Consider the following 70,416-nt stretch of genomic DNA (forward strand, 5'->3'; position numbering starts at 1 on the left):
TTAATAATTATTAGTAAAATATAAATTATGTTATAAAAAATAATTAAAAAGAATAAGATTTATTTTCTCAAGAAGAAATTTCTTAGTAATTATAAAATTGCTTAATGAATATTATTTAAAATAGTGAAAAAAATAAAATAAACATATAATAAAGATAATAGATTAATGAATTATAAAATCATTAAATATATAATTAAAATTTTTAAGAACAAGACAATGCAATAAATAAAAACTATTAAAAAATCAGTAGTAATTATTATAATAATAATGATAATTATAATATAAATAATATTATTAATAATAATAATAATAAAAATAAAGAAAATAATAATAATATAAATAATAATAATTTTAATTTATAATTATAAAATACATAAAATTTAGATAATCATATAAATTTTCTAGATAATGATCAAAAAATTATGTAATTTGAAACAAATTAATTATTAAATAATTAAATAAGCTTAGAAATTTAAAAGTAAATTTCAAATTAAAGTGAATAAATGCAATTTAATTTAGTTAATTAAGAAATTTAAAATAAAATTTTAAATTAAAATAATATATTTTCGAACAATTTATTAAATAAAGATATTTAGAAATAGATATTAAAATAAAATAATAAATTAATATTAAATTAAATTAATTCTGAAGCTTATAATCAAACATAAAATTAATTTACTTAACTTCTTACTGATTAGTTAAATAATGATATAGAAAACAATATTTAAATAATTAATACAAATTCCTAAAATAATTAAAGCAATAATAGTATAAATAATTTAAACAATAAAATTAACTAAGAAGTTTTATTATAATTATAAGATTAAACTAATTAAATTCATGCTAATAATTTGGTCAATTAAGATATTTAAAAATAATTATAATTTAATTATTATAATGGTACTCAAAATATTCCACTTAATGCGACAAAATAAAGTTAATAAATTATTTAAACTGTTTAATTATAAAATTAATAAAATAATTAAGATTAAATTATATAAGAATAAAACTAAAATACTAAAATATAATAGTTAAATATAAGTAATGAGGAATATTAAAAATATATATAAACCTTAATTAATTAAGATGCAATTAGAATAATGTAGAATTATAATATTTAATTAAGCAATAAGGACTTATTAAATAAAGATAAATTATAAAATAATAATGATTTAATTAATAATATATATTTAAACAAAACTGAAAATAATACTAATATATAAAATAATACAATTTTAAATTTAAATAAAATTATATATAATTTTCCTCAATAAAATAACATCTTAAACAAAACAATTTTATAAAATTAGCCTAAAGAAAACTATAATAGTAGTCGAAATTCTTTTAATTAGCTCGAAATGAATTCTAATAATATTATATAAAATGAAAACCATATAATTTAAGATATTATTAAACATAACTCAGATTAAAAAAAAATGAAAATTAATAAAAAGATTAATATTTACCTATTTACAATCCTTAGAATATTGAAGAATAGGAAATTTTAAAATAATAGTAATAAAATAACACAGATTATATAAATATAAATAATTATAATTTTAATAATAATAATTAGTATGATATTCATAGTATTTTATAAAATAATATTAATGATAAAGTAAAATTAACTGATTAAAATATAATAATAGATAATAAATAAATTTATAATTTTAAAATAAATAATAATTCTTATTAAGAAATTCTAAATTAAAAAGAAAATTAAATTTAGATAGAAGATAATACTATTGATGATAATTATTAAAATTAATAGTAAAAACATTTGTTAGTTAATGATAATAATGAATATTATTATTTAAATAATGATGTAAGCAAATTAAATGATTATATAATAAAATAATAATGTAATATTTTAAACAATTGTAATTTAAAAAATAAAGAAGTTTAATAGAACTAATAATAAGTAATTTAAAATAAAAATATCTTCGAATATTAAGACTTTTAATAATAATAAAATAAAATGACACCAAATATAAATTAAATGTAAATTAAATATATATTTATATATTAAATTAAATTTTTAAAAGGAAAAATAATTTTTTAGAATACTCAGGAATAGGAGTATCTTAAATAGTAATGAATTATGATAATCATAAAGCTTTTGAATAAAATATAAATAATAATATAAAATATAATCCTTTTGAATGAGAAATATTTGAATAAATAAATAATTATATTGTATAAATAATTTATTTTTATATGTTTATTTCTCTTTAATTAATTAAATTAATTTTAAAAAAACAAAAAAAATTGTAATGATAAATAAATATAAAAATAAAAATATGAATTATATATATATAAATAATGATATGTATAAATATATTATAATTCTATTTAAAAAAAAATTAAATTTTTTTTCATCTATATAAATATTATATATATTTATATCATAATATATATATATTTTTTTATATAAATATATAGTTACATATAAAAATTTATTTTGTAAATATAAATTATTTAAAATTAATAAAATAAAATAATTATAGATAATATTATAAAATAACATATATAAATTATATATTTATTAAACATAATATAAAAATATGGCAAACATTTGAAATTATAATTTTTATTTAACCAAAATTTTTATATAATATAAACATATTTTTTTTGATTTTATCATATTTCAATTACTTTTAAATTTTTTTATTCGTTATCAATATTCTCTCTCCAAGAAAGACTAAATTCATCAAATTTACTCATAAACTCATCATTATAATCCATAAACCTTATTTATGATTTTTAAGTATTGTTTTCATTTACTTAATCATAACTGCTTAAATTTTAAATTTCATTACAGTTATTTTATTTTTTTCAATACTTTTTATAGAATTAGTTAAAATATTATTTTTATTACGTGGGGAATTTTCGTAACTTTTACTTTTTAAAGTATTTAAATTTAATTTTAGTTATTCTTTTAATTATATTTTAGATAGGTTTGGACATTATATTTTTTATTTATTTAAAATGTTTACCATATTTTACACTTTTTATTTTAATTTACTCATATTATTTTTTGTGTATAATTCGTCAATTTTTTTTTAAAAAAAGATTGGGTAATTTGATGTCCGTTTTTTTAATTTTCTTTATTTAATTTTTATTTCAAAATCAAGTTTTCTTTAATTAATCCACTTATTTGCATATTTTTTTGGTATAGTTATTGTATTATTTTTAGATTTTCTTATTTTAATGTTTATATCTAGTCCATTAATTATTTGAATATATTTTTAGGACTGATATTAAGTTATTATTTTTAATTTGTTTGTTTTAATACATTAATATTTTAGAATATATTTTATACTTGTTTTTTTATTATGTTTTTATGTAAACTTATATTTTATATAATTTAATTTTTTAAGATTTTATTATTTTCTTTAATTAAAATTTTCTTATTTTTGTTTAAAATTTTATTATAATTTTGCATATTTTCAAATAACGACTAAGCTTTTGTCACTTTAATATTATTTTTAAAGTTATCTTTTAAAAAAATACATGTTTTACTTTATTTATGACTTTAATTAACTTCTTTTATATTTTATTAACTATTAGCATTATTTTATAATTTAATATTTTTCATATAATAATCCATTTATTTAGGATAAATTAATGATTTAAACTTTTAATTATCAATTATTTTATATTTAAATTATTTTTTTATAATTGTTAAATTAGGATTACTTTTATTTTACTTTTATTATTATTTTATATTATTACATTAACTATTAGTTTCTTATGTTTATGATTATTAAAAATTATGAAAGGAATTTAGAAAATATTCGCAAAGATAATTTTTATTAAAATCTTCATTTTAAGATACAATTTATTATTGAGTTTTTTATTGATTGTTTTAAATGTTTTTTTTGTATAATTTTATATTTTAGGTCTTCGTTATTTAAGCTAATTTTTAAGCTATAATTTACAAATCATTTATATTCATTTTTTATTTTATTTTATTTAGTTTTTTCTTTTTATTTTTTTTACAAAATTATATATTAAATAAAATGTTGTTTAGAATTTATTTTTTTATTATTTTTGTATAATAAAGTAAAAGCTTTAATTTTTATATTAAGTAATATTATATAATTTGTTATATTAATATAAGTATTTTTACTAAATAATATATGTATTAGAAATAAATATTGAAAAATTATATTTTATTTTTATTTATAAATAAAAAAATTTATATTATATAATGTTTTAAATAACTAAAAAAATAAATATAAACAACTTTTTTTTATTAAATTAAAAATATTTATAAACAAAATAATAAATTTTTTAATAATTATATAGTTAAAATAATAATATTTTTTTTTTTAACTTTATTATTAATTTAAATTATAAATATTATTATTCAAATAATAATACAAATTTACTAACATCTTATTTATTTAAATTAATTTATTTTATATTTTAATCATAATTTTATTCTTATTAATTATTATATTATGTTTATAATTTTAATTTACTTTTTTTTTTAAATATTATATTTAAAATTATTACTTTTTTATTTAATATATTTATAAATATACTTTTATAAGCTATTTTTTCATTATTATTTTAGTATTTTTTATACTTAACCTGTTTATTTATATTTTATGGAAATACTTATTTTTAAAATTTACATTAAACACCATTTTTAATAATATTATATAATTATATACAAATATGTTAAAAATTAACTTATTAACTTATTTGACATTTTTTTTCTAACAATTTTAATTAATATTTTAATTATATGATTATTTAATTAAATTTTAATACTTAAAAATAAAAATGATAATCAAAGAAAATATTATTTACAATAATTAAAATGCTAAATTTTATATTTAAATTAATATTCTATAATTATCTAAATATTATTAATATTTCTTTTTTTCTAAAAAGAAAAAACTAAAAAAAACTAAAGTTTTTAAACATTAAAACTCTTATTTTCCATTCTAATTAATTATTATTTATTCTCCTTTTTCACATTATATAATTAACTGATTCATATTTTTTATCTAAAATATATGCCTTTATTTTTAATATTTTACATTTTATACAATTTTAGTCCTGCACTTATTAATTTTTCTAATATTTATATGATTTCTTAATATTCTTTATTTGAAAAAAATATAAATTTTTCCGTATTAGTATTTTTACATTTTTTCCTATTTTTTAATCATTATATTCTAATCTAATTTTCAAAGATAAATCAAAATTATTTAAAAAGAAATTCCATTGTGAGATTATAAAATAAATTTAAGAATTTTTTTTTATTTATATAGAAAAATTAATAACTCTCTAAATTATTTTTATTAATCTTTATGAATAATATATAAGTCTCCTTATAATTGATATAAAATGCTATAATATTTTTTTTTTTATGAAGTTTCTTAAACTATTTTTAATCCATTTTCATATTTAATTTTATTAAAAATACATTTACCCTAAAAAAAATAACACTACAAATCATTTTAAATATTTTTATTTTGTTTAGTATAATAGTAAAATTCTATAATTTACTTTATATAAAAAAAAATGAGTTAAGTTTTTTAAAATTAAATATTTTTATCTAAATTTTAATATTTTTTTGGAAATATAAAAAAATTATTTTTGAATAGTTTATATATTTTTTTAATTTCTTAGATAAAATATTAATTTATTAATAAATTAATTTAAGTCCATTACTAAAAATATATTATTTTTTATATTTTTGCTTAAACAAAAAAATTAAATTTAAATAACTTTTTAAGAAAATTAATTTTTTATTTTAATAAAAATGAAATTATTTAAATATGTTTTTGATTATTTAATCTTTTAAAGCTTTTTATTATATATTTATATTAAATAATAAGTTTATTTTAATTATAAAATATTTATAAATACTATAAACTTATAAAATAAGCATGTATTCTATAATTTAATCAAATAATATTTATTTTCTAAAAATAAAAATAAGATATCTTATCTTATATATTAAACATAAAATAAAAAAAAATTAAAATTAAAATAAATTTAAAATAAAAGAAAAGACAGACCAAAAAAAAAAAAAAACACATGATATTAAGCAAAATAAAATAAATATATCCTTAAGCTTCTAATATAACATAAAAAATAACTTTCAACATGCGAACATACTAAGAGACAGTTATATACCCAAAAAACCATTTAACAAAAAAAGTATTTACTCGTGAAGATTTCGAAATAAAAAAATAATATGGTGAAAATTATGAATAATTAAAACTACAAAAAGAATTAGAAAAATAACAATTTTAAAAAGAAGTTCAAATAAAATAAATCTCATCAAATGATAGAAATCCATTAAATCACATAAAAGTTAAAATAAACTCCAATATCCATACAAATGCAGACTTAAAATAATAAATTGTAACCCAGTACCCTCTTATAATATAATAATAGACCGAAGATCCTATTTTTTTGAAAGTATTACCAAAAGAATAGCCTGTATTAGTTAGTTCTTATACACGAGATGTTCAAAGTTCTATAAAAAGATTATGGCTACCAGCCAGATTATGTAGAAGAAAACACGTATATGATGCTTTGACAGAATTGCAATCCATAAGAACCAAAGCTTCAGGTTTAATTTAAGAGGCTTTGGAAAAAACTTTAAGAAAAGCACGAGTGAAATAAATGGATTAAAATAGATTATACATCCATTCTGTACAAATTGGAAGACATAAAAAAACATAAGGAATTTGGTACAGAGGAAAAGGGAGAGCAGGAACAAAACATAGATAAACTTCAATTATAAAAGTTTATTTAAAGGAAAAAAGTGTAAAAGATATGTATAAAGATATGTTATAGGGAAAAAGTGCGCCGGTTATGGCATATTTTATGAGATAAAAATTAATCTAAAATAATGCAGGATATAAAGAAATTAAAGAAGCTTAGAGAGTTATTACAGCAAAAGGAAGATAATAATAAAGATTAATGTTAAAAAGAACTGTATAATGTCTTTATATGAAGTTTAAGGTATATTAAAAATAAATATAATAAAATATAATATTAGTTTATATATATATAAAATTAAATATTTATTTAAAATATATAATAAATAATTTTTTATGCATATAAATATATATATATTCATATTTTTCAGTTAAAAGGAAGAACTATAAATAAAAATTTAATTGAAGAAAGAATTTTAGAAAAAGAATCTTCTGAATTCGCTGAAAAATATGATGAATAATAACTTAAAGTTTAAGACGAACCTATTAGAAAAAGAATGGAAGTTTTTAAAAAAAATTAGGAATTAACAGGATGAATAATATTTAAACAGAAGAATATATTTAATATTATTTTTAATTCTTTTTATTATATATTTTTTTCTAAAAAAAACAAATAAAAATTATTTAAATATTTTTTTTTTTTTTTCTAATAATAAAATATGAGATTTATAAATTATTTTTTATGGTATCAAATTTAATATTTTATATATATATTTTTTTTTTTTTAAATAAAATTAAGAATACATATTTAAATAAAAAGCTTTAAATATATAAATATATAAATATAATAAAAAAAACAAATTTAGCTAAATCAATATTTATTATTATTTAAAAAAAAAAAAATTATTATTTAAAAATATGAATTATAATTTATTTTAATATTAAATATAGTAATAATATATTTATTATTAAAAAATATTTATTTATAAAATAAAATAATTCATATTAAAAAAGAAAAATTAAAGTTATAAGATATGACTTCAAACAATCAACCAGAAGATTTTGATCTTTTCGATGATTTCTAAGATGCCAATATTGTAAATAATTAATAATAACAATAAAAACCGATAAACTTGAATGTATTAGAAAAATATCAGCAAGATAAATAAGATAATACTAATAATGGTAATTAAAATATCGAAAAAAATCAAAATGATGGTGATTTTGATTTATTCAGTGATTTCTAAACCCCTTAATAAAATAATAACGAATTTAAATAAAATTAAAATGAAATTAATATAAAATAAGAAATAAATTAATAAAAAAATAATAACGATAATTTTTAAAATAATGATATTACATAATAATTTAATTAAAATGAATCAGGATTAGATTAATAAAATATTAAAAATTAATATTAAAAACAAAATAATGATTTATAATAAGAAATTAAAGAAGATATTTAGTATATATAATAGGCAAATTAAAATAATAATTAAGATTAATAATAATTAAGTGATTATAGAGAAAATTTAAAATAGAATAATTAAAATTATTTATAAGATATATAAAATGAAAATGAAAATTTTAATAATATAGAAGAAAATAAATATGAAAAATAAATATAATATTAAGAAGAAATAAATAATTAAAGTTAAAAAGATTTATAATTTAAATAATAATAATAAATATATTAAGTATAAGAATAAGAATAAGAATAAGAATAAGAATAAGAATAAGAATAAGAATAAGAATAAGAATAAGAATAAGAATAAGAATAAGAATAAGAATAAGAATAAGAATAAGAATAAGAATAAGAATAAGAATAAGAATAAGAATAAGAATAAGAATAAGAATAAGAATAAGAATAAGAATAAGAATAAGAATAAGAATAAGAATAAGAATAAGAATAAGAATAAGAATAAGAATAAGAATAAGAATAAGAATAAGAATAAGAATAAGAATAAGAATAAGAATAAGAATAAGAATAAGAATAAGAATAAGAATAAGAATAAGAATAAGAATAAGAATAAGAATAAGAATAAGAATAAGAATAAGAATAAGAATAAGAATAAGAATAAGAATAAGAATAAATGAATGAATAAGAATAAATGAATGAATAAGAATAAGAATAAGAATAAGAATAAGAATAAGAATAAGAATAAGAATAAGAATAAGAATAAGAATAAGAATAAATGAATGAATAAGAATAAATGAATGAATAAGAATAAGAATAAGAATAAGAATAAGAATAAGAATAAGAATAAGAATAAGAATAAGAATAAGAATAAGAATAATAATAATAATAATAATAATAATAATAATAATAAGAATAATAATAATAATAATATTAATAATATAATGATTTTTATTAAAATTAAGAATTTGGAAATAATGTTTAAAATTAAGTTTTTTAAAGTATTAACAAAGATTAAATAAATTAAAACTAAAATAACGAATAAAATTTAATAAATTAATTAGAAAATAATTAAAATGAATTTGATTTGTTTGAAAATTAAAATAATTAATAATTTTTACAAAATGTTTAATAAGATTAAATATAAATAAATGAAAATAATTAATAATATGTTTAAAAATAATAAAATCTAAATTAAGATAAAGCTGAATTTTAAGTTTAATAAATTCATTAAGAACCTTTATAATAAGAACATATTAATTAATAAAAAAACGAAAATATATATCATAATCAAAATTCTTAAAATGAAGATGAACTTTTTGGAGAATTTGATAATAATGATAATTAAAATAAAGAAAAAAATAATAATATTAGCAATTCTGAATATAATTAATAACCTAATATTGAATAAACTAATTAAATTTAAAATGAATTTGAAGAAAATAATAATAAAAATGAAGATATAGAATGTTAAGATGATTTTCTTTTTAAATAAATAAATATAAAAAATATAGAAAATTCAATTATTTAAAATAATAATTAATTTGATAATTTTTAACAAATTTAAAATATTTAAAAACATGAAAAAGTTAATGATAATAATATTTAAAATAAAGAAAATATAAATAAATAATAGACTGATAATAATGACGATTTTGATTTCGGAGATTTCGGAGAATCTTAATGTACAAAATAATAATAATCAATTATCTTAATATAGAGTTAAGAAAAAAAATTCAAGAATAATAATAAGATTTATATAAAAATTAAAATAATGAGTTTAATAATATTTAATAAGAAAATTAATAATAAGAAAAAATAATTATTAATTAAATAATAATAATAATCAAGATGATTTTGATGAGTTTGGCAATTTCGAATAAGTACATACAAAAATTAATCAAAATTATTAAGATGTTCCAGAAACAACTTAAAATTAAGAAGATTATGTATAATAAAATGTATAGTAAGTAAACGAATAAGATTAAGAAGATGAATTTGGTGATTTTAATGAAATATAGCCTTAAAATCAAAATTAATTACCATAATAATAATAAAATATTTAGCAAGAAGAAGTTACAAATTAATGTAAAAATCAAGAAGAAGAAGAAGAATTTGGAGATTTCGAAGAAGCATAAGAAGAAAAAGAAAAAAATATATAAAAATAAGAAATTAAACATAATTATGAAAATGATGATAATTTTGGTGATTTCGAAGAAGTTTAACCTAATTAATAAATATAAAATAATTTAAAATAATATTCGAATTAGTAACCATAAAATGAATAAGATTTTGTAAATTCTTAATTATTTAAAAATTATTTAAAAAATAATAAATATATATATATATATAAATATATATATATATATATATATATATTTACATATATAAAAAAAAAAAATTGTATATATATATATTTACTTTTTTTAATAGACTATTATTGGTAGAGATTAAAATTATTTATAATATTTAAACTTTTCTATAATTTAAAATTTAAATATAATTTCAACATAAAGTTTAATGCGAATTAACTTAAAAGAAAATAATGAAATTATTATAAATAAATAATAAAATATTCTTAAGTAATTATTTAGTTAATTTATAAAATAAAAAAAATAAGATTTGAAGATATTTATAATGAATTAAATAAAAAATCTTAAGGAAATGAAAACTAAAGAATAATTACTGAATTATATAATGATAAAAAATAGACTATAGGAAAACCAAGATATAAACATGAAAAAAGTAACTAAAACAAATATTAGAAAACATTTTATTTTTATTAAAAAAAGAATACATAGAAGATCCAATAAAAAGTACATAAATATAATATCTAAAAACAAATAAACTTATTTGGTAAAATTCGTATTGCAGAAAATAGTAAATATTATATATTTATTGCAATATTATATTGTATTTAATATTTAATATAATAAAAGATTATTTGATAATTTAAGATTAAAAATAGAAGATAATTTTAATAAACAAGAGATGATTCAAAAGTACAACATAATATTGAAGAAGCATAAGAAATATCATATAATGATGATTATAAATAAAATGTTTATTTATAACAAAAAAATTCAGATAATGAAATATCAAATATAAAAATTGAAAAAAAAATGCTTTAAATATAATAATAATAAAATCAAAAAATAATATAAGATTAAAAAATAATAATAATAATAATAATAAAATTAAAAATAAATATAAGATAATTTAATTTAAAATTAATAATAATAAGCTACTTATGCGTAATAAAATAACTTATATGAAAATAATATTAATTAGAATAAAAATGAATTATAATAAAATAATAACTATATATAATAAGATTTTGATTATTATGCTGATTTTAACGAATAAAAGTAATAAGCTATATAAATAGATTCTTAAGCACTAGAATATATAAAATAATTACCAAATTTAAAATTTGTATATTCGAAATCAATAAGTTATCCACCAGCTTTATTTTCATGATATTTTTATTCTTTTATATTAAAAAATTTTTATTTATTTATATCTTTTATGTTTTTTTTTTTTTTTTTCAATATGAAATTAAATATTAAGTATCATCTTTAACAAATATATTATATATTTTTTTAGAAAGTACTTTTCCTAATTTCTTTTCTACTTTGCCTTTTTATCCTTTATAAATTATATTAACTAGTAATTTTTCTCTTAATTTTTCTTCTAAAAAATAAAAAAAACATGAAAAAAATTATTATTATTTATATAAATAATTCTCAAAAAAAAAAAAATACCTTATAATTCTAAATAAGCATTCATTAATTTTTTATAACTATTATATATTTTAGCTATCCCTACAGCTTTTTTTTCACTTATTTAATTAATTGACATTAGCATTTTTATCCAAATTTATTCATAAAATCCATTTAAACCTTTAAAAATAAATAAAAAAAAAGAAATAAATATATATATATATATATATATATATATATATATATATATATATATATTTTTATTTACCTTCTGCTGTAGCTAATTCTAGATTTTCTTTTGTTTTAGTATCGTACATTCCTAATTATTTTTTATATTTTGATTTAATAATGGACTAAACACATTAATTTAAATACTCTTAACTTTCTTTATAACCATAAGTAATTTTCTAGTCTATATCATATAAAATTCCTAATTAACATAACCAATCTTATAAATCACTATCTGTTGCAATATTTTCTTATTCTGAATCGATAAAAATTTTTTTTAAAAAACCATTTTTTTATTCTTCATTTGTCATTTATAAAATTTAATTTTGCAATTATAATGAAATAAACATGTCTTTAATGTCTTCTAAAAGTAGTACATTTTTACAATTTTATTCTTTTTTTTTAACTATTTAGTTAGTTAATTCTTCCAAGGTATTATATTGACTAAATTATTATCTGTTATAGTATAATATATTTAATTTTAATGTTTATTCTATAATTTCTTCATATTCTTTTTAATTTTTCTCAATTTATTATTCTTCATTAAGGCCATATTTTTAAAATATATCACTTAATGCTTTTGATTGTTAGCTTTTATCACTACATTTTTTTGTTTTTTGATCTTTTTTTCTTTTTATGGTGTAAAATTTTAATTAGTTATACTCTAAGTAAGGCATTTTTTATACTTCTATATCGGTTTCAAGGCATTAGTTATAGAAATCTTGAAATTATTGAAGAATATTAAAGTTTTCACCAAATTGTAAAAGAATGTCTTCTGTTTTTCCTGAATTTATAGATATTTTCATTTTTTACTTTTTCTTTTTTTTATTTTTTAAACAGTATTTTTTTTATTTTATAAAATTTGGAATGTATTTTTTTTATTTTATAAAATTTGGAAGGTATTTTTTTTATTTTTTGAATTCAAAATTAAAAAAGTGTGCTTTTTTTTAATTTCAAAAAATATGTATATGATATTATTTATAAAATAAAAAATTAGTATATTAAAAATTTATATGTTATTATTTTTTAAATTTAAAAATAAAACATTTTCAAAATAAAAGCTTATTTTATTTTCTTTGTATAATTGGGGAATTTCAGATATATAAACTATTAGCTTTTAATCTTTAACATTATTTAAATTCACTAATGTAAATTGAAACTCTTTCTTTTAAATTTTAGTAATCATCTATTTTTTAAGAAGGGTTAGTAATATAAATATTCATATTATCTAGCCAATTATGTAATCTTTGTTTAAATTAGTTATTTTTTATATATTTCTATTAAAATTATGTTTTAAATTAATTTAAATAATTGAATAATATTAAGAATTTAAATTTAATAGAAGATTGTTTTTATTTAATTTCAAATAATGAAAATTTATAAATAGATAATTTTAGGAAAAAATAAAAAAAAATTGCTTAAAAATATTGTGGAAAAAAATTTGCATTATTTATATATAAATATATATATATATATGTATATATATATATATTATATATATATATATTATATATTATTTATTATTTAAAATTAAAATTTTAATTTATTTTCATATATATTTTAATTTTATATGTTATATTAATTTTTATATGCTTATTTAAATATATAAATAATGTAATTTAATATTATGTTAATTATTTTTTTATAAAAATCATAAATTAATATATATATAAATATTATATATTTTTTTGAGATATTATATATGTAAATTCTATAAAAAAAAGTAATTATATTTTATTTTTTTATAAAAAAATGTCAATTATCATGAAATTTTGATAGAGATTTTTAAATATATGAATTATCATTACTATTAACTTCAGTTTTCTTATTTTCACCTCCTTCATAGCTTTCATTTTCTCTTTTTAGTTATTTTATTTGAGCATTTAATTTGTAATTTTCACTATTTAATTTATTAATGAGTTTTAATATTCTGGCATATATTTTATCAGGTTCAAATTTTTCATTTACAGATTCAGGTAAATATTTTCTTTATAAAATATTAGCTGAAACAATAATTTTTCTTAAATATTCTTATAATTTATCAGCAGTGGAAATTTTTACAATTCCTTCCATTGTTTTAAGCATTTCTATTGGATCTCTAATTTCAGCTTGTGGACCATTATCTTTTTTTCCTAGAGGATAAACCTTTTAAATATAAAAGATATATAAAAATTTAATAAATATTTATTTATTTTTAATTACTTCTTTACTTTATGAATGCCATTTAATAAAAACTTATTATAATTTTTTTTATAAAAGCATATAATTAATTTTATATTCTTCAGCATCTCTTAATTCCATTTCTTTTTCTTTTAATTTTTCTAAATTTAATTTCATTAATTTATCTCTAGTAGTATCATTTTATCTAAATTAATCAATTTATTTATCAAATTTTTCCTTTATTTATTATTTTTCTATTTCTATCATAATATTTTTTTCTTCTAATTCAGTTATTTTTTTATTCAATTCCAAACATAAATTCTCTAACTTTTCGTATTTATTTATAAATTATTTAGAATCTAGTTCAGGAAATTTAGAATGTAATAAAAGATATTAGGGAATAAATTTCTCTAATTCAGATGAGTCTTTCTTTAAAACATTAAATTAAGTGTTTATTTAATCTATATCTTTTTTGAAACATGAGTTTTTCCAGTTTTAGTTTTCGTTCTAAGTTTAAAGTTCAACTATGGTATCTTTTAATTATTCGGATTCTTTTCTTAAAATTTCATTTTCTCTTAATAATTTTTCAACTTCAGAAATCATTTCACCAGCCTATTAATTTATATATGTTTAATAAAATATATAAATAAATAAATATATATATATATATATATATATATATATATATATATAAATATTATATTTTTACTGATTTCTAAATTTCATTCTGTGCATTTTCAATTATTTTTTATTTAACTTTTAAATTTAACATTTCATTTAAAGTTTTAAATGATTTTTCTTTAATTTCTTATATAGCTTTTTTCCTTGGATGCATACTAGCTTATTCTTATGAAGACTTAACCAAAACTCCTATAATTTTTTCAGGTTTAAAATTTTTTTGGTGTTCATTTAGGCCTTTTCGTAATTTTTACGAAGTATTTTTTGATTAAAAAATTTCTTTTATAGATCTTTGTTAATCTTCGGTTTATGGTTCTAATTTAGTATATAAATAATTTCCTTTTTTATCAAAAACCATTCGATGATATTTTCGTTTGAATTCTAAATATTCTTCTTCAGATATTTTCATTTCTTTATCCATTAAATCTTCAAAAGCATATTCGGCTAAAGAATTAGTTATTCGAATATTATTTGAATTATTTACATTATTAGGGTTTATTCTATTAATATTACTATTATTATTTAAATTTTTATTATTATATACATTATTATTATTATCATTATTTATTTTTTAAAATTCAGAAAAACAATTTTTTTAACTGTCTTTTTTCAACTTTTATATTGATCGAGGACTAACACATGTTACTTTTGTAAATTTTTCCCTTAAATTTTATTATTTTTGTGTTAACGAATCATGTATTAAACTATTTTAAATTGCAGTTTATGGCCTAGTTGAATGAGATAAATTTTTTTACACTTTAAGATATATTTATTTTTAAATTATTATCCATTTTTTTTATTAAAAATGCTGTTTTTTTTTATATATATATATATATTAAAAAATAAGAAACTGTTTATTTGAAAAATTCTTTATTTTTTTCTTAATTCAAACAAAAAAAAATACTTTTTTTATATATGTTTTGATAAAATTTATCAAAAAATATATATTATATTATAAAATAAATATATAAAAATTTAAGAAAAATACAATTAAAAAAAAAGATTATCTTTATATTTAAAAACAATTATAAAATAATTGTATATCTTTGTAAATAATAAATAATAAAAAATTTTATATATAAGATATGTAATTAATATTACTATTATTATAATTATTATTATAATTATTATTATTATTATTATTATTATTATTATTATTAATAATAATAAATAAGTTCATTTTCTTTTATTTTTACAAATAATATAAAATTATTAAAAATATTCAATATTAATAAAAAAAACTAAATCTATACATTCAATATAAAAAAATTAAATAAAATTTTTTTTAATATATTTTTTGAGTTTATATATTATTATCATTTAAACCTACTTAAATAAGATTATTTATCTAATACTTTTTCTATATTTTAACTTTCTTTTTATAAATACTATTGTTTTTTCTAATTTATTTCATAAACTCTGGCTTCTTTCATTTAAACTTCCCTTTATTTTACTTTTTAAAAACAATTTTCACTACCTCCCATTAAAAAAGAATCTTCGAATTCATCCATGTCATCTTTAGGACCATTTAAATTTCTATTAAGACCTCTCTTTTTTTCCAAAATAGCTTCCTTGCCAATTTTTTTAGGTATTAGTTCATCCAACAATTCTTAGTTTTTTCTAGCCTCTTATTTTTTATGAATTTTCTATAGATCTATTTATTATTCTTAATCATATTTAAGTTCATTTTTAGTTTTATTAAAATTTATGTCCATTTATTCAATAGGTTTTTTAAAAATTTCTTAGTGAATTTTATCGTCTTTGGAAAAATCATATTCTTAAAATTAATCTTAAATTTGAATTTTCCATTTATCTTTTTAACTCAATAAATTTCCATATTTTTAAAGTAGTTTATCCTAATCATAAAATATAGATTTTAACTTTTTTTTATTCCATTTTTTAACAAATTTGGCAAAATATTTATATGCTTTATTTGTTGAAATATCTTCAAAATTTTTTTTTTTCTTTTTTTTTAACCATATTGAAAATGTTTTATTCATTCGAAAATAATCGTCAATTTTGTCTAACTTTTACATTCTTGTATTGTTTCAAAAATATTTTATTTATATATAATATTAAATATTATAATTTAATATAAATAATTTATTTATTTATCTTAATAAATTTTTAATTGAAATTTATTAAATAATATGAGTTAAAATATAAAAGAGTATAAATTTTAATTTATTATAAGTCTTTAAAAAATTATTTTAGCAATTTCTTTTCCTTGTTAAATATAAGTTTTGTGGAAAAGAGGTTTTTTATTTATAATTATAAATAATACAAATTTAATTTTAGGAACTAAAAAACTTGAAAGTCAACCATCTAATTTAGAAAATGGAATTGTTAATTTTAATGAAAAATTAAATTTATAAACAAATTTATATTTAGATGTTGAGAAATAGTATTATATGGAAAAAAAAGTATTAATAATTTATTAAATAAAATCTATAATAAAATATAATAAAGACAACTTTTACTATAGTTATAAATAGTACAAAAGGTTAAAAAGTTGCAGGATAATGTTCATTAGATTTAGCTTCATATGCAAATAATTTTTTAAAAGAAAAGCAAGAATAATTAAAATTATAAAAATGTCCAGATAAAAATGCTTTTTTTGAATTTTTTATGTAAATTTAATTAATTGGTTAAGTAGATTTTGACGCTATGAGGTTTTTTTTTTATTATTATTTTTAAATTAATAAAATTAAATATAAATTAGTGTATAATCTTCGGCTATATAATAAGGAAATTATTAAGGTTAAATATTTGAGAATAATTTAAATACAGAATAGGAAGTTAATATTTAGATGAGAGATATTAAAAATTTAAAAGAATAAAAAAGTGAAGGAGATGAAGAAATAAAAAAATAAAAAAAGAAAATTAAATTTTGCTTGATAAATGCTAAAAATATGAATTAAATATTAAAAAAATAAATGAAGAAAATTTGAAATTAAAAAAATAAATTTTTAATTATTAAAAAGAAAAAGAATAAGAAAAATAAAATTCAGAAAAAGAAAATTTTTAGTAAAATAAAGAAGAAGAAATTAAATTATTAAAAATACATTTGGAATAAATTTAAAAAGAAAATGAAGAAATTTCAATATAAATGCAATAATTAGAAGATTAAGAAAGAAATAACCTTTAAAATTATGAACAAACTATAAATTAATATGTTGAAAAAGCGCAAGAAGATGAAGAGAATATTGAAAATTTGTATAAATAATATAAAATTCTAAATGTAAATATAAAAATATATATATATATATATATATAATAATATATATATAGATATATCTTATATTAAATAATAATAATAAAAAGGACGAATTAACATTAAAATAAAATCTAATATTAGATCTAAATAAAGAATTAAAAAAATAAGAAAAATCTTTATAAAAAATGGATGATATGAAAAAAACTATTGATTTTTTATAATAAGAACTTGTAAAATCAAAATAAAAATTAGGAGAAATATATAATAAAACGATATAAATTGGAGGACCTTAACTTTTAGAAAAAATAACAGTTTGAATTTGTTTAAATATTAAGAAATCAAAAATTATATATAAATTATTTTAAATAAATATTTATTTATTAATAAATTTTTTTTTTTGAAAAATGAAAATATTTAATATTTCTATATTAAAATTTAATTATAATAAAAAATATATATAGAAAATTAGAAAATTAATAATTTTTTAAAAATTATAATAAGATAATATATATTAAAAAAAATATGGAAAAATATCACTATTATTTAAAATTTATGAAATATGTTAAACAAAATTATTTATTATATATGTATTTTTTAATTTTAAAATATTAATATATAAAATAAAATAAAACAAAAATCTATATAAAAATATCTTTTAATGTTTATTCATTTACTAAAAATTATAATAAAAATAATAATTAAAAAAATATTAAAATAAATAATAATTAAAAAAATAATCGATATGTAAAGCGACTTATAGCCCAGTGCGACTTATATGTCTTTTAAGATTGATATATATATATAAATATTTATATATAAATAAATAAATAATATATATATATATATATATATATTTAAATATATTTTTATAAATATTTGAAGGTTTTTGTGTTTAATATTTTATTATTAAATTAAAAAGTTAAGCAAAATTTATTTTAAATATTACACACTAATAATCACAATATCTATTTATTTAAAAACAGATTTAATGTCTCATAAAAATTAATAATTATATTAAATTAGAAAATAACTATTAAATCAGTTAAGTTGGTAATGATTAATTAAAGCTTTCTTTTACCCTATTCATGGTTGTTTTACCCAAATCAAACATCTTCGGTATATCCACCTTATATTCATTTCATAAAAAGGAAAGGGTTTATTCTGTACACTTTAATTATCCAGCTCAAATAAGATTTTATTGTCTAAACACTACAGTTGTGTACTACCTGGATGGTTATAACGGTCTTCCCTTTCAAAGTTTAAATTTGCAATATTTTAAGAAGTCATAGTAACATAAGAGGGGATCAAATAATTAATTTCCCCTATATTTTAAAAGAGACAGATTATGATACTTCGATGAGAATAACTTATAAATAAAATAAGTTGAAAGAGATGGAGCCGATAATAAATTATGATATTTAGTATTATATTTATAATAAAATAAAATGGTTCTATTATATTTTATTTTTTAAATATACAATATATATTTACATATATTTTTTTTTTTTTAATATATATATATATATTCAAACAAAAAAATATTTTAAGAAAATATCATAAATTTTATAATTTTCTTTTCATATGTCATTAATTATTTTACTTGAGTATATATTTTTTCTTATTTAGTCAATTTAAAATAATATTATTATCTTTTTTTTATGAATTTTTCATTGTATTAACTAAATAATAACAAGTTTCATAAGAAATATGATATTTTTCGGAAATATCTTTATATGATTAACCTTATTAAATTTCTTTAAAAAGTTAAAATTTATATTCATCGCTGTATTTAGTAGGTCTTAAATTATCTTGATTTCCGTTATTTTAATTACTATCTTTCTCTTTATTATTTTTTAATTGATATTTTTATGAATGTAATAAATAATATGCAGTTCCATAATTAATTCCATATTTTTTACATAATTTTCTATATGAAATATTATCTTTTTAAGCCTCTTAGATTAATTTTTTGCGTAAACTATTTGAATATTTCTTCCTTCTTACCTTCCTATTTGTATTTTGTTGATTTTCTGTTTATTTTTCATCTGATTCTATTGTATTTGATACTTAATTTTAGGAAAAATATTCTTATTCGTCATTCGATACGGATTCTATTTTCATTGATTCTTCTTTTTTTTGAAAAGAAGTCAAATCATAATTTATATCGGATACTATTTTAGTTAGAAATTTATATTCTTTTGTTATAAAATCCCATGAGGATCTTCTTTCATTTTAATCTGTTAACAAATATTGAATTTTTTATAAGGAAAATGTTATTTATGTGGCTTTTTATTCAAATTTCTGAATGTTTATGTTTTAGTTTTCTTTATTTTTAATTAAATTCATTTTTTTTATTATATTTGTAAAATAATTTTTATTATAACAAAGTTATATTTTTATATATATATATATATATATTAAATTTTAAATGTTATTTAAATTAATTATTTTAAAAAGTGTAAGGTTAATAATATATTCAGTTAAATAATATATTTATAATTTTTTTTTTTAATTTAATTTTAAATTATTTAATTTAATATAAATAAGGAAATTTTAAATTATTAAATTGAAAATTTTTATTTAAATGAAATTATTTTTTTATTCCAGATTTTTTCTTTTTATTTTTGTTATTAAATTAATTAATTTAATTTAAAAACAACAAATACAGAAAAAATTTAAACTTATGATTGTTTAAAAATTTAATATTTAGAATTTTATAATATAATATTACAATATTTATATTTATTTTTATATTTTCTTTGCTTATTTTGATAAATAAATATTATTTGAAGAATTTTGTAGAATTTTATTAATAATTTTAATTTTTTTAAAAAAAATAGATATACATTTAATATCATATTAAATAATATTTTGAATATTTAAAGATTTTTTAAAAATAACTTTTTTTAATAAATATAAATACGTATTTAAAAAAATATATATATATTTTATGTTTTTGTCATTATTTTTTTTAAAAAATTTAATGATATAAATAGATATGATAATAATAAAAAAAATAAGTTATTTTTATAATTAATTTTATAAACAAAATCATGTTTAAATTTATAGTTTTATACTATTAATTTATAATATGTATTATTTTTTATTTATAAATATATTTTATTATTAAAAATTTAAAATTAAATATTTATTTTATTAATTTTTTTACTTAAAAATAAAATTATTTAATAATTTATCATATAAAAAATATTTTTATTTAATAAAATTTGTAAAAATATTAAAAAACAATATTTATTTTTTTCTATTTTGTTTATAAATCTAAATATCATTAAATTAAATATTTTTTTTTTTTAAGAAAAATACATTATATAGATTTAAATATCATATTCTATATTTTTTTTTATAAAATAAACTAATAAATAATATATATTTAACTTAAAATATGTATTATTAGATTTTAAATTAATATTTAATATTTTATTATAATATTAATTTATCTATATATATTAATATTTATAATAATAAATTTATTTTATTAATTTAAATTAATTCAAAAAAGAATTTTTAAATTAAAATAAAATAATATAATTTAAAAATCAATATATTTAAATAATTAATAATTTAATATATTAATTATAAATTTATTTTAAAAATTATATAATAATCAAATAAAATAAAAACTAAAAACATTTAAATATTATATATATTAATAAATAAATAAAATAAAAATAAATATCTAATAAAAAAATAAAATTATATCAATTTTTATAAATATTTTTAATTTATAAATTATTATTTTATTAATAATAGAATAAAATGTATTGAAAATTAATATAATTAATTTATTTATATATTTAATAAAAATATTTTTTTTGTTTAATATTAAATATGCAATAATTCTAATTCTAATTATTATTATTATTATATTTTTTTTAAATATAATTATAAATAATTTTTTTATACTAAATATTTAATATAAAATTAATTAATTATATATTATTTACCAAAAAAAATGATTATACCTGTTAGATGTTTTACCTGTGGCAAAGTTTTTTTTTATATATAATTTTATATATGCTTAAATATTAAATATAAAAAAATAGGTTGTAGGTCATATGTGGAATGACTTTTTGTAAATGGTTAGTGAAGATAATCCAAACAAAAGAGATATGAAGTAGCAAATAAAAATAATAATAATAAATATATATGTAAAAATAATTAAGAGCAGCATTGGATGAATTATAACTAAAAAGGTATTGCTGTAGAAGAATGATTTTAACACATTGTGATTTAATTGATAAACTTTTAAATTATAATAGTATATTTTTTTTAATTGATACAATTTTAATTATTTTTTATTATAAAAATAATAGTATACAAGGGATAAAGTTGATGAAAATAAAAAAATCAAATTATAATTATAAAAAATTATATTTTATAAATGTAATTAGTGTAAAATTTGAAATGTATTAAATTTAATTTTTTTTTAAGATTTATAATCATTTATATTTTCATTTATAGAATTTTTTATTTATATATATAGATATATAGGATAATATATATATATATATATATATATTTATATTTGTTTATATATATTTATAATCATTTACATATTTGCATATAAATCAAAAATATAATTAAAATAATATATTTTAAATAATAATTTATATATTTATATTTTTAAAAAAACTAATCCCAAAAAAAAAAAACAAAAATAAAACTACATTTATAAAAATAAAATAAAATAAATATTCAAAGTACAATAAAAAATGGAATAATAAAACTAATTAAAACCTTATAATAATGAATAAATGTAATAAAAAGATGAAAAAATAATTCTTTTAGAAAATGAAATAAACAGCTTAAAAAAACAACATAGAGAAACTATAGCAAATTTTGAAAAAGAAATTGCAATTTTAAATTAAAAAGTTGAATTTTTAATATTAGAATTGGAAGAATCTAGGTAAAAAAACATCCAAAATTAGGAACTTTTTAAGCTTTTGGAAACTTCTTCTAACGATGAAAAGAAAGAAGAAGAAAAAGTAAATTTGAACGAATAATATAAGTAAGAAATTTAAGATTTAAATGAAAAAAATATGTAAAATATTTAAGATTTGAACGAAAAGCATATGTAAGAAATTTAAGATTTAAAATAAATCTATGAGAAAGATCTTAAATTATGCCAAGAATAATTCTCAGAAAAAGAAATTAATTATGAGAGGCAAATTAGGAATCTAAAAGAATAAATAAATAACTAAACTGATAAAAACGAAGAGAAATTAAATCTTATTATTTCTTAAAATGAACTTATTTTGAAGAAAAATCTCGCCCATACATAAAATATTGAAAATGAATATAAAAAATAATTGGAAAAATAAAAATAAGGTAATTGTGAATTAATAGAAAGGGTTAAGAATTTTTAGAAACAAGAAAAAGCTTAAAAATAAGAAATTTCTACTTTATAAGATCACATAAAACAACTCTAGAATTTAATTATTGAAAATAGAAATGCTTATTATAAAGAAAGGGAAATTCTTGAATTAAAAAGCAAATTAATATAAGAAGAAAATGAAGAAAAATAGAATTAAAGTTTAAAATAAACTAAGGAATTTAATGAAAAGATAGAATAAATTTTAAAAAATTAAGAAAATATAGAAAAAATGAATTTGAGTAATTTTGAAAAAGAAAAGGAGTAACTTTAAATTGATTTTTAAGCAAAAATATACAATTTAGAAAAAGAAAAAGAAAATAATTAATTTAATTATGATGAAAAAATAATAAAATTTGAATAAATAAAAGAAAATGCTAATTAATAAATTAAGGAATTAGAAAATTAAAATAATGAATTTTTATAATAAAAATAAAACTTTATTAATTAAATAGAAGATTTATAATAATAAATAGAAAATTTAAATTAAAAAAATTTTTAATTAATTTAATCTTATTAATAACTAGAATAAGAAGAATGTAAAAAAATATATATATAATAAAATATATATATATATATATATATATATATATATATTATAATATATAATATTTTTTTTTATACTTAATATATTATTATATATAATTTTATTTTAAAAAAAGAAAATTTATAAAATTAATAACAGAAAATATAGAATTTAGAAAATTAAATTAAAGAAAATGAATAACTTTATTCGAAAGAAATATAAAAAAAAGAAAAAATTTAAAAAGAACTACTAAATCAAATTAATATTAATGAATTGAATAGAAAATAAATATTCGAGTAAGTTGAAGAAGAATAAAAACGATATTTAGAACAGATTTAACTTTCAAAATAAAACTAATAATTGATTATTGAAGATTGTGAACGTTTAAAATAATAAGTTTTATATTTATAAGAAGAAAATAGATTACTATATTAATAATAAGATAACGAAATAAATAATAAGTCGATTTAGAATTCAATCATAATTAATAATTCTTTGAGAAGTAGTGAATGTAATAATAGTAATTTTAATTATTTAAATAATAGCAATTAGACTTAATTTGGAAATTTGAATATGAATTCTTTAATTGGACTTAATCAAAAATAAATAATAGAAGTTGTTGAAAACACTTACATATAAAAATTATAAGAACAATAGCATTTTTATTAAAATTAATTAGAATAATAAAATAAAGAGTTTGAAAAAATTGTAAAAAATAAACAAGAATATGTCGTATCAAGAGAAAAACTTAAATAATCATAAATTTAGTCTGATTAATAATAATAATAAAAATATTAATAGTAATTTTAAAGTTTTTAGTAATCATTTATAAATAAAAATAAAGAAAATTTAGATGAAAAGAGTAATATTCATAAAAAATAAATGAGTTAATGTAATTTCTAAAATAATATACAGGTTTAATATGTAAATAATAATTTTAATACTAATTTTAATAGTATTTATTCTATGAAAAATATATACGAAAAAAACGATTAATAAAATAATAATCTTTATAATAATAATAATTAAAATAATATACCAGAAAAGAATGATAGCTTTTTATCTAATTATAAACTTTTTTAATCAAACGTAAGTATAGATAATGATTTCTTGTTAAAAGATAACACTTTAAAATTAAATTAAAAAAAAAATTATATAAGTTTAAATGAAAATGATGAAATTGGAAATAGTAATATAAATACAAACAATAATATAAGCAATAGTATTAATTTGAATAATAATAATAATAATAATAATAATAATAATAATAATAATAATAATAATAATAACACATTTAACAATAGATATTAAAGAAGTATTACAGAAAATAAAATATTTTTTACTTAAAAATTTAATAATAACAAATAAAATTGAAAATAAATTAAATATAAATAATTTCAATTATTTTAGATTTATTTTTCTCTTTTTTTATAAATAAATAGTAATATATTTATTAATTTATTTGTTTTTTACTTATTATCTGATATGTGATTTTTTTTTATAAAGTATTAATTTTAACTTAATTTAATTTTAATTTTTTTTAATTTTAGTTTTATATTTTTTGTTTTAATATTAACGAAATATATTCATTAATATAATTAAAAAATATATATAGATATTATCTTATTTACTACAATTTAATTAATTATTTTAAATAAATTGATATTATATGATTATTTTATATTTTAATTTTATAATTTTATTTTTTTAATTATAAAATAGCTATATCTTTTTTATCATTTTTAATATAAAAAATGTTAAAAAAAATTAATTGCAAATAACTTGTTCAAATCCTAATTTGAATTACGGAATTTAATATTGTATATTTAAGTATTTTATATTATTTTTATAATAATATTATAATTTATTTAAAAAATAATTAAAATCAATTTATCCCTTGATTTTTTTAATAAAATGTAATAAAATAAAAGCTTTATATACTAATTTTTTAATGCTAATATAATCAAGTTTAATTTTGTATTTTTTCGATATCTTTATTTCAAATATAAAAAAATTGCTTACATAATTAAAATATATTTTTAATCTTTAAATTAATTAAAAATAAGGAAAATTAAAAATACTTAAAATGGAAGTTGAACTAATACAAGAATGTGATGATAGAAATAGAAAATCAAATAAAAAAGATTGAATTTTAAAGAAAAGAAATTAAGAGAAGAAAAAATTATAATAAGAAATTAATAAAGATAATAAGCTATAGAATCTAGTGAAGAATTAGAACCAATTGAATAATAAAAAGTTCCTAAAAAATAGAAAAAAACTCTATCAAAAGAAGAAAAAAAAAAAATTATGAATAAGATATGGCATAAAATATGCCTTAATCAAGATCTAAAAAAATGAAATGCTTTTAAAAATAATGAAAAAAAAAATATTATGATATCATTTATTTTTAAATTAATTATAATTTTTTATTTTTATGTAAAAAGGTTGAATTATATATTTTCTTTTATAAAAATATTTATTTTTATAAAATAATAAATAATATGCATTTCTTTATATAAAATAATAATGCTTGTAAATATTTTATTTTTAAATAATTTAAAGTACATTAACTTACAAAAACATTTTTTTAATAAAAAATTTAATTTCCTTATTTTCGTAAACATAAAATTTAAAAACACTAAATTCATTTCTTTATTATTAATTGCTTTATTACTAGTATTAATAGTTTAGGATATTCCTTGTCAATATTTAATATAAAAAGTAATTTCAATATATGCTAATTGTAAGAACTTTCATTATTTTTTGGAAAGTGCTTATTGCTTACATATTAAATATATTAAAAATATGTATATAAAATCATAATAAATATTTATAAATAAAAATATAATCATTTTTAGCTTATGTATTCAAAATTTTTTATTTTTAATTCCTTTATTTTTAAAAAATTATAAATATTGATAAAATTTTTTTTTTTCTATTAAATTATTGGGTTTTATGGGTAGTATATGAATAAAAATATTTGTTGTTGTTTATTTATTTAGCTTTAAAATTTTAAAATTTATTAATTTCGTATAAAGATTCTATTACTAAAGAAATTTTACTGCTTTCATAAAAAGTTTTAATTTTGTTCAATTATAATAGGCGGCTTTTTATCTTGAAATTTTTATATTGTAATTTTATGGATTTAATCTAGCATATTATATAAATGGGTTTATTTTGTTTTTTTTTCTTTTATTTTGTTTTATGAATAAAAATATGAAATAATAGTTTAAATTTAATGTATTTAGTCATTAGAATAGTTAAGGTTATTAAATATAAAATGAAAATGATGTTAAATTTAATTTAAAATTAAGAATAATCGTTATATTATTTTTGATAAATAAAAAATATATATAGTATTCATTTTTAGGATTATTTTTTTTTATTTGTAAATAATTATTTATTTATTTTATAGTATTTTATTTTTGGTGAATATTTATAATTTTATATTGTTTTTGTAAAATATATAAAATCTAAAAAAATAAAAAAAAATAAAAAAAAATTGTTATAATTTCGATGCAAAGGTTCTAAGAATTATGTAGTATCTATTTTAATAAGTATTTTAAAATATTATTTTATTTATTTAAAATAATTATTTATATAAAGAATTGTAACAAACATATTTTTCAGAGAAATCTTAATAATTGGACAAGAAAATATTCCTAAAGTAATATTTTTTTTTATTTTATTTTAAATAAATAATCATTAGTATTTAATAATCATAAAAAAAAGGATGCCCCAGTAATAATATGTGGAAATCATAATAATTAATTTATTGACGCATTAGTAAAAAAAATATAAAATATTCAATTATTTCTTTTTATATTTATTTTCATAATATTTTTTTTTTACTAAATAATTCTAATTTTTTAAAAAATTCAGCTTATAGGTTCTACAGCCAGTCGAAAAGTTCGTTTTATAATGGCAGCATCAGTAAAAATATTTTAATATTTTTACATAAACAAAATAAATCTTTCTTTTTATTATTTCCAAACTAGAGTATGAGACGTCTTTTACATGGCACTTTAGCTAAATTTTAAGGTTGTATACCAGTAGAAAGACCCCGTGATTTAGCCAAATTAGGAAAAGGCTAAATAATAGAGATAAAAGACAATATAATGAAAGTATAAAAAATTAAAATTTATATTTTCATTAAAAAAAAAAGGGAAAAAATACGTAATTTACATAAGAAATCAATAAAGGGACTTAAATAATTTTAAAAATAATTTAGGAATAAATAAGAGTCCAAGAAGTCATAAATGATATCGAGTTAAAATTAACATATGAAGGAGTTTTAGAATCTTTCGAAAATATAAATGAAAGTTTCAAAATATGTCCAGAAATAGATTAGTCTCGTTTATTCGGATATGTATGGAAAGCTCTGAGTAGAAAACAATGTATAGGAATATTCCCAGAAGGTGTTTCTCATGATTCTACTGATTTGTTTCCTTTAAAAGCTGGTGTATGTATTATGGCATTAGGCTCAATGTAAAAATATAGAAATAAAGTTTATATTGTACCTTGTGGTTTAAATTATTTTAAAGGACATCGTTTTAGATCAAAAGTAACAATCGAATATGGATAAGTATTTGAAGTTCCTTATGAATTAGTAGAGTTATATTAGACTAATAAAAGGGAGGCTATATCTACTTTAATAATGGAAATTGAAAGTAGGATGAGATAAGTAGTTTATACAGCAAAAAATACATCAGAAATATAGGCTATTTTATTAGCGAAAAGACTTTATGTTTAATCTTATGAATAAAAGGATAAATCTCATCTACTTTCAAAATAGTTTATGAATGGATATAGAAATATTAAATCACATCCTGAGTTTTTGTAGTTGATGGCTTAGTGTAAAAATTATAATTAAATTATGGATAGCTTCTCTTTGACAGATGAGGAAACTGTTAAAGATTTCAAAAAGGGATATTTTTTGGGAATTTTAGGAATTCTTTATTCTGTTTTTAGAATTATGATTTCTTTATTATTTGTAAAAGAAAAAAAACTAATATATTAATATATTGTTTTTTTTTTATTATTAAAAATAATTAGTCTTTCCCTGGTATTATTTCAAATGCACCTATAGGTTATTTTTTAAGGTATAAAGCTGAATAAGCAAGAGCTAAAGAAGCTTAAGGATGGCCTTCTCCATGTTTGGATGTGGTAGCATCTTATAAACTTTCCTTTGGACTTATTTTGGTACCTGTTTGGTTTTGGATTTATTATATTTTTTTGTATTTTATTTTGAAAAATTATGTATTTTCGGAAGAAGATTAATAATATTTAGTTTATTTAATTGTTGGCTTGTTTGTTTTTATATATCCATTCTATTCTTATAGTATTTTTTTTAATTTAATTAAAATTAATTATTTTAATATTTTAATATTTAATTTTAGTTGTACTTAAATTTTTTGATAGTATTAAAAAACACTTAAAATTTATAAGAGCAAGTTTTATTTTTATGACTAAAAATGTGAAATTGGAAGAGCAAGAAAATCAAATTAAAAATTAAATTAGAAAAATGATTGATTAATTTTAACAAGAATATTAATAAAACTTAAGTTAAGAAGAAAAAGTAGAAAGTAAAACAGAAAAAGCTATTTTTAAATAATTGCATAAAGTTAAAGAAATCTTTAGTTATCCTTTAAAAAGGTATATTTTTTATATTATAATAAAAAAAAAAACAATAAATTTATTATTATTTAGAATTGCATAAAAAATTTAATAGAAAATTTATTTGGATATGTATATGGATGATATTTATAAATATTTAGATAAAAAATGTTAACATTCTTTAAATAGTGAATCTGAATACGAATTAGAATCAGATTATTATTGATTAAATTATATAAAAAATAAAAATAAATATACATAAAAAAATTAAAAAAAAAATTTATTCATATGTTAGTATTATTTTTATTTTATCCATAAATTATTAATTTAAAACTAAAACTTTTAATTAAAAAAATAACCATGTATTTAATAAGAACATTATTAAAATCACATATATCTGTCAAATAAAAATATACAATTTTATAAAAGTTAAATAATAAATAAAAATATGGAAGTATTCAAGACTTTTATAATATATTTAATCCATTTATTATTTATAAGTTACGTGCTTTTTGATTATTTCTACTTAAGAGAAAAGTTATTTCCTATAACCCTACCTGTTATAAAATATATTTAATAGAACTTTTCCACCTATTATTTTATAAAATTCAACTAATTTATAGCTTTACTTATAAAACCAGACTTTTGTGCTTTATTTAGTGTATTTTATATAAGTATAACCAGCAATAAATATAAAGCTGTTAAAACATTATTATTTTAAATTTTTGGTTTATATATGCTTCTTTTCTTCAAAATATTAATGAATGATCCTCGTCCATATTTTGTTGATAATGAAATTAAATGTTATGAATGTTATGCTGATTTTGGAAATCCGTCAGGTATTTTAATTTATTAATATATATATAAAAAAATTTATTATATAATAAAAAATAGGACATGCAACATGCGTGTGGATGTTTTATGGTATTTTACTAACTGATATATATAATGATGTCAAATTTAGTAAAAACAAGTCTTTAGTAAATATTTGCAAGTATTTATTTTTGGGTATTTTCTTGTTTTTGTAAGTATCGATTGTTTTTTGTAGAATTTTTCTAGGTGTACATTCTTTTAACTAGGTTCTTTTAGGAACTGTATTTGGGATTTATATATATTTGATTTACCTCTTATAATGTAATGATTTAGTGGAACATGTATTTAACTTTTTGAGAAATACTAAAATTTCTAAAGTTAAAAAATTCATAAGATTATTTTTTGGATTTGTTTTAGCAATCTAAGTACCAGTTTTTATTTACTAATATTTAGAAAAAGATGTACCCGAACTTTGGGTGTAAAATGTATTAACTTAATGTCCTAATATGAAGGAATATAATAAGTTTTATAAAGCTTGTTTCAGGGGATGTGCGGCTATTTCATTTGGATTTGGTTGTTTATATGGTCTTATTTTATTGGATAAAACTAGAAAACTTATTTTAGAAGATTATAGAATTTAAGAAGAAAATAAAAAAACTCATAATAATATTTTAAATTTAAGTAATTTATTGAAGGCTTTTTTAGTAATGTTTATTTTTATTTTCATATTTTTGATATTTACACATGTTTACAATATTGGAAGGTTTGTGGATATGCCGGTTATTTATGATAAATATTATTCAATGGTTATAGGAGGATTTATTTCCATTTTGATAATAATTTTTATATTTCCTTTAATTTATTAAGCTGACTAAGGAAAAAAAATAAAAAAAGAATGAAAAGCATATATAATAATTATATATTTATTTGTTTTTCTATATATTAAAATAAAATCATATCTATTTTCTTTGATAAAAAAAAATTTTATTAATCAAATATTTTACAATAATAAATAAAATTATATTTAATATCTTAATATCTAATAATATATATTTTTTTTTATTTAGAAAAAACAATATTATTTTTTAATTAATATATATTTTTTTTAATTTAGGTATTATTATTATCATATCATATTTTTTTTAAATTTAATTAAATCTAAATTATATAATATAATTAATTATTAATAAATAATTTTTTCATTTTTTTAAAATTTTTATATAATATTTTTCTATCAAATATTATATTTATTACTAAAAATCTTAATAATGAAAATTACTTTTTTAAAATTAATATTTGAAATAAATATAATTCATAATTTTATATGAGTTTTTCATTATATTAGTCAAATTTAACTCTTGATTTATAAGATTATTATTTATTTAAAATCTTAAATCAGTTATAATACTTTAAAAGATATTTTTTATTTAAATTATTAAGAATCTTTAATTAAGTATAATCAAATCTAAAAATATATTCAGTTTTAATTTATTTTAGAGTTATTCTTTATTTTTATTAAAAAAAAAAAATATTTATTATATTAAATATATTATTTTTTAATTTATATTATCAAGTTTTTCATTTTTTTTAAGAACTTATTTTTATTTTTATAATTTTAAAAAATAAAAATAATTTGATATTTCTTATTCTTATTGCATTATATTATTTAATATTAAATATATATTATTAATTTCATTATTATTTTTAATATAGATCTGTATCTTATATAATTATATTTTTATTAAATTTATTATATTTTTACTTAGAAATACAATTATGAACTTTTTATTTTTTTATAATTCAATTAATTTAATTATTAAATACATTCAAAAAAAAAAACCATAACTTATAAAAATATTTAATAAATCAAAAGAATTTATTTTTTCTATTTTATTTTTTATTTTTTAATTTTAATTTTAAACATTAATTTTTTATTAAAAAAAAAATTATTTATAATAAATAAATATAAATTTTTTAATGATTGCGTTTTTTATTTAAAATATTGTGTTAAAAATTATTATAAAATACTAATATTACTTTAGCAATTTCAGTAAGTCATAATAAACTAATATATTCCGAAATTACAAGGGATTAAATTTTCTCCATCTCCTTGTCCATATAATGCATTCCTTAAAGACTTTCTAGATCTATACAAAAACCTATTATGTTTACTAGTTTCAAATTTTGAATTCACATAATATCCAAAGCTTTTTATTAACTTCTGAATAATAAACTAGATCTATATTTTAAAAATATTAAAATAAATAATAATTTTATATGCATTATTATAAATATTTTTATATGTGATTTTAAATATAAATATAATTTTATATTTATTGATTTAAATATATTTTTATATATAAATTTATATATATTTTTATAAAAATATATGAAAGTACTATTTTTAATTTTAATCACTTTTTAATATTTATTAATTAATACACCATATACTGTATTCCTATATTTGAAAAAAAAAAAAAATTTTCAACTTTTCGTTAAGGTATTAGCTTTATTATAATAAAAAATTGTAAGGGTGTTTTTTTTATATTCCACCTTTTTAATATTTTATATAATTTTTTATTATTATTATTTAATTTCTTATTATTTAAATTTACCTATTTTTGGCGTATTTTATCTCTTTTTATATGTTATAATGCATATTAAATTATTATATTTATAAGGCGGGCGAAAAATTATTTTTATTTTCATATTAAATTGCTCCAAATTCGATTAAATAATTTTATTTTAAATAAATTAATTAAAAATTTTTTAGTTTATAATAAATACTTTTAATATTTTATAAATTTCGGTTTAAACTAAATTAATATGAGTCAATTTTTGTAAATATGGAACAGATTTTATTATTATTTGATGCAATTTGGTTTTGATTTTCATTTATCTGTTTTTAACCAATTAAAATCCTAAACTTATTATAAAAACTATCAATTATTTTTTATAATTAATTTATTATTTATTAAACACATCTATGGATTATTTTGTTTATTTATTTTTAAAAAGTCAATTAACTTCAAATAAAAAAAAGACTGAAAAAAATAGTTAATGATTTACCTATTTTTTTGCTTATTGGTTTTTTTTAAAATAAAACAACAGATAAAAAATTACAAAAAGTATTTATTTATATACGCACTTTATTTATTTAATAAAGAAATGATTGTTTACATAATTTTTTTGGATTTTAAAATATTTTAGTTCTTGGTATTCAATCAATATAGTTATTTTGATTTTAATATAACTATAGTATGAAATAAATCGTAACATATAACTAATATTTTTTACAGTTTTTTATTTTTATATAAAAAAATTAGAGAAAAAATAAGTATTTTTTTTATAAAGACTAAAAATAAATTGAAACAATAAATAATACACTTACTATATATTTATTTATTTTTTTTTAAATCAAAAAAAATATTAAATTATTTAATAGTTTGCTTTTTTTCAAAAAATAAATAAACTTTCTATTGAAAATTAAGAAAAAAAAAAAAAAAATATTATTAAACAAATATATTCATTCATCATCAAATTCTTTAATTTAACTTTTTTCTTAACCTAAAGGTTTATAATCTTTAATTAAAGGATAAGTTTTATTTGATTGTAAATTTTATTAATATTTTTAAATGAATTATTTATATTCTTAACTTTTTATTAAATTCCTAGATGATTCATCATAAGGATTATAATCTTCTTTTAATTCTTCTAATTTATCTTTATTTAACATATGATATATTGCAACTTCTTATTTTTATTAAATATCTTTTGTATTTCCTTTAGCTCTAATAAAAAAAAGTGAAATAAAAAAATTAAATAAAAAAAGTACAAAAAAGTAATTAAAAAAACAAATAATCCAATTAAAATTAAAATTAGAAAATTAGAATCTTCAGGCAACAAGGAAATCCTTTTTTTAAGTGAATCTAAATTAAATCTTTCTAATATTTATATATTTTATTTTTTTATTATAAAATATTATACTTGATGCATCTGGTATTTCAGCATCAATAGGTTCGAATTTTTCATCTTTTAAATCATTTAAATTCTAAAAAGATTCTTTAAAATTCTTATATTCTTCTCCTTCTGGAGTTTTATGAATAAATTCTTAAAAGTCCATTTTTATTGTATCATCTATATTTTCTTAATATCGTTATTATTCAGGTCTTACGGACTTAAATTGTTCGTCGTCAGACTGTTTTTGCCGTTATTCATATGACATTTTTTATTCTTGACCCTCTAAACGTTTTATTTCATCAAAAGCTTCTTTAATTAAAATAAATCTCTTTTTGGCATCTGGAGAGGGGTTTTTGTCAGGATGATATTATGCTATTAAACGAAAATATGCCCTTTTTATTTCTTTGAAATCAGACTTTTTATCAACTCCTAGAAGATAATAAGGATCATATGTTGTAAATTTATATTTTTAAATATTTAAAATGGGATTTTTAAAGGTTTTTTTGAATAATTTTTATATAAACATTATTAATGGTTTTATTTTTATTTTTTTAATTTTTATATTTATTTGAGACTTTTTTATTGTGAATATTAAAATGTGTAAAATAGTAATATTGAATTTTATTTATAAAAAATATAATTTTTTTTTCAAAAATAATAAATAAAAAAAGTTATATATAATATTAAATAAGTATTATCAAAAAAAAAAAAAATTATCCTAATAAAAATAAAATAATGTATATTTTTATTAAATAATAAAATGATTTCTAATTTAAACCATTTTTTTTTATTTTAATATTTTTTTTTCATGGAATACTACTCATCTTTTAACTTTGTATAAAGTAACCAACAAAAAGTGCAATAATCCAAATATGATAAGATAATTCAGATAATCCTTAAAGATGTGGTTTTCCAATTTTTTCTAATAAATAAAGATAGTTGAATAGAATTAATTAAATTGAAATGAAAAAAATACAAATAGTCGCAAATATATAACTTGCCCAATTTTAAATAAGATAAACAAAAATCACTAAAATAACTATATGTTTTTCCACCATATAATCAATAGTTTTACAAAAATGATATGGAAATCCTTTTTAATCTTCTTGTATTTAATTATTAATGGCTTCTATTTATTTTTTTTAAATATTTTGTTGTTCTGTTTCTACTGGTTGATTTGGTTAAACTTCATTTTCATATTAAATCTAAATATTAATGTTTCCATCTTCGGATATTTATTATTGATTATTTTATTATTAATTCTTATCTTAATTTTATTATGTTTTCATCTTCTCTTTTTTTTTATTTTCAGTTTAATATTTTAAATAAATTTGCTTACATTCTTAATCATTTTTTTAAGGCAGCTATTACTTTAAAGCTTATTGTTCGGAATGACAATCTACTTTCATAACAAAAATTCTATAAACAGCAACTAAAATAGTTAAAAATGAAACAAATAACCTTAATTACAATATTTTATATACAAATAGAATAATTATATATCTAAATATTTTTAGTTTACCAGAAAAATTCTATTATCATAATAGAATGTAAATATTCTGTATCGATGTTTAAATTTAAAGAAAATTTGTTATTAGTTATTGATATATTTATTATTAAGATGACATTTTTTATTCTTATATAAATTAATATTTAAATTTTCAATAAAAGTATTTTATTATATGTTATTTTCAAATTTAAAATATTTAAAATATAATAATTATATAAAATATAATTTTATTTTTTATATTAATTTAAAATATATATAAAAATGCAAATTAAGATTATAATTAAAAAAAAATTAATACGTAATATATGAAAATAAAAATATTATATTATTTTATAATAAAACTGAAATGTATAAATAATGTAAATAAAATATATCTATATCTATATATATATATATATATATATATATATATATATATATATATATTAATATTTATATATTTAAAAAAATTTATTTATTCATTTAGGAATAATTTCGAATGTTGATTTATATTATTTACATTTATCGTGTATATTTTTAATTTTATTATACAAATCATTTATACCAAAAGGTTTTTCCAGAACATAATCAAACCCAATCTTTAAACATTCATCTTCAAAAATTTTATTTCCTCCGCATCCACTAAGGCAAATAAAAGGCACATATTTATAATATTTACTTTATTTAATTTTTGTAATACATTCAAATCCATTAAGTTAAGGCATTTAATTATCTAAAATTACCAAATCTATGTTTAAATAGTTTTAAATATATTTTATATATCCATCTTGACCATTTTCAGCCTATATTACGTTTATTTGGTGTTTTGCAAGTGTTTTTACGATTATAGTTCTTATAAATTCATCATCTTCCACTAAAAGGATGTTTTTTAGACTTTGGCTATTTTCGTTATTATTATCTAAAGATTCTGTCGTAGAAAAAGAATTAAAACACTATCTTTATGTAATAGGTTAAGTTTCTGTCTGAATTGTACTGATAAAAATACTTCCTTGATTTTTTCTCGAAAACACAGCGACTTTTCCACCTAAACTTTCCGCTATTTGTTTTGATATAAATAAGCCTAAACCATATCCTCCGTGCTTTTCTTTTATTTAAGAATTTGCTTGTTAAAAAGGACAAAATAGTCTTTTTATTTCTTATTCATCCATCCCTAAGCCAGTGTCGATTATTTCGAATTAGAGAAATCCTTTTTTAGAATTTTCGTGATCGTATATATTGGAGACGCCAATTTTATGGTTATTAAGAATAGAATAGAAATTTTCTTTATTAGAAACATTTTGTTTGAAGTTTAAAAATGTTTCCTTTTATAATTTCATTATTTAAGCTTATTTTATGTGATTAAATTATTATGTAGGCTTTAATTGTATGTCTATCTATTTTTTTAGTTTTTTATCTAATAATTTATATATGTATATATATTTTTTTTTTTCTAATAATTTATATATATATATTTTTTTAATTTTTATTATTTACAATCTAGCTTTATTTTAATATTTTATTAAAAATATAAATACTTTCGAATATTAAAAAGTCAAAGATTTATAATTTAATAATTAAAAAAAAAAAAATAGTATAATTAAAAAAGTAAAAATATTTACCTTATTTGTTAAAAAATTAGATTCTTTTAAAAATTCATCTTAAAAAGGCATAAAAGAAACAATTAATTTAATAGCGCCTTTATCAGTAAATTTAATAGAATTTCCAATAAAATTCATTAAAATTTATTAGGTTTTCTTTATATCAACTGATTAAAATTAAGGAGTACCTTATTTGACTAAAATATCAAAATCAACCTATTACTTATTTTTATTTTTAATTTAATTCTAAGTATATTTTCCAATTTCTATTAAGAATGCGTCTATATCAGTTTTTTCTTTTTATATATTTGTCTTATTCTCATTTTTTTATAAATTTAATAATCTACTGATTAAATTATTCATAAAATCCTAGCAATAATTAATATGATCAATAATTTCTCTTTATTCACTTTATAAAAGGTTAATGGAAGCTTGAATACTTGATATAGGGGATTTTAAGTCATGTAAAACTGATAAAAATTCAATATTATTTTAATCAATACTTAAATACATTATTATTTATTTTATTGAAAAAAAAAAAAAATACTATATTTTAATATTTTTTTTTGTTATTATTAATTATTTTTAATTTTATGATTTAATTTGTTAATTAAGTACCAATTTTATAAAAAATACCATTTAATAAAAATATATTTTTAATTGTTTATAAAATCTAATTTTTTTAATTTTATGCTATATAAATTAAAAAAAATTATAATAATTTAATATTTCTGTATTCTTATTTAGATTTTTATGGTGAAATAAATTATTAAAGTTTTTATATATATTTTTTTATATTAAAAATATTTCAATCATTAAAATAATTAACTTAATATTAAAAAGAAATAAAAAAACATATTACTTTTATGAAATTAAAAATATTTTAATTAATTTAACTTTATGGATTAGTAAATTAAAAGCATTCAATCATGATTTAAAATTTAGACTAAATTATATAAAGAAAATTATGAGCATTGTTTATCTTTATATATACAATATATATTTAAGTTTTTTGTATTAATTAGTTTAATAAAAAATATATTTACTTAATATATTTAAAAATATTAAATTTGTATATAATGAAATCCTTTAATATAAATATTTTTTATTTTTTTATATTAATTTTAATTTATTAAAAATCTAAAAATAAAAAACTCTTATGTTAAAAAAAATCTAATATAAATAGTAAAAATATACATATAAATATTAAAATATTGTGAATATAATAATTTTTTATTTTAGTGTATTATTTTTTAAGTATTAATATTATCATAAAAAAATTATTTTATCCTATTATATAATATTTGATTATTTATTAATCAATAAACTCTTTACCTTATTATAATATCTATTAATTCTGTTAATTAGTTTTCTAAATTATTTTTTATTAGAAATTTTTAATACTTTGCTAGAAATTATATATATTTGATTATTATTTTCTTCTTCATCTTCATCATCTTCCTCAGAATCCTGTATTTCATATTATTATTATCATTTAGAGATATTTTTTAAATATTAATTAATCCTTTATTTAATATTCATCATCTAAATGCATTTAAAATAGTAGTTAATTATTTTTTTAAAAATTTTATATGTTTCCTCCTCCTATTTTAAAAATAAAAATATTTTTATATATAAAAATAGAATATTAAAATTTTGATTAATAAAATATCATATAAAATAAAAGATATGTAAATAAAGAATATATTAAAAATAAATAAACTAATAATAAAAATATATATTTTACCTCCTCTAATACATGGTTTTATTAAATTATTTATTTATAATTTAAGTTCTTATTAATTAATATTATTAAGTGTATTCTATTGACTAAATGAATTCGTACTATTTTAAAGATTTGTTTATATAATTTAATTTTGACTATTTTTAAGTAAATAGTTCTATTCTTAACTATTTTTATAGTGATTTTATTTCTCTTCTATTTATTAATCTATTTGAACTTTGTAATTTTAAAGTTTTTAAAATAAAATATTTTTATCTTTTATTAATTCTGCATTTTGTTTTTATATATCTACTATATTATTAATGATATCTTTATTTTGAGAATTCCTAGAAGTTTAATTATTTTATTTTTTATATATATTTTTTTTACTATTTTAATTAATTTATTTATTATTTTAAGTTTGTTATTTCTTCGTTTTTTTCAAAAATTTATTTTTCTTTTTCTTATTCGAATTAAATTCTTTAAGTTTTTTATTTTTTCTAATTTTATAATTTTTTAATTAAAAAAATATATATTATTTATTTTTACAATAATTTAGTTTTTAATAATTATTTAATTTTAATTCTCTTATATTTTTTCAAAAGAATATTTTTTCAATTTAGAAATAATTTATTAATATTTAAATACAATTTAATTTATTTAATTTTTTAATATGTTTATTTAATTTGTTTATTGTTCATTTTCTATACTCAAATTATGTATTTTCTTACCTTAATTATGTATGATTTCTTATAATTATAATAGCTATTCTTCTAATTTTTTCTCATAATTTCCCTCTATATTTTCATTTATTATTGTATTTGCTATATCTTCCACTATTTTAACGACATCGCCCTATATTTTTTTTATATTTTTTTTAACATATATATATATATATACTTCATCCGAAAAAGAATATTTGTTAGAATCAAATATATTACTTTTATCAACACTTTCTTCTGTTTAAAATAGAATTTCTTCATTTTTTTCGAAAAAATCTTTAAAGGAATTATCAATTTAATCTTATTCCAGTAAAAAATTATCACTTTTGCTCTTCTAAAATATTAAAATATAAATAAAAAAATATTTAAAGTATAAAAAAAATCTTATACTTCAATATTCCCTAAACAATCTTTATAAGAATGTAATTCATTTTTAATAATATTTTCATTCAAAGTATCAATATATTATATATATTAATTAATTTTTTAAAATATATTATGTGATTATTCAATATAGGAATTTTTACAAAACTTTTCATCATCATCATTTTAATCTGCAAAAAATTTCTATCTTATATTAAAAAAGTCTAACTATTATTTAATCAATTCGAATTATTCTAAAAACTAGGCCAAATTTTACTAAATAATATATTTTTCTTGTCTTTCTTTTTATAAATTAATTTGGAAGTATTTATTTTATTCTTCTAGTTATTTTTTAGATTCTTCTATATTATCTTTAAGCTTTTTTTTTAAAAAAAATAAATAAATTGGAAATATTTAAAAACGAAATCTAATTAAATAAAATATTATATAATATAAATACTTAATTACTATTTAATTTTCATTTTATTTATTTATTAGTTCAATCTCTAAATCTAATTTAATTTAATTTACTTATTCGAATTTTTATTTAAATTTTAAATATTCGAGGTGTATTTAAAGAATTTTCTTTGATTAACTTTATCCTCCTATATTATTTTAAAAATTTAAAATTTTACTTCCTCTTCTCTCACCTTCTTATAATTTTTTTCCATTAGATCCTTCTTCCATTATTTAAATCTAAAGTGCCTAAATAACTTCTTCTTAATATTTAATTTTATTGCTTGCTTAATCCAATAATGTATATAACTCTTTAGAACTTTTCTCCTCGTTTTTTTTAGCTTAATTTTTAATACTTTTAGCCCTAAACCCAAACCTTAAAGTTTATAAAATTTCTTTATCATTATATGTACACATAGAAATATTTATTACAAGAGTTGTTTTTGCATTTCCTCCTAAAGATTCTTGAAGAATTCTTGTAAGTTTTGAATCTCTGTATGGGACATGTTCTTTTCCACCTGATGTTAGGGCATTTATTACCATTCCTAAACATGTTAATGACTTATTTATATTTTTAGCCTCTTCTAATTATTAGCCTGATACATTTGTTTTACTTAACTTTTTTTTTATATTATATTATTTAGTTATTTTTTTTAAAAAAAAATCGGACTTTTTCACTTCCTGCTAAATCTACGAAATATAATTTACTTATGGTAGTAGTATCTGTACTTGTATTTTTTTTAAATATTTGTAAATAGAACAAGCTGTGAGACCGTGAAGATCGCTCATTCATTCTTGTTGCAGCTTAAGTTCTATTCGATGAGCCTGTTTTCATTACTTCACGCATTTCTTCGACTGAAGTAACAAATATTTCCGAAGCATCTTATATGTAAATTCCCTTTGTTTTACTTTCTTTGACTTGAAGATTAGATTTCTTCGCTTTTTTTTTTTTTTTTTTTTTTTAACGTATTTTTTTTACTGTCTACTAGATCCACAATTTTTTCATTGTATATTTCTATGAAAGAAACTCGTATTTAAAATTCTAAATCTTCACTAGAATTTATAATTATATCGAATATTTTTTCCATCATCCTTGGTATTAAACCTTTTTTTATTTTCTTAATAATTTATTTTTATTAAAAAAACCTTTTGTTTCTTCTGTAAAATTATCAGGACCCTTTTTTTAAAAATCAAATATTTAAACAAAAATAATGTGTTTAAAAAATAAAAGTATTTTATGAATAAATTTCAAAATAAATAAATGAATTACTTCCATTGTAAAAGTTTTTCCTGAGCAAGTTTATCCATAACAAAATATTGTTCCATTGTAACCGGCCATAACGCCTATATTTATTTATTTATATATTATAATATTGTTAAAAAAGTTTTATAAAATTCAATTTTTTTAAAAAAATAGAACTTTCTATAACAGGAATTGCAATAGTTTCAAATGCTTCTTTTTGGCAAATATTAGGATCTAAAATTCTATCAAATGTAAATTCTTACGGTTTTTCGTTTCCAACTGTAATTGTTATATTTTTATCGTCATACACTACGCATTATTCACCCCCTGTTGATTTTTCTAATTAATTTAATGGTCTCATTCTACATATAACTCTTATGTTTGCTGAATCATCATTGTTGATCATTTTATGCTTTATTTTTTGTGTAAAAATTAATGTTTTAAATATTTAATTATAGAAAATTTACTTTGTATTATAAAAAAATTATAAAAATACTAAATTAATTTTTTAAAAAAAATTTAAAAATTTTATTTATTATGTAATATACTAAAAATTATTTTTTATTAAAATTAAAATATATAAATTAAAATAATACAGAAGAAAAATAAAAATATAAATAATTACTAGTGCAAATTCCTTTTCCATAACATAAATTTGGTCAAGCAAATTAATTATTACAGAATTTAATATAATCAGAAGGAATTTTTTTTACCTTGTTTCATTAACTTAATTACTATAAAAACACTCTTATCATTAATTGTATGCTTAATTGCAAGATAATTATTTTTTACAAAGCATTGATTTTCAAGATATAAATTGCCAAAAAGCATATTATTTATCTTTTAAGATACTAGTATTAAAGCATCTTGACTATAGTCCTGTATATTCTCCTGCTTTAGTCAAAGAATTCGATTTTTTCATAACTTATCATCCATCACATGCTGCTTCATATTCATTATTGACACACTAATTACTAAAAAGACAACAAAATCTATTTATTTACCATAATTTAAATATTAGTATTAATTCCAATGAAGAAAAATCATTCAGAATACCAATAAACCAAAAAAGGTGAATTTTAAAACAAATAAATTGCATGAATCCATATTTTTTTTTTTTTCTTAAAATTTAGTAAACTAAGAGATGGAAAATCCTTAAAATGCTTTTCCGGAAAAACGAGAGTTTAATTAATTTTATAAATAAATGTATTTACCCATAAAATTACTTGATCTTAAGCAAATTGCTTGATCTTAAACTGTAGTCTTTAGATTACGAGCACAATCCTGCCTATGCTAATTCAGGCTCTATTGTAATATGCTGCTAATATATAAAACAAATTCAGTATTTAATATATGATTGTAATGCGAGAATAGGGATTTTAACATTTTATTTAGAACCGCAATAATTAATTTGATAATAAGAATCTAATTTTAAGTATTATGTTAATAATTTTACATTAAACATTAATTATAATTATCCGCAAGAAGCATGAATCAAATATTTTTCAATGAATTTCTTGCAGATAAGTGATTTTTATTTAAGTTAGAATAATCGAAAAGTATTATTATGGGTATTCATTCATTATCGTTATCTACTTATTTATAATAAGTCTGAAATTTTAACGATTAATGATATTTCTTGATATATACAGTATCTAAAACATAATCGTTGGACTAACCCATATTTATCAAAAGTATCTATCTTATGACAATGTTATTAATTCTTTTTAAGATTTTCATTTAATATGGTAAAACTTTATTAGAACTATAAAATTGTTAAAAACAGAATAGAAATGATTGCTATCTTTTTAATTCTATTAATTTTTTTTTTTAATAATTTTTTTATTTAATTTTCTAGATTAAATAATTAAAATTTTAAAAATATACAACTAATAGTTTCTAAATTAAGAATTCAAGTGTCTATTTTTAAATAAAATGTTTAAAGATTTGTTAATATATAAATAATTTAAATCACTCAAAAAAAAAAAGTTCGAATTTTATTTTTTAAAATATAAAAAAAAATATTTATTATAATTGATAACTATTAATAAAAAGTAATGTTTATTTTAAAATACATTTACTTATATAATAAAAAAAAGATAAAAAATTTAAATAAATTTAAAATATAAATAAAAATACTATAAATAAAATATTTTAATTCATTAAAAAGAAAAATATTAAATAGTTTAAAAAAATAATTAAATCGATAAGTAAATTGTTTAAATACTAAATACAAAAAAAAAATATATGTATATAATTTAAATTAATTGAAATTTAACAAATAATAATAAAAATAAAATATTAAAATAATAATAAAGAAAAAATATAAATTTATATTTAACATTTATAAATAAAATATCTTTTTTCTTTTTAATAATTAAATAAATAAATATTTTGTAAAAGAAAAAAATAGCTAATATTTATTAAAATATAAAAATAAATATAATAATATATATATATATATATTTATATATATATATATAAAACTATATTTATATATATAGATATTTTTAATTTACTTTATATTTTAAACTTTTTAAATTTAAAAAAACATTATTATTATTTAAATATTAATATTTTTTTATTAAATTATTATCAATATATTTGAAAACATTAAAAATTAATAATTAAAATTTAGTTTTTTAAGTTCGAAATAATAAAGTAAAATAAATTTTTAGTCCATAATATAAATATTATATCTTAATTAATAATAATTTTTTTTGAAATATTATATGACATCGAAGTATATATTTATTTTTTATAATTATTTAACAATATATTTATTAATATTTATTTTTTATTTTTATCCATATTGTATAATAGTTTTCATTTTTTTTTTCTTTAAAATTATAAATATTTCTATTTTTTTTTTATATAATTTTTTGAACAATTTAATATTTTTACTTTTAATTTAACTCGAAATTAAAATGTATATAGTATTAATAACAAAAAATGTATTATGGAATTTTTTTTTAATTGATTATGTCTTTAAAAAAAATTAAACAAATATAATAAAAATACATTAAATTAATTTATATAAAATATATAAAAATACAAAAATAAAAAAAATTATTTAAAAAAATATTAATTTATATACTTTTTTCTAAGGATAATGTAAAAATATTTATGATACTAATAATTTTATTAATATAAAATATATATTAAATCAATTATAAATTTAGAAAAGTGTCATAATATTAATTTTAGCAACCTTTTTTAAAAATAATTAATACTTCTTTTTACAATATAAAACTTATGTTATATAATTAAGATATTTTATTTAATATTGGTGTTGTAATTTATTCACATAAATACATTAATTATTTTAAATATATACACATATATATATATATATATATATATATATGTATATATATATAAATTATATTTCTTTATTATAGATTTCTTTCTTGTTTATTTATTATATTCTATATATGAAATCGTATTTTTCATTCCAAATTTTTCAATAGTTTTTAAGACATCTAATTATTCCACAAATTTTAAGAATATTCCTACAAATTTTACAAAATCCACTTGTCATTTATTATTTCCTAAATTTTCATCCTTTTTTAAGATTCTTTTTATAATAATTTTTTAATAAAATCTTATGCAATTAATGTAATATATCCAGGTATAAATAAAATTGCCTTTTTAATAATATATATATATATATAATTATAAAAAATAAATATATAAATGAATTACTTATTCAATATAAAAATATGTTTATTGACTTGATTCTTAACAAAAAGGAGCTTTTCCTGTCAAAAGCTCATAAGTTAAAACTCCTAAGCTCCACACATCAACACTTTAATCATAGGTTTCTCCCCTTACCATTTCAGGGCTTATATAATCCAGAGTACCACAAAAAGTTTTACGACCATCTTTATGGCAAAAAACACTGCAGCCGAAATCGGCTAATTTTAATACTCCAAAAGACATTAGAATATTTTCAGGTTTTAGATCGCGATGAATTATATGATTTTTATGTAAATAAAGTAATACTTCCGCTATTTATTTTATGAAATAGGCTACTTGATTTTCTTAATATCTTTTATTTGGTTGTTATTGTAATCCTTAATATAATTCCCCGTCAGCTGCATATTCTTGTACAAGGTATATAGAGCCTTTGGTTTAGTAAAAACCGTAGAGTTTTATAACATTAGGGTGGTTTAAGAAAGATTAAATTTTTATTTCGTTTTGTAAGTAATCTTCATTTTTGTATTTGAAAAAACTCTCTTTTTTTATCTTTTTTATTGCTACAATTAATCCAGTTTTTATATCTCTTTTTAAAATAAAAATAAAAATAATTATATATAATAAAATTAATCATAATTAATGAAAAAATATTGTATATAAAAAGAAATATAGTTTTTGTATTGATATAAAACAAATTACTAAGCCATATGTACAGTCGAGAATTTTCCTTTTCCTAAGAACTTTTCTATTTTGAAATTTTCTTTTTTGAAATAATTTTAAAAGAACTAATTTCTAATTTAAATTTGTTAACTATTATCAATATTATTTTTATCTAAAAGTGATTATATTTTGCGATTTTTTTACATTATTTTTTCTATATTTTTCTTTATTACATGATTACTATTTAATATATTATTTGTTTAATTTATTTAATTATTTAATGGATAACTACTAATATTAATTTGATTTTTCTCTTCTATTTTTTCATTATTATTCATACAATTTGAATAAAAATTTTTTTCGTATTCTTATATAACAAATAAGTTATTTTATGAACTTTAAATGTTTTACAAATATCTATCCATAATACTTTAAGAATATTGAGAAGTTTACAAAGAAATCGATTTGGATTTATTTATTTAATTTTATTTAATTTATGAATTATTTATTTAATTTTATTAACTAAAATCTCCTTAATTAATGTACTTTTAAATAATATTATTTACATCTTAATTATCATAAACTAAATTTTGATTATTATCTTATTAGTTACTATACAAATTTAAAGAATAATTATTTATTAGATTAAAGTTTTTAAAAATATTATTTTAAGATTTACTTCTATTAAAATTATTATCATTTACTATCTATTATTTTAATAAAGATTAGTTTATTTAAATATTTAAATTATCTTTTTATAATTTTTAGTTATTTTATTAATTATTTTATAATAAATTATAATTTATCTAAACATTTAATTGTCAATTATTTTTTATTATTCATTATTATTTAAAATTTTATTTTCTAAAGGTAATTTTTTATTTTCTTCATTTTTAGATTATTTGTTTGAGTTTTAACAGTTTTAGCTTAATGTTTTTTCTACAGTTTCTTATTTTATATACTATTGTAAAATGTTTTAGGACAAATCATATTTTGAAGTTATATTTGATGAATTTTTATCTTCTTTCTATGATATTTAAATTTATTTGTTTTCTGTTAAGTTCTTTTTTTACTATTGTATGATTTTATTTTATATTTTTTCGTTATTTTTTTTAATTTGCTTTATTATTTTGGATAATGACATATTTCTATAATCATATGAAAGGCTACTTTCCGATATTTATGTGTTAGTTTCTAAATTGTTTTGACTATTTTTAGTTTCTTGAATAAGCATAAATTAATCTTAACTTTGTTTATTATTTTTGATATTTTCTTTATCAAGAAACTATTCTTAGTTAAAATGATTTGATATCTTTATATTCATTATTTATATTTATTTTTAATTTTTAAATATTCAAAACTTTTTTAAATTTATTTTTTTAATAAAAATTCAATTTATTAATATTTTTTTAAAAAAAACTAAAATAAAAATAATTTTATTATAATTAAATTAAAAAAATAAAACATAAAATATATATTTATCTATTTAATTAATATTTTATATATAGATTTATATCGTTTCATATTATCCTATTTATTTTTAATGCTCTTAATTAATATTTTCTAATATTACAACTATATTATCTACAAATTTAAATATAAACTAAAAGTTAAATAAATCTATATTTTAATTATAAGAAAAATATAACTATTATATAATTTCTAATTATATTTTAATTTTATATATAAGTTTGATATCTTTTATAATCTTCTCTTCTAATTAATTTTTTAAATTTATTGTATACTTATTTAATTTTTAAAATTATTGCTATTATTGCTTAATAATTTTTTAATTTATTTTTAATAAAATCATATAAATATTTTTTTTAAATTACTTTACTATAGAATCAGGTTAAAGTATTTTAAAATTATAATTATAATTTATTATTTAGTATGGTTAGAAGTATTCATGTTCATGTTTTTTAAGAATAACTTAACTATTTAAATTATTATATTATTAAATGCATTATTTAGATTTATTTTAATTTAAGATTTATATTAGAAATAATTTTATTTAAAATTATTTTAATTAAAGTAATGTTATTATAATTATTTATCCTTCTCAGTTATTTTTTTTTATATAAATATTTTTTATCTTTTTAAAGTTTAATTTTGTTTTTCTAATTTTATTATTTATTCATCATATTTTTTAGGTTTTTAATTTAATTAATTTGTTTTTTCCTTAAACTATTTGATTTTATTATAAAAATTGCTAATCAAATTTAACAAGTATGCTTATTTATTCAGAAATAATTTTTATTGTATTATTTATTTTTGCTTATCATTATTATTTTTAAATATAATGATTATATTTATAAATGCTTAAATTAAATTGTAATATAAATTAATTATTGATTTAATTTCTATTATTTTTTACTTATAATTCTTATATTTTATATTTTTTTTTAATAAATAATTTTTTTATCTTTTAATTTCGATTTTTTATTTAATTATTATACTTATTCTTTTAAATTCGGTATAATAGAACCTTATTAAACTTTTAATTATTTAAATTTAATTTTTTTAAAAAATAAATATTTAAGTATCTTTTTATTGAAGTTGAAAATCCATAAATGTTAGGTTAGAAGGCAATTTTTTAAACAAAAAATAATATTTATGTATTTTTTCATAATTAAATATTAAAATATATTTATTATTTAATCATAAATTACAATTACAATATTATTTTAATTCTTAATATAATTTATGTTAATAATTTTTATATTTGATAATTGTAATTATTACTCATTTTATCTTTGCATAGGATTTGATATTAAATGTATTTTTTATTGTTTTTTTATAGTAAAGAAATATAATATTAAATAATATATTTAAATTTATAAATTATTATAAAAAATAAATAAGTATTCAATATATATTATTTTAATTATGAATAATTATTTATTATAAATATTTATTTATTTTTAAAGTTAATTTTACTAATTATTTTCTATAAACTTTTACTCTTTTAATTAAAAATATATATTAAATAATACAAAAATTTTATTAGTAAGAAAGTAAATAATAAATATCTTCTATCAATTTAATTTCATTCTTATTTTATTAATCTTATGATTCTTGTAATTTTTTATTTTCAATACTATCATCACTTAACCTTTTTTTATTTTAAAATAAAAATGTCCAATATTTAAAAGGTTAAAAAACACATTAAAATTTACCATTTTTCTCTTTTACCATTTTTCCATTCACCTTTTTTCTCATCCCCTTCTGGATTAGTAAACCATCCTATCCCATGTTATTTTCCATTGAACCAATTTCCTTTATAAACTCTTCCTAAATAAAAAATTATATTTTTTTTTATAAAAAAAATAAAAACAAAAATTATATACCATCAGGCCAAGTAAAAACTCCATATCCATGTTTTTTATCATCCAAATATTCTCCTTCATATTTTCTCCCATCAGTCCACGTGAAAAACCCTTTTCCTTCCATTCTATTATCTTTCCAATCTCCAACATACATTCTATTATCTGGCCAAACATACCTTCCTTTACCATTTATATGATTTTTATAAAATTCCCCGTCATAATAAGATCCGTCTGCCCATTTGAAAATTCCTCTCCCTTCTTTTTTCCCATCTAAATACTATCCCGTATATATAGCCCCGTCAGGCCAACATTCAGTGCCAATTCCATTTTATTTATCTTCAACCCATTCGCCTTCATATTTTGCATTATCTATATGTAAATAAATGCCTTTTCCATTTGCTTTATCTTTTGACCATCTTCCAATATACACATCTCCATCTGCATGTATTAATCTTCCTTTACCTTCAGCCATATCTATTGAAAAATTATTTAAAAAAAATAAAAATAAAATACTATTTCTCCAATAGCCTTCATATAAACTTCCATCATTCCAATATTATTTTCCGCGCCCGTGTCTATTTCCATTTTTCCATTAACCAATATATATAGAACTATTTTCGAATTCATAAGGACCTTAATACGGTAAGGCTTGATCTTCAGATTCATCTTCGTCATATATAAATTCTCCTTATTGTTTTAATGTTTATTTTGCATTTATATTTAAGAAATCAGGAATTTATTTTATTAACTTTGCTACTTATGGCGGTGGTAAATGTGGATTTTATTATATTTAATATGATGATTATGATTATTATGATTTTACTATTTCTACTTATATATTTTCGTAATTATCTTTGTTTTAAATTGATTATTTTCTTTGAATTGTTAAAGGGGGTTAAGTTTTATTTTGTTCATCTTCATTTTAGAGTGAAGCTGTGTATACTTTTGATTTATTTAAAAACAAAAAAATTAAAAAATAATGAGAAAAAATTGTTTATGGAAAATTTAAAATTAAACCTTGTATTTATGATATACATTTGATATTATCATTATCTAAATTTTCGGCATTGTTTTCGGGCATTTCAGGTTTTCCTTCTGTTTGTATTTAATCATTTTAAGTTTAATTGTTGCAGCAACAACTATTTCCCATATAATAAAATATTATTATTAACAAAAAAAAAAAACTATTAATAAATTTTTTTTATTATATATATTTATTTATATGTGAAATTTTAATACGTTAATTTTATTATTAAAATTTTTAATTTGAGTTTATTAAAATAAAATTAAATGCATATTTGTAATTTTTATAAAAATAAAAGTAAAATTATATTCTTTAAATATATATATATATATATATATCTATCTATTTTTTAACTCATTTGTGTAGAAATAATTGAAATAAAAAAATAGGATAATATAGTTTATATTTGAGAAAAATTTATATATTATTTTAATTATTTAATTAATAATATTATTAAATTAAAAAATTCATATTTATTATTATAAATTAACCAATAATTTTGTAAAAATAATAATTACAATAAGAAAAATTATTTAGTAAAAGATACTTAAAAATAATTATTTTTATTTTATATATATATTAATTTTAATAAGTTATTTTTTTAATAAAATTTAATTATCTAAGTTAAAATAAAATTTAAATATCCGTTATAATTAATGAGTATTAATTTAAATATATTCTTATTTTACTAATTTTAATTTAATTTAATTATATTCTTTTATAAATTTTAATATTTTTTTATAAATAATATATGTATATTTTTTTAATCTATTATTTTCTTTCTTATTATTTATTAATTTGTTATAATTGTACCATAGAAAAATAAAAGAAAAATAATAGAAAAATAATAAATGTAAAAAAGAAAAAATAAATTTATATAAATTAATTATAAAAAAAATATATTATATAAATGTTTAATACATTTTTATAATCATTAAAAATAAATAAAAAAATAAAATTCAATAATAAATTGCTTTTTAATATAATTATGGAATAAAATACTACTACTAAGCTTGTTGACAAAGAATTACTCGAATATGAGATATTTAAAGAAGGTGAAACCCCAGTTAAATTCAAGAGTCTGTTTGCAAACAAACCTTCTATAATAATTTTTATCCGTCATTTTAATTGATATGTTTGTCTAGACTTCGTAAATGCCTTAGGAAAAATCGACTATGAAGAGACTTTTTTGAAAAATCAAATAAATCTTCAAGTTATAGGCTGCGCGAAGAAATCAGGGATAAAATCTTTTGCTAAAGATATAAAGCTCCCTATTTAATATTTATACACTGATTCAGAGAGATTTTCATATAATAAAATGGGATTAATTAGAGCAAATAAATTTAGTTAAATAATGGGAGATGGTTAAAAATCTTAAGAAACATAAAGTTCGTTATTTGGTGGGTTTGGATGGAGCATATGGAAAACCGTTTCGAGAGGAATTTAAGGAGATGTTTATCAACTTGGGGGATGCTTTGTTGTGAATTAAAAGGCTGAAATTTAATTTGAACATGTTGATTAAAGCGCGGAAGGACATATTGGAATTGATTAGATTAAAGAATTAGCAAATAAATTTGGAAATAAATAGTGATATAGATATTTATATATTTTATTTTAAATTTGGTTATTTTTTTTATTTATTGGTTAATGAAGGTACTAATTGTAAAAATTATTTTATTAAAACAATTAGTATCTGATAGAATAAATAAATAAAAAAAAAAAAAAAATTATAAAAAAAAAATGTAAATATATGTATAATTTATGTTAAATAAGTTTATAAAAGAATTTTTTTTAAAAAAAATATTATTTGTAATAAAATTAATATTTTAAAATATTATTTGTAATAAAATTAATATTTTAAAATATTATTTGTAATAAAATTAATTTTTTAAAATAAAAATATAATTAATATAATAAGTATATTTGTATATCAAAATAATTTATATTGATTTTTATTTATAATAAAAATTTATACTAAAGAAATATTTAATAATACAAATTTAATTTATTAAAATAATTATAAAACATATATAATTCAATAATGTTTGAAGAAAAATGTTAATTAATATATATTTATTTAATAGATAACTATATTTATTATTTATTTTATCTTTGATTAAAAAAATAAGATATTGATATTTTTATTTTATAAATATTTTTTATTAATTTTTATGAAGGTATAAATATAAAATATTAAATTAATTTAAAAATTATTTTTAAAATATAAATTTAGATTACAATAGTTTATTTTTAAAACAATTAAAATAATTTTTATAAAATATTTTTTTTTCATTTTAGTATAAATTAATAGATGTAATTTCTAATAAAATTATTAATAAAAAACAATTTTAGAAAAAAATCGATAATTGAGCTAGACAATAGTTAAAAGATAATATTTAATTAAGAAAAAAAACATAAAACTAAATTTTGAGGAATAGTTACAATCGTTATAATAATTTTTTCCATATTTTAATTAATTCTAATTTTTAAAAATGAATTTTAAATATTGATTTTTAAATTGAATATAAAGATTTTAATTAAAGATAAATATGTGTTTTTGAATTCTTGTTTATCTTACAAAAATTATATTAATTTTCTTGACGAACTGTTCACATTTTTTTTTATAATTTTTGTTTTAAAAAGCTCAATCAAAATAAAGGGTCAATAATTTTTTTAAAAAATAAAATATAAATAAATAATTAAAAATAAAATAAAAAAATTTAGGAAATAGAGATAAACACTTTATGTTTAATATAATAATAAAAATTAAGAATTTATAAAAAAATATTTAGATACCAGTGTAATTTAAGATAGTTTATAAATAAAGTATTTAAAAGTTAGATAAATATCCCGAGATTTAATTTATAAATTTAATAATTTTTAAAACTATATTAAATAAGATTTTCAAATTAAATGTTCTTTATACAAAATAATTTAATTAGGACAAAATTAAAATCAGAAAAGCATTTATGATACTAAAACACCTATTTTTGAAAAAACATAATTTATTATTAGTTTTTATAGAATAAAAAATTATTTTTATCATTTTTTGTGGATAAAACAAAATCTTTCAACATCATATTAGTCTTTATAAAAAACAGGTTCTTTATAAATTTAACCCCAATTATTTTGAACAAACATTTATTGAATTAATTCTTTTTATCCTTAATCAGTTTCTAATGCAATAAAACCATTTTAATTTAATATATTTATTCCTTATTAAATAATTTTTTCGATTAAATCTAAGCCTTATATCCCTCCATCTAAAGCTACAATGTCTTCATATTTAATAACTGAAAAGTCTAAACTAAATAACAATAAAAATTTAAATTATAATTTTATTAAAATACTCTTTTATTTTTCTTGAAGGTATATAAGGAGGATTGCTTACAATAAAATCAAACTTTTAGTTACAAGAAGTTACATAATTTTCAAAGTCAACATGTATTAATTATAACTTTTATATTTTATTTAATTTTTAATTTTATTTACATAAATGAACACATTATATTTATTTATCAATCGCTATTCCTTCTAAATTAGAATTTTCCTTTTAAAAAATTAATTTATAAATATTTTTTTTATTTTTTTCATACTTTTAATAAAGATAATGAGATCGCTCCAGTTCCACAGCCTATTTCTAAAAATTTTTTCTTATCTTTAATTATTTTATTAACATATTCAACTAAATAAGAAGTTTCATCCCGAGGAATAAGCACAGGTATTTTCATTTTTAATTTTAATTATCTTTATAAATTTTTAAATTAAATGTTTAATATTTTACGATACCTAAATTCCCATTCTTAAATTACATATTAAATAGGCATTTTTCTTAAATGCATAGTTTACATCTTCTATATGTTTAAATAATGCGAGAAACTAAGTTATGAAAACATTGTTTTTTTAGTATAAACATTAGGATATGGAATATTTAAGGATTTCTATAATATATTTAAAGTAGAAAATTCTGGTTAATCAACCTTTTAATTAAAAATAATATTTTTTTTAAATAATATTTTAAAAACATTTTTTCGAATAAAGTTTCTCATTAAACTCTTGTAAATTCTATAAACCTTCATTTTATACTTAAAATATAATTTAATATTTATAAAATATTAAGGTAAATCCTAAATTATTTTAATTTTTTATAAATCTTATTATTTATTAAAAATAATATTAATATAAATATTTAATATTTTTTATAAGTCTTGTTTTTGTATTATATTAATTTTTTAATATTTAAAACTATTAATATTATTAATTTATATAAATTATATTATTGAATTTTTGTTTTTATTAATATTATTAAATTATAAGAAAAGTTAATTTTTTTTTTTAAATATGAATAGTAAGCTATAAATATTAATCAAATTTATTTTAAATAATTATTTTATTTTATCTATATTATAACTTTATTATATTTTCTTTCTTTTATTTAATTCAATTAAAAAAAGATTATATTTTTATAATACTCTTTAGTTAAAATTAATTATTTTATTGTTTTTGATAAATATTTAGATAGCAATTATTTATATATAGACTCAAATTATTTTTAAAAATTTAAAAATAATTATAAAATGATTTTTTTTACAATTTAAACGATAAAAATTATTAATATAAATCAAAAAATAAAAATAAAAATAATTAAAAAAATAAATATTTTATATTATAACAAAATTATTAAAATTTAAATTTTTTTAATAAAAATGGTATATTATTAATAAATAATAATTTTATTTTATAAAATAATTAATTATTTAAAAAAAACATATATAATTATCATAAAGCTCGGGTAGCTCAGTTGGTTAGAGCGTGGGTCTAATAAACCCAAGGTCGAGGGTTCAATCCCCTCCTTGAGCATTTTTTTTTTCTTAATTTTTTTTTTTTCATTAAATAATAATATAAATATATTAATATTATTTATATATTAGCTATTTATTTAGTTATTAAAGCCTTTTATTATTTATTTGCTTTAAAATTATATATTGATTATACTAGCTTGTAATTTATATACACTTTTCTTTTTTTTTAAAAAAAAAATATATATTTTTATAAAATTAAAATTTAAGAATTCATATTTTTAAAAAAATATTTTTTATATATTTTTTGTTTTATTATAAATTCTTAAAAATCATAAGAAATATATAAATTATTGAAAAAAAAAGACATAAATATGTCTCGTTCAGCAGAAAATAACAATGAAGAATAATTAAAATAAATAACAGCGTATTTTTCTAAGAATTTTTCAAATATAATTATTAAAGAAAAAATTGGATAAGGTTCTTTTGGTGATATATTCAAAGCATTTGACACAAATTTAAACACTGAAGTTGCTATAAAATTAGAAAAAAGCGAAAAAGTACAATAAAAAAATTCTTTAATAAAAAAGGAAGGTTTAATATTAAAATAATTATAAGGGATTTCTAATTTTCCTTAATTATATGATATTTAAGTTAAAGAAAGTTAATAATATAATTACATTGAAATGTCTTATTTAGGACCAAATTTAGAATTATTGCGAAAAAAATAACCGAAAGGTTATTTTACTCTAAAAATAATATTAAAAATTGCCATATAAATGATTGAAGGACTTTGGGAATTACATAAAAAAGGAATAATACACAGAGACATAAAACCGGAAAATTTTGTTATTGGTTCAAAAGGAAACCGACACAAAGTACTTATTATTGATTTCGGATTATCGAAATAATATATCGAATAAAATTAACATATTCCAGAAAGAAAAAATAAAGGACTTGTTGGAACAGCAAGATATACAAGTATAAATTCCCACTTAGGGGTTGAATAGAGTAGAAGGGATGATTTAGAGAGTATTGCTTATTTACTAATTTATTTTGCAAAAGGAGCTTTATTATGGTAAAATTTGAGTATAAAAGAAAAAAATGAAAGGTTTAAAAAAATTAGCCAAATTAAAATGAGAACTCCTCATTCCAAAATGTGCGAAGGACTTCCAATACAATTTTTATTATTTCTAAATGATGTAAAGAGCCTTTGCTTTGAATAAGAACCAAATTATGAGAAATATTTAGATCTTTTTAATTGTTGTTTGTAAGAAAATTTTTCTTTTGATTTTTAATAAAATATATGTTATGATTGGTGTGGGAAAGATTGTGCTTAAAGAAAGTTTTCGATTAAAATTGCGAAGGCAAATCGGAACGAGGATGAAGAATAGAATGAATGTGACTTTGAAGAAAATAAATAGAATGATTATTCAATGGTGGGGAAAGTGCCTTGTTTTTTTTCAAAAGACAATTATTTGAAATTAAGTATTGATTTTGAAAATAGTAATATAAATAATTATAATTAAAATAATTTTAGAATTTATAGTAGAAGTAGTTCTTAGTTTCCTAATTAATATTCTAATGAGTGGAACTCAATATATGATGAAAAAGTTAAAGTATAGTAAATATAAGATATTTATAAAATTAAAAATATTAATAGTTAAAAAACTATCTATTGATAAATATTTTTATTAATAATATTAATTTTTTTTAAATAAAAAATTCTAGTATATTAATAGATTTAATTATTTATTTAAAGTATTTTTTTTTAAATGAAATATAATATTTAGATTTTAATTGCAAAAAATATATTATAAATTTAATAATATTATAAAAGTTATATGAAATTAATTTTATTTAGCAATTAAGATTTATTTTAAACAAAAAAATTTAAATTTAATATAAAAAACATTTTATTAAATAAATTTTAGTATATAATTAAACACAAATTTTTAAATAAATTTAAAATAAAACAAGAACATAATATATATTAATTAATTATAATTAATTTTTTAAAAGTATCAAAGTATCAACTAAGAATTTATTATTTTTTAAATTATTATATTTTTTATATATTTATAATTAAATTTATTACTAAAATTTTTAATTTTTATTATTGATTTAAAAAAAATGGATTTTTTAAAACTAAAAGAATTACTTCCAAAAGATCCCATAAAATGGAATATAGATGATATAAAAATTTGGCTTAATTTTATAGGATTAGCATAATATTATTAATTTTTTTGTAAATATTTATAATATAAATTAATTAATTTTTTTTTATAGAAATTAACTCTGTTGATGGTTCATGTTTAGTATCTCTTAACGAGACAGATTTAAAGGACGATTTATAAATATAAAATAATATACATAGGAAAAAAGTATTAAATTGTAAAAAAAGAACAAATATAGTTTTAAAAACTTAATTAATTTTATTATTTTAAAAAGGGTTAGATTTATTAAATGAATATTCACTTTTTTTAAAAAAAAACAATATAAATGAAAATTAAATTATAATGAGTGATTATCAAAAAATGCAAAAATAGTAAGAAAAAGAAGAATAAAAAATATAATTTGAAGATTTTTCATATAATTATAATAATAATTCGACAGCAATAGAAATAGAAAACAATAACAATATATAAAAAAAGCCATTAAGAATTCCTAATTGCGACATAAATGTTTTAAATTCATCTGAAGATGAAATAAAACAATTAAATAATATATAAGATAATATCGAAATTGAAAAAGATTAGATATAAAAAGAATTAGACTATGAACTTATAATAGAACCAGTAGATGGTGTTCAGGCCAATTTTTTCCGAGTAAAAGAATAAGGAGCAAAAATAGGTAGGCATTCAACAAATTAAATTTTAATTTTAGAAGAATCGATATCTAGATTTCATGCAGAAATCGAATTTTTAAATAAGGAATTTTATGTAAGGGATAAAGGATCAACTACAGGAACTTTTATAAAAATAAAGGAAAAATTGGAACTAAAATTAGGAATGGTAATAGAAATGGGATCAAATTAATTTTAAATTAGTAAAATTTTACTAGAACCAATTTAAATGATTTAATTAACGATATTAGAAGGCGTAGATTAATCAAATCTTCCTTATGATGTATAAAAAAAACAAATAATAATATAAAAAAAGATATAAAAGAATAAAAATATATATTTATATATATATATATATATATTTAAATTATATATATATTAATATATATATAAATATATATATAAATTTATATAAAAATCAATATTTATTTTTATATATAAATTCATGCACATATATTTATATTTACAAATATTTTATTAAATTAATTTTTTTAGTTATAATTTAGTTAAGAAATGGTTTTATAATGTGATTATGTTTCTATAGGAAGAAAAAATGGTTGTAAAATATTTTTACCTGATGACTAACATTTGTCTAGTATTCATGCTAAAATTTATTTTATTAATTAAAAATTTATTTTAGAAGATTAAGCATCTACTAATGGGTAAACATATTTTTTTAAAACAAACAATTTTTTAATTTTTATTAGTTCTTGGTTTAGATTAAGTAAAGAAGGATTAATAAGCGATCCTTATAAAATATCGAATAATGTAACATTTAAAGTTGGAACTACAAATACTTATAATTGCAAAATTAAATGTGAAGACAAAGTTTAAAATATAAATAATAATTCTTAAATAATAAATTAATTGTGTATTATTTGTTATGAAAATGATAGAAATATAATTATTTTGCCATGTAGGCACAATTCTGTTTGTATTGGTTGTGTTAAAAATATTTAAGTATGTCCTATTTGTAGGAATAAAATAGCTGATACAATAAAAATATATAAATCATGAAAATATTTTATTTCAAATAAAATATATTTTTAAATATATAAATAGTTTGTTTTATTAGTAATTTAGAAAATATAAAATGTTCAAATATAAAAAAATTATAAGTGTTTATAAAATAATTAATTATTCTTTTATATTTTAAAATTTTAAATATTATTAATAAAAAATAAGAAAAAAAAAATATAAACAAAAAATTTAAAGTAATGCCTAGAATTACAAAAGAGCTTTTAAGAAGCAGAAGTGAACATAATGAAATGTGTTTGAGTACATTAGAAGAAGTACAATAATTAAATTTTATGTTTTAACTTTTATTTTTAAAAAATAAAGATTACACTTCATTAATTCGAATTAGAAAAAATTGAATTATTAGATGTATATTGTCGCCATTTAAAAATATTATATTTATAGAATAATATCATTGAAAAAATGGAAAACCTTAATAAATTAAAAGAACTAGAATATCTAAATTTAGCACTTAATAACATTTCTAAAATCGAAGGAATAGAAGGTTGTGAGAGCTTAAAAAAATTAGACTTTACTGTCAATTTTATTGACTTAGAAAATTTAGAAGAATCCATGATAAATCTATCTAAATGTCCTTAAATAAAGGAACTTTATATGACAGGAAATCCAAGTACAGAGTAATTTTTTTAAAAATATATTAATATATATATATATTTTTTTTTAGTTGGGTTGGATATAGACCGTTTACAATTGCCACTGTACCTTAATTATAAACTTTAGATGGTAAAGAAATAACACCTGCAGAAAAAATTTAGGCAAATTAAATTTATGATGATCTTTTGGTAGATCTAAATTACTAAATAGAAATGAAAGCAATTAAAAAAAAATAAGAATAGGAAGAATAAAAAAAATAAAAATAAGAAGAAAATTAAAATGAAAATAAAGAAAATATTGATGATAAAGACCAAAAATAACCATATAACGTAGAAACAAGAAGAAAAATGTACTTAGATTTGGCAGCAGATAAAGAAAAACATGATCGAGAAAAATACCCAGAAAAATATAAAGATAAAACAAAACCAGTATCTTCCATGTTCAAACCAGATGGAGATATTAGGTAATGTAATGAAGGTAAATATAAATTTTCTTTGAGAGAATGGGACGATCCCGAATATTCTTTCTTTATAATTGAAGTTCCTAAATTTATGGATACAAGTTTTATAGATGTAAATTTAAATCCATGTTGGATTAGTGTTAGAATTAAAGGAAAATTACTTTAATTGAAATTAAATGAAGAAATTTAAGTCGAAAAAAGTGATATTAAAAGATCTTAATTAACTGGATTTTTGGAAATTAAAATGCTAAAAATGAAATTTAATCAAGCTTTGAAAGCTTAATAAGAAAAATAAAAAACTGAGTATATGTTTTTTATTTTATTTTATTTTGTTTATTTTTATTTTTATTTTTATTTTTATTTTTTTAGAAAATCTAAAATCGAAGATGAAAAAAAATAGAAAATTAAATTAGAAGAGGAAGAAAGAATTAAAAGATTAAAATTATGTGATAAAATAGAATAAAAAGCAATTTAAAAACAATAAGATTATATTACTTTTGATAAAATACCGGATTTAGAATGAATAATTAAAAATTATTTTTTATATTAAAAAAAATTATATATATTTTAATTTTTTTATATCAATTTGTTTATTAATATAAATTAAACGATAAAATTTATTTATTATTAGAGTTTTATTAATTTTAATTATTTATTATATAAGCGTTAGGTTTTTAACTTTCGATGAATTTTTTATATTATATTTTTTCTTAACTATTTACTTAATATGAGTTTATAGAGTCTATTTTTCTTTTAAAAAATAAATAAATAAAAATAATGTTAAAATTCTTTCTTACTCAAAAGTTGCAGAGTTGATTTTATGATGCTAAAAATTATTAATTTTTTTATTTTATTATAACTTTCTTCATTTATTTATTAAATTCTAAAAATATGTTATTCGAAATCTTAATAACTTCGACTTATAATTTATTTTATATTTATAAGTATTTTTATTTTTTAAAAAAATACTTATTCTTCTTTATCATTATTTTTTTATAATATTGATATTTCTTTTGATAAAAACTCATTATTTTATTCTAAAAAACTCGTCCTATTTATAAGATTTTATAAAATTTCTTATAATTAGTTTATTTTTTCAAAATTTTTTTTCGTATTTTTCATTTCATCTGTATTATCAAAAGTTGTTTCCATTTTTTTTTAATACTTATTATTATTGAAATTCGGATTATTACTTATTTAGTTCATTGCTTATTCAACATTTAAATATAATTAAGAATTATTTGATAATTTTTTTTATTTATTGATGAAAGGTCATTAAGTTCATTTTAATTCCAACTTTAATGTTTCTTCATATGAAACGAAGTTGCATGAGAAGAAACATTCTAAAAATCAATGGAACCAACAAAATCACAAATTTAATCAGGAAAATTTAACAAATTTTAGTTTATATTTAAATTTTTAAATATTTCGCTCTATGTTTTTTTCATTTTATCTTTTTATAAAATATTTTCTTTCTGATTTTCATGTTTTTAATTATTATTAACAAAATTTACTTATTTTTAATTCTGTATATTATTGCTTTTTAAATGTTTCTTTTATTAGTTTTTAATGTAATCTTAAAATTCGAATTCTGATTAAGTTTTTCTATGGTAATTCTTCATTTTTTAATAAAAATATTTAAGAACAAAAGCACTTTTTTTTATTTAAAAAGATATAAAAAAATTTTTGAGAAAGAAAATTACAAAATTACAAATTTAAATAATTTTTAATATTTATTTTATAAATTATTAAATTTTGAAGAATAAAAACATAAATGTATCCTTATTTTGCGCTTTTTTATATAATTTAAAAAAAAATTAAAAAAAAAGTTATAAAATTAAATATTAAAAATATATATATATTAGAATATTAAATATTTAGTTTATATAAATATTATTAATTAATATGCGATTAATTATATCAAAAAAATATATAAAATAACAATTAATTAGAAAAAATTAAAATATTTCATTTTATATTATCAATATCTATCTCAATTTAATCAAAAAAGTATTTTTCTTTTGCTTCTAAGCTCAATTATTCCCAATCTTTTTAATTAACAACAATAACTTCCCACAGAAGTAAATCTTGCATAATTTAAATTTTATTTTATATTTATAAAAGCATATTTCCATTATCTTTTTACGGCTCCCTATTAGAATAATGATGATCATTAATAATAAGAACTCCTATTTTCATCAATTCTTCATTATATTGAATAAAAAGGGCACAATCAATCACATTCAAGAAATCATCAATAAAGTTTTCTTTAATATAAAAATCTATTTTACCTTCTAAATAATCCATTCTTTTTTTCAAAAAATCTTATATTTCTACTTTTAATCCACTAAATTAAATCAAATCTCTTTTTGTAAATTCTTCTTTTAATGATTCATTTACAGTATTCACTTTTTCGAGTAATTCTTTAAATAGGCCGTCTTATTTTTTGGATTTTTATTTATTTTTAGTTAGGTTAGCATACATATGGTTTATATCCATAAGGGAAGAACCTAAAATGTCATCACATTTGGATTTAAAGAAAACATCGCTTCAAATGCATCAGATAACCAAAAATTTTATTTTTAAAAATATACGTCTTCATCATGTTAATCGATTTCTTAACTATTTTTAATAGTTTGTTCTAAAAGTAATGAACTCCAACAAATCCTTATATAATCTTCATGTGAAAAAAAGTATTTAATATCCCCATATTTCATTAATTCTTTTATTATAGGTATTAGAGGTAAAGCTTGTGAAAACTTCATATGTTGTGTAAATGAATATATTATTTTTGCAAAATAGGGTTTTGGAATTGAAGTTGGAGTTAATTATTATTCAATAAATGACAAAAATTCCGAAGAAGACCCGAAATTATTTTAACAAAAAGCATAATAAATTTAACAAGTTTCGTCTATTTTGTACTTGTATTGTGCTTTTTTGTAGTAGGAATATTCAAACTCTACAAAAAGTTTATCATATTCTTCTTAAATATTTCTTCTTTAGCCATCTTCATTAATTAAATGATATGGTGGAACTTCTACTAGTGTATAAAGGAAATTTAAAGCTTCTGAATATTTGCATTTTCCGATTTGGCTTTTCATGTATTTTAGTATGGGAGTTAAAAGCTGTTCGTTGAGGCTTTAAAAAGCGTTTCGTATGTTCATTCCTGTAAGAATCTTTACTAAGTAATGAGATTAGAATTTTTCTATACCAATTTCGAGGATTCTTTCTTCCAGTTTTTTATATAAGTCTAAACTTCCTATTTATTGAAATAAAAAATAATTTTAATAATAAAAATATGTATTATTTATAAAAAATATAAATTTTGTAAAAAAAAATATTTATTTTTAAAAAAATAAAATATGTATATTTTAATAAAAATAATCTACCTTTACAAACAAATGAAAATTAATAATAAGCAAACGCTACACCTCTTGAATTTAAAAGTTTCGCATTTTTCAAAAAAGACTTTTCAATTTAATCATAAAGTTCTTAATTACCTCTTCTTGCCCTCGAGTAACTCCAAAGAATAGTCAAAACCTACTAAGAAGTTAAAAAAGGTATTAATTTAATGGCATCAGCTTCTAATTTATGAAAAAGAGCCTTATCATTATACTAGAAGTAATGTTTTGAAGTATACTTGATTAATTTAACTAAATAGCCGGGTGGAATACCTCCCATATCATTTCCTGGATATTATTTCATCAACGATTTCTCCACTAATTCTAAAAAGGCATTACTTCCGATATTTTATGAAACAAAGTATTTTACAATTTTAATAATATCCTCAAAATCAGTCACTTCTAAAATATTTTTTAATTTATCTTCAGCTATTTTATATACACCGAATCCCCCTTTTATATTTTCATTAGTTTTACTAAAATAAAAGGCATATTTTGCCAATTCTAAAGGATGAATTTCATGTTAGGCAATTTTTATGGTATTTGCAAGTGAATTATATAAAGTTGCAGAACCTAAATTTGAATGTGAAAATCCTTCCAAAAGTGTACCTACTACTCTGTAGTTTACAACGTCTAATTCTCGTTCAAAAAGTTCGTTTTCGATTAATCGGAAAAAATCTGGATTGCTACGATTCGAATGGGCATATAGTTTCACTGTACGAGCGATTTCTTCAATAGACATATATTTCAATCGTCTTTAGAATTCATTTTCAAAGGAATTCCATATTGATTTGCACATTAATTTTATTTCTTAAGGAAGATTATTTTTTTGTTCATTCTCATTATCTGAGTTTTCATCTTATTTATCTTTTGGAGTTTTCTCGTCTTTTTCTTTATATAGAGTTGTGATATTTTCCTCTAAATTATATATTTATTTTAATATTCTTAAAGCTTGGAATGTTGGAATTGTTTTTATTCTCCTTTTTATATTATCTTTCCATAATGAAGTATTGATTGGAAGTCTATTTTATATTTAATGTATTAATATATCTTCCGGTGTTTCAGTTGCTTTTTGGACAGCTTTATATACATCAGTTTCAGTTAATGTATCAGAATATGTAATAATTTAATATTTTTATTTTAATTATTCTTTTTTTTCAATTTCATCTAAAATTTTGGAAATTTAGTTAATTTTTTAAGGATCTTTTGTATTTTAGATTTATAAAATTAAATTATCAAGTAATTCTTCTTCTTACTTTTAATTTTATGCATTTTTTTTGGGATTTTCTATTTATTTTCCAGTAGGTTTTATTTGTTTAGTTGAAAATTAATAAAATTAATAAAATTATATAAAATTTCTTCTTAAAAATTTAATATTATTCATTTATTTATTTATTTTTATTATTTTTGTTTTTTATAATTTTATGTTTATTTGTATATTTTTTTAAAGAAAGATATTTAATTTATAATTATATTTTTAAAATACAAATAAACTAATTTATAAATAAATATGTATTTAAGAATATATAAAAAAATGTTTAAAAAATTTTATTATATATTTTGATTCTTGAAATTTTTTTTTATTTTTTAAACCATAATGACATTCGATTTTTAATATTTTATATTTAATAAAATAGTAGTAATTTACACATAGATTTCTTATTTAGATTATTAAATTTTTATACATAATTTAAGATTATTGTCAATTATAATTTAAATAAGTTTAATTGTAAATATTATATTTTAATAATCAAATATTTATAAAAATAAAAATACTTATTTGTGGTATATTTATTATTTCTTTTACTAAATATAATAAAGAATATTTTATGAGAATTATTTTTGTGATGATTTAATTTTAAAAATTAAATATATTAATGTTTTTATATTTATTATAAAAAATAATATATTTTTTATTTTTTTATATTTATGTTGTTTTTTTATATATAAATTCACTTTATTTTGTTAATTAGTTTTTAAGAATTTCTTTTATTTTTAAATTTAATTTTATTTTAAAAAAAACTTGATATAAATTATTTCATTTAGAAATAAAGATTTGAAAAAGTTAAAATTATTTTAAATGAACAATATACGAAGAATTTGGTTAAAAACTAATTTTAGTACTAATATTTGGCGGATTATAGGAAAAATAATGTTAATTTTATGAGGTTATTCATTATAGATTGCTTAAGAAGGTATATTTTAATTTAGTTAAGTATTTTTTTATAAAATTAAATTGCTCATTCATTATAAATTGAATATTTTGGAATTATAAAATTATAATTTAAAGGGATTTTAATTTATTATGATTTTATTAGAATAATCAAATAAGTTAAAACTTTTGAAATTTTGTATTAAATTTCGATTTAGTTAAATTAAATGCAAAACAATTCTTTTAAAAGTATTAGATTAATTTTAATTAATAATTATTATTTTGAATTTAAAATAATATAAAATTTAAAAAGTTTTATAAGAAAATTTTTATTATTTTTAGCTATTTAATTATAAATTTTTGATAAAACCATTATTTAATATATATTTTCTAAAAAGATTGATTTATATAAACTATTTATAAATTATTGTGTTATTATTTTATTAAATTACTAAAAAATAAAAAAAAAATTATTTATTAATAAAATTATTATATAGTTTGATTAATATTTATAATTTAATAATTTTTATATTCAGTAAATTTTTAATTTTTTAAGCATAAAAATTTAAAATAATTGAGTTTTTTTATATATTTATTAGAAATAAAATCAATATAAATATAAATATTAATTAAGAGCTAAATAAACAAAATAGTTTTTTATTTATATTTTATTATAATATAAATATAAAATTACAAAAAATATTTTAAAATATTAATATATTAGTAGAGTATATATAATTTTTTATATATTTAAATACAATGTGTATTATAAACAACAAAGCAAGTAATAATTACTAATTTTTATGTTTACTCAATAAAAAAGAATTTTTAAATCGTAAATTATAAGTAGAATCTAAACTTAATAAAAATATAAGCTTAAATTTCTATTTATTATCTTTTACTTTTATAAAAAGGTTATATTCTAAAAATGAATTAAAATAAAGGCTTTTTATATATAAAAAACAAAAATAATAATATAATCTAATTTATATACAAGCATATTTTTTTATTTATAAATAAAGAAATTTAAAATATAATTTGAATAATATATAAACGATTATTTTGTTTAACTTATTATTTATTTTTAGATTCCTTTTAATTAATTTTATTTATTTATATTATTATATATATAAATTAAATTATTTTTGGGAAGTTTTATCATATAAACTAAATTTTAAATAAGAATAAAAATATATGTGATATATCTTTATTTTAATTACACTTACATATATATATTTAAGTCACAGTATTTAGTATATAATTAATAATAAATAAAAAAAGATATTTTTTTCTAATTAAAATATTCAAACAAAAAATGAAAGAAAACAGTCCTGTAAAAGACTAAATCAGAAAATAAATAAAAATAGACGAATAATAGGATGAAGATGATTGTTAGATAATTTAAGTTATAAGTAAATCATATTTTATATATCATTAAACTTTAATCAAATACATTGAATCATGAATACAAAAATAATGTTTATAAATTTGATTTTTTTTAATTTATATTTTTTTTTTTCAAAGTAAATATCAAAAAGCAATAAAAAAATATTATTAAAATATAGGAAACGAAGTTAAGAAACCAAGCATTAAATGTAAGGCATGCAAAAAAAGTTCTAATCAAAGTAATCTTGTTTAATGTACTTAGTGTAATCGACATTTTCATAAATAATGTGTAAATTATTCACAAAGCGAAAAATTTTTATGTGATTATTGTTAGTAAATAAAAAAAAATATATATATATATATATATATTTAATTATAAATATATATATAAAATACATATATTTTTATTTTAATTTTTTACTTATTTTTTAAAAATTACTCTCTAAATAATTATTTTTTTTTAACACATTTTTAATATTAAAATATTATTAACTCTTTACATTTTTAAATTTAAAATTTTATTATATATTTAATATTTTTATTTTTTTATAGACAAAAAACATCTAAAACTATACAAACAAATTCGCATGAAACAAAAGAAATAAAGTACAAAGAAAATTCATATAAGAGTTTATAAGAATTTTGTTAAAAATAGTAAATAAAAATTATAAAAAATATTTTACTGATTTTTTATTTTTTTCTGTAAAATAATATAAAAAAGCCCTTAATATGTAATTGATGGAAAAGTAAAGTTTCCTATTGAAGATACTTTATTAACAATTTATGATTAAGCATTTCCTGATGCATTAGGTTTATAAAAGGTTTAATTTTTTATATATAAAATAAATTATTTGTAATATTACTTTTTTATATTAAAAAATATATAAAGAGACCACATCCTAGACATTCTAATTTAATTCCAAATGAAAATTATGAAGATATTTTAATGTTTTGGAATTTTATTAATTCTTTTAATGATTAAATAGAAAATATAAAAATTACAAAAGAATAATTATATGTACTTTTTGATTATTAAGGAAAAGAAGGAAGATATATATTAGACAAAATTATAAAAAATCTTGTAAGATTTCCTGTATAGGATATATTTTATACTAATAAAATCGAATGCAATAAAGAACTTAGTGATTAACCCTTTTTTATTGTTTTGAGATTTTTAAAAGAAATAAATTTAATTTAGGATGTCATTAATTAAATTTGGCCTGAATTTTTAAGAAATTTGCATTATTTTTAATAATATTCTATAAATGTAAAAAAATTGAAAAAATATAAAATTATATAAAAATATAGTTTAAATGCAATGAAGAATCCTTAAATGAAGTTTTATAATTATTAGAAAAACCTAATTTTAATAGTTTTTATGAATTTACAACCAAATAAAAAATAAAAGTAAATTTTATTTTATATATTAAATATTTTTTATTAAAATTTATAGTTTTTTGGTCTTATATTAGCATGTGTTGATGATAGTGATTCTTTCCATGATGGAGTAATGGCCGTCCGTTAAGAAAAAGTACATGAAATGACAAAAGAGCGTAATGATTTATAGATTAGCATTCGAAAAGATGAAGGTGAATTGCTTTCTTGTGAATTGAAATTAAAAGAATTATAAATCACTGTAGAAGCAGAAGAAGAATAAAATAAAACAAAGAAAATAAAAGAAATAGAAAAAACGAAATAACTTTAATAAAAACTAAATGCGAATTTAATCAAAAAAAAAACAAGGCAAGCTTTTTTAATTTAAAATTTACCTCATTATGTAAATACAGCTTAATTGTTAGGTTTTGACCATAATAAATCTGAATATTGGGTACTATATTAGATAATAATTTTTTTAAATTTTTTTTTAGTTTTTCTTCCATGATAATAAGATTATTTATTGTAAATATAAATAAAGTATGATAGATGATGAAAAAACATGGACTTGTTTTAGTTCTAAATAAGAAGTTAGAGATTTGATACTTAGTTTGAATAGAAAAGGAATTAGAGAAAAAAAATTATATGAGAATATTATTTCTTTGATAAAAAATAATAATTTCAATTTCGATATTGAAGAATTAAAAAAAAAAGGAAAAGATTAAAATGAAGAAAATTCTTAAGATTAACTTTTAGATGAAAATATCGAAAATATTGAAAAATGGATTCTTAATTTTGAATAAACTCCCTAAAAAAAAAAAGCTTAATAAGATAAATAAATGTAAGCCAATTTTGAATCTATTAAAGAGTATCTTTTTTAAGCTGAAAATTCTTACACAGAATTTTTACAAAAGAAAAATTCGAGATGGCAAACAAAAATTAATAGAGAAAAAATTGTAATTATTTTTTAAAGTATATAATATTTATATATTTTTTTAGAAAAATGATATAATGTTATGTAATGATATAAATTAATTTAGTGATTTTTTAGAGTAATTAAATGATTACTTTTGTTAAGTTGATTATTTATATGTAAAAGAAAAGCCAATTAATGAACTTGAAAACGAAGAAAATTCTAAAAATTTAAATGAAGATAATTAAATTTAAGAAAAACTTAATTTTAATTAAATAGAAAACCATCCTAATGCTAAAATTAGAAAAATACCAAGTAAAAAATACTTTTTATTTAAATTTAAAAACAAATTAAAAGTCAAACTTTGGGGTATTAATAATGAAAAGCTAAAAAAAAATTGGCTAAATTTACCGATTGTAAATATGTTGAGTTTATATTTAAAAACTATTGTACTCATAAGTTTAGTTTAAAGGCATGTATAGACCTAACCTGCTAATTTGAATAGAAGAGGAGGCATAAAAGCAGTTAAAAAAAATTAAAAGTATTCTTCTTCTTCTTAATTTGATGAATAAGAAGATGATTTTAATAATGAAGAAGATTATTATTAAGGAAAAAACACCAACAATAATAATAATAATAATAATAATAATAATTCAGAAGATTATGAAGAAGAAGAATTCGATTATAAAAAAAGGACTACACGAAGAAATTATATTGAAGAGGAAAG

At 15.7% G+C, this 70,416-nt stretch overlaps 12 protein-coding genes and 1 non-coding gene across 13 annotated transcripts, besides 106 other annotated features; 7 read left to right on the forward strand and 6 right to left on the reverse strand. All coding sequences in view use genetic code 6, as the record gives it.

Moving 5' to 3' along the window:
- Positions 1–44: part of a microsatellite that runs on past the window's edge.
- A 214-nt stretch (positions 45–258) lies between these two features.
- Positions 259–350: a microsatellite.
- A 1,246-nt stretch (positions 351–1,596) lies between these two features.
- Positions 1,597–1,640: a microsatellite.
- Positions 1,641–1,986: 346 nt separating this feature from the next.
- Positions 1,987–2,036: a microsatellite.
- Positions 2,037–2,380: 344 nt separating this feature from the next.
- Positions 2,381–2,441: a microsatellite.
- A 934-nt stretch (positions 2,442–3,375) lies between these two features.
- Positions 3,376–3,435: a microsatellite.
- A 259-nt stretch (positions 3,436–3,694) lies between these two features.
- Positions 3,695–3,735: a microsatellite.
- A 222-nt stretch (positions 3,736–3,957) lies between these two features.
- Positions 3,958–4,001: a microsatellite.
- A 732-nt stretch (positions 4,002–4,733) lies between these two features.
- Positions 4,734–4,780: a microsatellite.
- Positions 4,781–5,986: 1,206 nt separating this feature from the next.
- Positions 5,987–6,029: a microsatellite.
- Positions 5,987–6,034: a microsatellite.
- Positions 6,035–7,008: 974 nt separating this feature from the next.
- Positions 7,009–7,083: a microsatellite.
- A 511-nt stretch (positions 7,084–7,594) lies between these two features.
- Positions 7,595–7,664: a microsatellite.
- Positions 7,665–7,946: 282 nt separating this feature from the next.
- Positions 7,947–7,999: a microsatellite.
- Positions 7,965–8,018: a microsatellite.
- Positions 8,019–8,289: 271 nt separating this feature from the next.
- Positions 8,290–8,344: a microsatellite.
- A 42-nt stretch (positions 8,345–8,386) lies between these two features.
- Positions 8,387–9,040: a microsatellite.
- A 1,404-nt stretch (positions 9,041–10,444) lies between these two features.
- Positions 10,445–10,499: a microsatellite.
- Positions 10,500–11,242: 743 nt separating this feature from the next.
- Positions 11,243–11,304: a microsatellite.
- Positions 11,245–11,316: a microsatellite.
- Positions 11,317–12,041: 725 nt separating this feature from the next.
- Positions 12,042–12,089: a microsatellite.
- An 809-nt stretch (positions 12,090–12,898) lies between these two features.
- Positions 12,899–12,974: a microsatellite.
- A 535-nt stretch (positions 12,975–13,509) lies between these two features.
- Positions 13,510–13,583: a microsatellite.
- Positions 13,511–13,573: a microsatellite.
- A 36-nt stretch (positions 13,584–13,619) lies between the features above and the next one.
- Positions 13,620–13,660: a microsatellite.
- Positions 13,661–13,814: 154 nt separating this feature from the next.
- IMG5_106430 (hypothetical protein) lies at positions 13,815–16,877 on the reverse strand (the record flags this gene model as incomplete). The annotated part of the gene is made up of 4 exons (XM_004035029.1): positions 13,815–14,831; positions 14,929–14,975; positions 16,375–16,522; positions 16,875–16,877. The coding sequence occupies 4 exons, from the start codon at positions 16,875–16,877 to the stop codon at positions 13,815–13,817; spliced, it is 1,215 nt and encodes a 404-aa protein (XP_004035077.1).
- Positions 14,858–14,922: a microsatellite.
- Positions 15,406–15,455: a microsatellite.
- Positions 15,428–15,462: a microsatellite.
- Positions 15,988–16,057: a microsatellite.
- An 84-nt stretch (positions 16,878–16,961) lies between the features above and the next one.
- Positions 16,962–17,003: a microsatellite.
- A 1,139-nt stretch (positions 17,004–18,142) lies between these two features.
- Positions 18,143–18,185: a microsatellite.
- Positions 18,143–18,187: a microsatellite.
- Positions 18,151–18,194: a microsatellite.
- Positions 18,195–18,788: 594 nt separating this feature from the next.
- Positions 18,789–18,852: a microsatellite.
- Positions 18,790–18,849: a microsatellite.
- Positions 18,802–18,852: a microsatellite.
- A 53-nt stretch (positions 18,853–18,905) lies between these two features.
- Positions 18,906–18,978: a microsatellite.
- A 2,573-nt stretch (positions 18,979–21,551) lies between these two features.
- Positions 21,552–21,618: a microsatellite.
- A 33-nt stretch (positions 21,619–21,651) lies between these two features.
- Positions 21,652–21,700: a microsatellite.
- Positions 21,660–21,709: a microsatellite.
- An 894-nt stretch (positions 21,710–22,603) lies between these two features.
- Positions 22,604–22,692: a microsatellite.
- Positions 22,608–22,679: a microsatellite.
- A 405-nt stretch (positions 22,693–23,097) lies between the features above and the next one.
- Positions 23,098–23,230: a microsatellite.
- Positions 23,125–23,230: a microsatellite.
- A 696-nt stretch (positions 23,231–23,926) lies between these two features.
- Positions 23,927–23,990: a microsatellite.
- A 63-nt stretch (positions 23,991–24,053) lies between these two features.
- Positions 24,054–24,118: a microsatellite.
- Positions 24,119–25,028: 910 nt separating this feature from the next.
- Positions 25,029–25,068: a microsatellite.
- Positions 25,069–25,265: 197 nt separating this feature from the next.
- Positions 25,266–25,321: a microsatellite.
- A 219-nt stretch (positions 25,322–25,540) lies between these two features.
- Positions 25,541–25,586: a microsatellite.
- Positions 25,541–25,593: a microsatellite.
- A 112-nt stretch (positions 25,594–25,705) lies between these two features.
- Positions 25,706–25,738: a microsatellite.
- Positions 25,708–25,745: a microsatellite.
- Positions 25,746–26,821: 1,076 nt separating this feature from the next.
- Positions 26,822–26,871: a microsatellite.
- Positions 26,872–27,203: 332 nt separating this feature from the next.
- Positions 27,204–27,238: a microsatellite.
- A 269-nt stretch (positions 27,239–27,507) lies between these two features.
- Positions 27,508–27,535: a microsatellite.
- A 498-nt stretch (positions 27,536–28,033) lies between these two features.
- On the forward strand, positions 28,034–29,450 carry IMG5_106440 (hypothetical protein; the record flags this gene model as incomplete). The annotated part of the gene is made up of 3 exons (XM_004035030.1): positions 28,034–28,156; positions 28,198–29,025; positions 29,088–29,450. The coding sequence occupies 3 exons, from the start codon at positions 28,034–28,036 to the stop codon at positions 29,448–29,450; spliced, it is 1,314 nt and encodes a 437-aa protein (XP_004035078.1).
- Positions 29,451–30,087: 637 nt separating this feature from the next.
- Positions 30,088–31,419, forward strand: IMG5_106450 (pap2 superfamily protein, putative). Its single transcript, XM_004035031.1, has 2 exons — positions 30,088–30,487; positions 30,543–31,419. The coding sequence occupies exons 1-2, from the start codon at positions 30,097–30,099 to the stop codon at positions 31,358–31,360; spliced, it is 1,209 nt and encodes a 402-aa protein (XP_004035079.1). The 5' UTR covers positions 30,088–30,096; the 3' UTR covers positions 31,361–31,419.
- Positions 30,495–30,539: a microsatellite.
- Positions 31,420–32,119: 700 nt separating the features above from the next.
- Positions 32,120–32,172: a microsatellite.
- Positions 32,173–32,336: 164 nt separating this feature from the next.
- Positions 32,337–32,379: a microsatellite.
- A 332-nt stretch (positions 32,380–32,711) lies between these two features.
- Positions 32,712–32,835: a microsatellite.
- Positions 32,772–32,843: a microsatellite.
- Positions 32,781–32,843: a microsatellite.
- Positions 32,844–33,015: 172 nt separating this feature from the next.
- Positions 33,016–33,068: a microsatellite.
- Positions 33,032–33,075: a microsatellite.
- Positions 33,076–34,254: 1,179 nt separating this feature from the next.
- Positions 34,255–34,292: a microsatellite.
- Positions 34,259–34,315: a microsatellite.
- Positions 34,316–35,038: 723 nt separating this feature from the next.
- Positions 35,039–35,078: a microsatellite.
- Positions 35,079–36,299: 1,221 nt separating this feature from the next.
- Positions 36,300–36,371: a microsatellite.
- A 934-nt stretch (positions 36,372–37,305) lies between these two features.
- Positions 37,306–37,397: a microsatellite.
- Positions 37,317–37,388: a microsatellite.
- An 83-nt stretch (positions 37,398–37,480) lies between the features above and the next one.
- Positions 37,481–37,524: a microsatellite.
- Positions 37,525–38,123: 599 nt separating this feature from the next.
- Positions 38,124–38,157: a microsatellite.
- A 518-nt stretch (positions 38,158–38,675) lies between these two features.
- Positions 38,676–38,720: a microsatellite.
- Positions 38,721–39,594: 874 nt separating this feature from the next.
- Positions 39,595–39,650: a microsatellite.
- Positions 39,651–39,765: 115 nt separating this feature from the next.
- Positions 39,766–39,813: a microsatellite.
- Positions 39,814–39,930: 117 nt separating this feature from the next.
- Positions 39,931–39,984: a microsatellite.
- A 305-nt stretch (positions 39,985–40,289) lies between these two features.
- Positions 40,290–40,335: a microsatellite.
- Positions 40,336–41,030: 695 nt separating this feature from the next.
- IMG5_106460 (kinesin heavy chain, putative) lies at positions 41,031–42,421 on the reverse strand (the record flags this gene model as incomplete). The annotated part of the gene is made up of 6 exons (XM_004035032.1): positions 41,031–41,390; positions 41,443–41,711; positions 41,752–41,877; positions 41,919–41,949; positions 42,043–42,116; positions 42,193–42,421. Coding segments are annotated over 6 exons (1,089 nt in total), but the record flags the coding sequence as incomplete, so codon positions are not given.
- A 1,412-nt stretch (positions 42,422–43,833) lies between these two features.
- Positions 43,834–43,866: a microsatellite.
- Positions 43,867–44,294: 428 nt separating this feature from the next.
- Positions 44,295–44,342: a microsatellite.
- Positions 44,343–44,443: 101 nt separating this feature from the next.
- Positions 44,444–44,523: a microsatellite.
- Positions 44,456–44,518: a microsatellite.
- Positions 44,456–44,523: a microsatellite.
- An 821-nt stretch (positions 44,524–45,344) lies between these two features.
- Positions 45,345–45,395: a microsatellite.
- Positions 45,396–45,552: 157 nt separating this feature from the next.
- On the reverse strand, positions 45,553–46,580 carry IMG5_106470 (protein kinase domain protein; the record flags this gene model as incomplete). Its single annotated transcript, XM_004035033.1, has 2 exons — positions 45,553–46,300; positions 46,414–46,580. The coding sequence occupies 2 exons, from the start codon at positions 46,578–46,580 to the stop codon at positions 45,553–45,555; spliced, it is 915 nt and encodes a 304-aa protein (XP_004035081.1).
- Positions 46,456–46,486: a microsatellite.
- Positions 46,581–46,848: 268 nt separating the features above from the next.
- Positions 46,849–46,894: a microsatellite.
- A 1,472-nt stretch (positions 46,895–48,366) lies between these two features.
- Positions 48,367–48,419: a microsatellite.
- A 559-nt stretch (positions 48,420–48,978) lies between these two features.
- Positions 48,979–49,062: a microsatellite.
- A 198-nt stretch (positions 49,063–49,260) lies between these two features.
- Positions 49,261–49,297: a microsatellite.
- Positions 49,298–49,412: 115 nt separating this feature from the next.
- Positions 49,413–50,872, reverse strand: IMG5_106480 (MORN repeat protein; the record flags this gene model as incomplete). The annotated part of the gene is made up of 5 exons (XM_004035034.1): positions 49,413–49,489; positions 49,570–49,668; positions 49,725–50,177; positions 50,217–50,645; positions 50,721–50,872. Coding segments are annotated over 5 exons (1,209 nt in total), but the record flags the coding sequence as incomplete, so codon positions are not given.
- Positions 50,873–51,390: 518 nt separating this feature from the next.
- Positions 51,391–51,459: a microsatellite.
- An 82-nt stretch (positions 51,460–51,541) lies between these two features.
- Positions 51,542–51,577: a microsatellite.
- Positions 51,578–52,524: 947 nt separating this feature from the next.
- Positions 52,525–52,623: a microsatellite.
- Positions 52,624–53,401: 778 nt separating this feature from the next.
- Positions 53,402–53,445: a microsatellite.
- A 324-nt stretch (positions 53,446–53,769) lies between these two features.
- Positions 53,770–54,458, reverse strand: IMG5_106490 (modification family, putative; the record flags this gene model as incomplete). The annotated part of the gene is made up of 3 exons (XM_004035035.1): positions 53,770–54,034; positions 54,078–54,184; positions 54,324–54,458. The coding sequence occupies 3 exons, from the start codon at positions 54,456–54,458 to the stop codon at positions 53,770–53,772; spliced, it is 507 nt and encodes a 168-aa protein (XP_004035083.1).
- A 975-nt stretch (positions 54,459–55,433) lies between these two features.
- On the forward strand, positions 55,434–59,388 carry IMG5_106500 (hypothetical protein; the record flags this gene model as incomplete). The annotated part of the gene is made up of 7 exons (XM_004035036.1): positions 55,434–55,436; positions 55,659–55,728; positions 55,893–56,086; positions 56,117–56,558; positions 57,067–57,150; positions 57,816–58,627; positions 58,867–59,388. The coding sequence occupies 7 exons, from the start codon at positions 55,434–55,436 to the stop codon at positions 59,386–59,388; spliced, it is 2,127 nt and encodes a 708-aa protein (XP_004035084.1).
- Positions 55,514–55,587, forward strand: IMG5_106510. The gene has a single exon. It is a non-coding gene; the product is annotated as a tRNA-Ile (tRNA).
- Positions 57,569–57,610: a microsatellite.
- Positions 58,698–58,790: a microsatellite.
- Positions 58,704–58,785: a microsatellite.
- Positions 58,714–58,814: a microsatellite.
- Positions 59,389–59,588: 200 nt separating the features above from the next.
- Positions 59,589–60,986, forward strand: IMG5_106520 (leucine rich repeat protein; the record flags this gene model as incomplete). The annotated part of the gene is made up of 4 exons (XM_004035037.1): positions 59,589–59,663; positions 59,713–60,026; positions 60,074–60,766; positions 60,833–60,986. The coding sequence occupies 4 exons, from the start codon at positions 59,589–59,591 to the stop codon at positions 60,984–60,986; spliced, it is 1,236 nt and encodes a 411-aa protein (XP_004035085.1).
- Positions 60,229–60,300: a microsatellite.
- Positions 60,257–60,299: a microsatellite.
- Positions 60,775–60,828: a microsatellite.
- A 1,382-nt stretch (positions 60,987–62,368) lies between the features above and the next one.
- IMG5_106530 (hypothetical protein) lies at positions 62,369–62,896 on the forward strand (the record flags this gene model as incomplete). The annotated part of the gene is made up of 1 exon (XM_004035038.1): positions 62,369–62,896. The coding sequence occupies one exon, from the start codon at positions 62,369–62,371 to the stop codon at positions 62,852–62,854; it is 486 nt and encodes a 161-aa protein (XP_004035086.1). The 3' UTR covers positions 62,855–62,896.
- IMG5_106540 (hypothetical protein) lies at positions 62,869–64,606 on the reverse strand (the record flags this gene model as incomplete). Its single annotated transcript, XM_004035039.1, has 3 exons — positions 62,869–62,901; positions 63,058–63,722; positions 63,964–64,606. 3 exons carry the CDS (start codon positions 64,604–64,606, stop codon positions 62,869–62,871), a joined length of 1,341 nt encoding a protein of 446 aa, XP_004035087.1.
- Positions 63,756–63,821: a microsatellite.
- Positions 63,775–63,819: a microsatellite.
- Positions 63,792–63,847: a microsatellite.
- Positions 63,793–63,844: a microsatellite.
- Positions 64,607–65,187: 581 nt separating the features above from the next.
- Positions 65,188–65,221: a microsatellite.
- A 548-nt stretch (positions 65,222–65,769) lies between these two features.
- Positions 65,770–65,810: a microsatellite.
- A 1,521-nt stretch (positions 65,811–67,331) lies between these two features.
- On the forward strand, positions 67,332–68,809 carry IMG5_106550 (PHD-finger family protein, putative; the record flags this gene model as incomplete). The annotated part of the gene is made up of 5 exons (XM_004035040.1): positions 67,332–67,428; positions 67,582–67,735; positions 67,955–68,056; positions 68,124–68,223; positions 68,292–68,809. Coding segments are annotated over 5 exons (971 nt in total), but the record flags the coding sequence as incomplete, so codon positions are not given.
- Positions 67,750–67,792: a microsatellite.
- A 1,503-nt stretch (positions 68,810–70,312) lies between the features above and the next one.
- Positions 70,313–70,342: a microsatellite.
- The last annotated feature ends 74 nt before the right edge of the window (positions 70,343–70,416 follow it).

Source organism: Ichthyophthirius multifiliis, assembly GCF_000220395.1.
Source record: "Ichthyophthirius multifiliis unplaced genomic scaffold scaff_1120509250879, whole genome shotgun sequence".
In the NCBI taxonomy this organism is placed as follows: Eukaryota; Ciliophora; class Oligohymenophorea; order Hymenostomatida; genus Ichthyophthirius; species Ichthyophthirius multifiliis.